This window comes from Perca flavescens, chromosome 10, assembly GCF_004354835.1.
Source record: "Perca flavescens isolate YP-PL-M2 chromosome 10, PFLA_1.0, whole genome shotgun sequence".
NCBI classification, from domain to species: Eukaryota; Metazoa; Chordata; class Actinopteri; order Perciformes; family Percidae; genus Perca; species Perca flavescens.
The window spans coordinates 744,992-817,080 of record NC_041340.1 but is presented as its reverse complement, the minus strand read 5'-3'; the positions used below and the strand labels follow the sequence as shown (position 1 = coordinate 817,080).

The following is a 72,089-nucleotide window of genomic DNA, read 5'->3' as shown; positions in this document are numbered from 1 at the left end:
TTATATTTTTTATTTTTATTTTTTTTCTTCATATTACCCAGCTCTTTACAGTCTAAACAAACCGGGCATGTTTTTAAATCTGTCCGTTCATGTGTCAAACCAGACATACAGGAGGACCACAGGGCAGCTGGATACTTTCAGCTAAAACGTATTTCAAAATAAAACACCCAGCTTCATGGAGATTTTGGTCGTCTTGACTTCTGGAAAGAGGTTTAACAAACTGAGTCTATCCCTGATCTCAGAGTTGATTTACCCTGAGATGGAAACTCTGAGTTTTCGGTTCCAGAACAGCTGATATGAGTTGGTTCAATCAACTCTGAGATCAGGGTTAGACTAGTAGCTGAGCAGACACAAAGCAGAGAGGGCGACTCGGCAGTTGGCTAACTTGTTGCTCTCTACTGATATAAGTTTTAGGCTACCAAATATGCATGCAGGCTGAAGTTCAGCCGTGCCATTTTATCATTTTCACTCTATAAAACAGAAGGAAACTCTGCTAGCTGCTAGGCTAATGTCCAATGGTAAACACTGCAGCTGTAACGTTAATGTGTCTACCTCAGCTGAGAATGGAGAAATGCCTTTGCCTTTCCTCCTGTGGAAAACTCCCTGCTGGACTGATGAGCCTACGTCACTCCTCGGACTCACGCACATGCGCAACTTTGCCTTTTCCTTTTGTAGTTCGCTGCGGACATGAGTACAGCTGCTTCTAAAGTTGCACATTACTTGTATAAAGCTTCTGTTGTGTTGCCGTGTGTGTTATTGAGAGCATAAGTGCACGATTTTATGTATTGGGTTTTATCTTTGTTTGTTTAGTCAACATGACCATATTTCTCTTTATTAAAGTTCAGGATAGCATGCTCATGTCTACGCTAATGCTAAGAACTTACTGCAAAATATATCATTCAGAAACAATAGTTAATACTTTGATGCATGGATCCATGTTCGTACGGTGTTGTACATTTGTTCATTACAATCCTGCTGAGGATTAGTTCAACTGTTGCTCTCGCGATAGTGTTGCTAATTTAATTGTTGAAGCACATTTCACATCACACGCTATCACATGACTATTGGACCTGAATGCTATATATATAATTCAATTTGTGGTCTTAGAGTGCCATCTAGTGGCCAATAGATATAACAACACAATGAAACCTATATTCTTTACTACTTCGGATTATATTGTTTTCCATTACTATCCAGTTTTATTTGGTTGTTTGCACAGCAACTAATTATTGCATAGCAATTATGTATATTGCAGAGTGATTTGTTCCTTATTGCTCTTTTAATCTGTACGTATGTGCATTCATTATGTACAGGTTATATTTACATATTCTGTATTTCCTTATTTTACAGAAAACCACACACACACATACTATTGCAAGCAACAAGCACTTTATTCACTGCTGGATTTGGATGTCAATAACTCCTACCGTAATACACCGTAGGAAAGGCTAAGACATTTCTCCGATACAAGATATTACACAGGTACTCTCGCATATGGGCCTAATAGTCGAAACGAATGGAACGTTATTATGTATCTTGGGACATTGCGCTCCCCAACTCGCCAAAGTTCGGATTTGCTCCATCTTTTGATAAGTTTTGTTTAGAAAACCTTGAATCCATGTAAGACACAATGTCATCAGACACAACGTGCACGCATGTGCAGGCCAGTGTTTTTATTTTTTTTGCGCTGAGACGAGTTCAAACCCGGTGGGGTAACCGTCCCAGACCTACACATGGATATTCGCGGCGCTTTCCGCGCCTGTTGTGTTTTGGCTGTTAGTCAGCTGTATCTTCTTTGTCGTCATGCTGTTGTGTGTTTGTCTCCGTCAGGCCTTCTTAGAGATGAACAGTCACGAGGAGGCTCTGGACATGGTCAACTACTACCAGCAGCACCAGGCTGCTCTGTACGGCAAACCCATCACCTTCTACCTGTCCAAGAGACTGCTGGTCATCGAGGTAACTGCTGCCGTCCTCGCTTTCCCTGCCCATCCAATTTAGTACTTTTTAGTAGGGCTGCCACCTCTTAGTCGATTAGTCGACTAATCGGTCGTTTTGGTCTTACTCGACTGAGATTTCTATAGTCGATTAGTCATTTCTTATGCTTATTCATGCTTAATTACTCATTTCCAAGAAACTCATGAGCACATTTATGGTAAACACAAGATTTAAAGTGGTGCTTTTGCAGGATTAATTGTGGAGAAACTCAGTTTTACAGATGGTTAATTAACTACATTTATATTGTGCTTTTCTAGTCTTAACCACGACTCAGGAGCACAGCTCTGTCAATTAAATCAACTAATCGATTAGTCGACAAAATCCTATAAGTGTTAGTGGACTAAGAATTTCTTTAGTCGAGGACAGACCTACTTTTTAGGAACCGACCAAATTGCCTCTTTAAGGCTGATTTATGGTTCTGTGGAGGCTCCATGCAGAGCTTTCTCCGTAGCTATGTGTTTGTGTGTGTGTGCATGTGTGCATAGAAATATTGTACTTTATACTCCACTACATTACTCTGACAGCTTTAGTAACTAGTTACTTTACACATTAAGACTTCTGCTGTCCAGCTGAAATGATTAGAAGGAAAGTTGATTGACTGTTTGGATTGTTTCCACTTTCTAAAATGGGAGAATTCTTCTTTACTTTTAATACATTTTCCTGATGATACTTACACAGTTTTACTCAAGTAAATGTCCTGAATACTTCTTACACACACAGACACACAGAGGAATTTTCATGTATCTGAATACTTCTTCCAACGCTGTATTCTTCATTCGTCCGTCAGAAAGATGATCGGCAGAGAGACATGGCGATGGACGGACCGGTCCGGGACGTAAAGGGCCGCGGCAGCCAGGTGGTTTTCTTCTCCAACATGCCCCGAGAGACGGAGAAGAAGAAGGAGCTGCTGACCATCGCCGGACGCTTCGGCGTCGTGGAGAAACACCTGTTCCTCACCGACCAGGTAAACACAGACCATTGCTCCGATTCTCCACTCGGACACGCACCGTACCACACCGGGAACGTCTCAGAAGCTGAGCGTCTTGCTGCCCGACTCGCAGATCATAGTCTCTTCAAGAACTTTATAGATCAGGTGTTTATTAAATTAGGATCTACCGTCCACACTCGTGTATGTCCTCCAGCTGTTCGGAGCAGTTTGAGATTGTTTCTAAGCCTGTCACAATGGACGATAAATTGTCCCAGAAAGTATTGCGATAAACGATAATATTGTCGTTCTGAGACCATTTTCATCTAATATAATGATAATGGCATAATAAGGCATAAGGCGATTAATTGATTTATTGCATTTTGCGGCAGGCCTAATTGTGTCTCTGTTTGTCCTTCAGGCGTTCGTCCAGCTGGGAACTCCGGAGGACGCCGAAATGTTGGTGAAGTATTACAGCGTGAACCCGCTCACCATCCGAGGGAGATCCATCCGCCTCAACATCTGCGCCAAGTACAAGACTCTGAAGTGAGTCAAGGCCATTTCATAGTCGTGTGTAGAATCAAAGGTGTAGCTCCTGCAGACCCCTCTGCGTCTACACCGGACAGTAAACCGTAGCCTGACTTCACCTCTCCTTCTCCATAAACAACATGAGATCAAGGATAGGGCTGCTCCCTCTTAGTCGATTAGTCGACTAAACGGTGGTTTTGGTCTTAGTCAACTTAGATCTCTTTAGTCCATTAGTCATGTCTGATGCTGTTTTCATGCTGAATGACTTATTTCCAAGAAACGTACGAGAACATCTCTGGTAAACACAAGAATTAAAGTGATGCTTTTAGCACGACTCTTTGTGGAGAAACTCAGATTTACAGATCTGTCGATTAAATCAACTAATCGATTAGTCGATACAATTGAATGAGTGTTAGTCGACTAAGGATTTAATGAGTCGAGCACCCCACTAATCAAGGAGAGGGTTAACTTCTGCTGCTCCAGATGTCCCACCATGGTCAGATAGAACAGGGGAGACTCTTTGTTTCTCTCACTAGGACTCAAGAGTCACTACTCACTCTCAAGATAATCACCATCACTCTCTCACTTCTCCCTCGCTTTATCAACCACTCACACACACACACACACGCGCTCTCAACACACCAGCGCACAAGTATTATATTTGAACACTGATGTGAGTCTTCCGAAAACGTGATACCTGAGATCATTTGTACCATCAGCTGTTGGGTTTCTCAATAAACTATAGATCATCTGCCATCCCTTCCCATTTCACAGCATATATTTGTCATCTTTTTAAGTGTAGTGTACACATGTATTTATGTTTTTATCAATTTACTATTTTAGGTTTTATGTGCTTTTTTTGTGCTAATGTTTGTGTTTTAGGGCTGCTCCCTCTTAGTCGATTAGTCGACTAATCGGTCGTTTTGGTCTTAGTCAACTTAGATTTCTTTAGTCCATTAGTCATGTTTGATGCTTTTGTTTAATGCCTCATTTTCAAGAAATGTAAGAGCAAATCTCTGGTAAACACAAGAATTAAGGGTTGACATTTGACTTAATAGATATCACCGTGAAACCTACTTTGATTAAGGCAATTTTTTGTTATTTTACACGTTTTCTGAAATGTGTTTTAAATATGCAAAGGAGGCGTTATCTTATTCAATATATGCATCTTTTTGCATGACTCTTTGCGGAGAAACTCAGATTTACAGATCTGTCGATTAAATCAACTAATCGATTAGTCGATACAAGTGAATGAGTGTTAGTCGACTATAGAGCTGGGCGATTTTCTTTTTTTTTTTTATAAAAAACTCTTTACGATTCGATCCCCCCCCTTCCATTTAAAACAAAATTACTGCAAACTGTAAATATAGTTTAAAAATATATATTTATTGTATTTAATTAAAGTGCATCAACATAAACAAAATTGCAAAGGCAAACCCTTTCTCTAAGTGAAAAGTCACTGTGCAGTGTGCAACAAAGATTGTTAAACATCCAAATTATTTATAATGTATTTGGATTTTAAAAAAATCGAAATTTTTTTTTTATAAATATGAATCGATTTGACCTACCAACTCGATTTTTAAATCAAATCGATTTTTTTCCCAGCCCTAGTCGACTAAGAATTCCTTCAGTCGAACACAGCCCTGATGTGTTGGCTACATGTTGTGAACTAAATTGCCCCTTGGGGACATTAAAGACATTTCAACTTCAACTGTGTTTTGTTTCAGCGTGAAACGGGGCCAAGGTGAAGACGGCCGGGGCCAGCGGAGCGGAGGGGCGAACGCCTCGTCGTCTTCCTCCAGCGGCTCGGGAACCAGAGCTTCCTCCAACCCGCCCAGGAACTCCTCGTCCAGAACCAGAAGCAGAGAGGAGAGGAAGAAAGAGGAGGAGAACAAACCCAAACCTGCAGAGGAAGAGGAGGAAGAGGAAGAGGTGTCGGGAGTGATGGAGGGAGAGGACGCAGCCGAGGAACAAGAGGAAGAAGTGAAAGATGCAGACGCAGAGACGGAGGAGCCGGAGAGAGACGAGTCTGTGAAGGAAACGGCGGAGGAGTCTGAGGAGGTGAGGAAACGTAAACATGAAGCCGTGATGACCGGAAGGAGAGATCTCACATTTCACTTTGATAAGAGTCCAACATGTTTACAGATCAGGGGGTTTGGATTAGAAAGAAAAGAATCAAGTACACAGAAATCTAAAAATGAAACTGTTTTCAAATATAAAATACACTCACACAGACTCACACTCCTACACACACACACACAAACATACACACAGAGACTCACACTCAAACACACACACACACAGACTCGCACACACACAGAGACTCGCACAGACTCTCTCTCTCACACACACACAGACACACACAGAGGCACACACACACACACACACACACACACACACACACACACACACAGAGAGACTCACACTCAAACACATACAGACTCAAACACACACACACACACACACAGAGACTCACACACAGACTCTCTCTCACACAGACTCTCTCTCACACACACACAGAGAGACACACACAGAGGCATGCACAGAGACAAACACACCACACACACATACACACACACACAGACAGAGACTCACACACACACACACACACACACATAGATAGAGACAAGCCAGCACTCCAGTGTACCTTCAGCCTTTCAACAAACAGCATTCCCACATTCTCTAATAAGTTTGCCTTTAAAAGCCACTGGACCTCATCACAGAACATGAAGTAACTGGCTGATTAGTATATTAATGCGACACATTTAACGTGTATATGCAGGTTCCTGACGCCGATGACGTCACTGATGACACACCGGCAGATGTGGGCGGGGCTGAATGTGACGTCACCCAGGAGGCGGAGTCAGAGGGACAGAAAGAACCGGCTGAAACCGAAGCGCCGGCAGAAACCGAAGCGCCGGCTGAAGAACACGAGACCAAAGAAGAGCCGAGTGCAGAACCGGGAGAGAGTTCAGAGGCAGCGGAGGGAGATCTGCCCGACGACGAGGTAATACTTTGTTTTCATTTATATTAGTTTTTCAGGCAAGTCATTAAGGTTCTTATTTACAACGGTGGCCTGACAAGTGCCAACGCCACTCAGGGAAAGGGATGGAGAGCTAGAAGATAAAATAAATTAGACACACACACACGAAAATAAATGACTCAAACTGTAGCTGGGCAATATATTTATATTATATTGATATCGTGATATGAGACTAGATATCGTCTTAGATTTTGAATATTGTGATATGACATAAATGTCTTTTCCTGGTTTTAAAGGCTGCATTACAGTAAAGTGATTTACTTTTCTGAACTTACCAGACTGTTCTAGCTGTTCTATTATTCACCTTTACCCACTTAGACATTATATCCACATTACTGATGATTATTGATCTAAAATCTAAGTGTGTAAATATTTTGTGAAAGCACCAATAGTCAACACTACAATATTGTTGGCTTATCGAGGTATTTGGTGAAAAATATTGTGATATTTGATTTTCTCCTGATCGCCCAGCCCCTAAGTCAAACTAATCAATGATCGATTATCAAAACAGTTGGCGATTAATTTAATAGTTAACAACTTATCGATTCATCTTTGCACCTCTAGCGTTTACTGTGTTAATGGACTGAGGATGGGAGGAGGATTCGGTGTTCGGTTTCAGCAGAATCTTAAACCAGTGGATTCAGTATTTGTCCAAACACCAAAAATCTGGATTCGGTGCATCCCTAGTTTCTCTCTTAATACTGGACCAATGTCAAAGATTGTTGTTCCCATCAGTCACTTTAGACACAGAAACATAGGGGAAATTAGCCTGTGAACCGTTCCTATCCTGTTGAAACGTTGTTGTTGTTGTTCAGTTTGATCCCAGATTCCTGGAGAACATGGAGGACTTTGTGACGTTGGACGAACTGGCAGAGGACGAGGACGAAGAACACGGAGAGTCTGACACCATCGGTGCGTGATTATTTCCTCCAGAACAAGATCTACTATCAGTTACAGTCACGGGGGACATTAAAGATGCTATGGATCAGTCAATAATGAGCTTTTATTTTATAGAATTGGGATGATAGAAGCTGTTCCATGAGCCATGAGTTAAAATGAATCCTGTTTGTCTCTTTTTCTCTGCAGACAACTCGAGGAAAGGGGTACGTATCTGTTTTCTCTTTCCCTTCTAATCTCTCTGTGTCCTCCTCTTGTTCACAACTCAGAAACATGAACAATCACACAGGAAATACACAACAGACATCCATACAGAGTCCTAGAAATCAGACAAAAGAGGCTGCAGAACTTTGTGTGTGTCTGTCTGTCTACACACGCAGAGACAGACGCGCACAGACACACATGCTGAGACACACACGTGACACGCACAGACACACACACACACACAAGCTGAGACACAGGTGCACACACACATACATGTGACACGCAGACAGACACATACAGAGAGAGACACACAAACACGCATTAAAACACTTAAATAATAATTGGTATAATAATCCAGAAGTGATTTAAATATTTCTCTAGTGCACAAAGAGAATGATTGTGTATGTCGGCTGATGTTTCCTCTTCTTCTTCTTCTTCTTCTTCAGGGTATGAGGGTGGTCAACGTGGTCGGCTTCAGACGAGGTTACAACTTTCTCAACGAGCTGCTGGGACTCGCCAAACCTTTTGGGATAGTGGTCAAACATCTGGTGCTGGACCTAAGACCTGAGGTACAGCGGCCGCCACACGCTCCAAGTTTGATTACAAAGCAAAGTGTGAAAACGTCCCGGGAGCTCAAGCCTCGCGTAAAGCTCACGTAAAGCCCGCACAGCGTCGATACGTGGCTGATCAAACGCCTCGCCGTTCATATCAGACACGTATTTCTCCACACAAAGAGATCCTTCTCTGTCTGTCTGTCTGACTCTCTCTCACTACCTATCTCTCTCTGATAGAAAGAGACAGGATGAGTGGGGTAAACTGTGTGTGTGTGTGTGGCTGTGTGTGTGTGTGGCTGTGTGTGTGTGTGGCTGTGGCTGTGTGTGTGGCTGTGTGTGTGTGGCTGTGTGTGTGTGTGGCTGTGGGAAGTCAAGACCACCAAAATCACCATGAACCTAAGTGATCGCGCAAGATATAGAGGAGACGCCAAAATGATCCCTCCACAGTATGAACAGACAAAGTGGATAACATGGGCGGCAGAATGAAAATTGGCTTCACTACACAGCTATACGCGTCACTTATAGGTTCATTTTCACTGATACAGTCTAAGATACAGACATTCATAATGGTTACACATATAGTCGGAGCTTTAGCCGTATTTCTGACTAATAAGTTGACGCTGTGATCTGTTTTCCTACTATATACACTTCTAATAAACTTCTAAACAAAGCAGGATTTAAAGTGAAGCCAAACTGTAACCATGTCTTTGTGTGTGTGTGTGTGTGTGTCTGTCCCCCTCCTGATCAGGCGTACCTTCAGTTTGCCACCGAAGAAGAAGCGCGAGCGATGGCCAAATTTTACAACGGGAACATCAAGGCGTCGGTGTGTGGCCGCCCGGTGAGGGTCAGCCACTCCATGAGCTACCCAACCATCCAGGTAAACCTGCTCCTTTCTCTCCTTCCTTTACATCTTTCTTTAATTCCTTTCCTTTCTCTCCTGTCTTACTTACTTGCCTGCCTTATTCCTCTCTATTCTACCACTCATTTCCCTCACTGACTCCCTGTTTCCCTTCTTCTTTCCTTTCTCTCCTTCTTTTGTTTGCCATATTCTTTATTTCATTACTTTAATTTTCTCTACTTTCTTACCTTGTTATTCTCTTCTCTGTTCTACCACTCCTTTCCTGACTCCCTATTTCCCTTTTTCCTTTTTTTATCCCCTCACTTTCTTTCCTTTTTTCTGTTTACCTACTTGTGCGAGCATGCGTGTGTGCGCCTGTGTGTGTGTGTGTGTGTGTGTGTGTGTGTGTGTGTGTGTGCGTGCCTGTCTGTCTGTGCCTTGATAGTGTGTGTGTGTGTGTGTGTGCGCGCGCGCGCGTGCGTGCCTGTCCGTGCCTGTGTGTTGATAATGTTTGTGTGTGTGTATGTGCTGATCATGTTTGTGTGTGTGCTAATGTGTGTGTGTGTGTGTGTGTGTGTGTGTGTGTGTGTGCTGATCATGTTTCTCTGTGTGTGTTGTCCAGTGCGGCTCCAGCAGGGTGGTGTACATCGGCCAGCTCCCCAACATCAAATACTCAGACGACGCCATCCTGAAACTGGCCGAGCCGTTCGGGAGAGTCAAGAAGTATTTCCTCAACAGGCTCAAGAGAGAGGTACAGAACCAGAACCAGAACCAGGACCTACTGAGTCCTGCACACTCTCCGCTGTCTGTCGGATGTTTGTGACCCTTTGTGCAGAGATTTAAAGGGACAGAAAAGCTTGAGAACCAGTGCTTTAAAGTGTGTGTGTGCGTGTCTGTGTGTGTGTGTGTGTGTGTGTCGTCAGTGTTTCATCGAGATGGACCGAGCCGAGGACGCGGAGAAGATGGCCGAAGATTACAAAGTGGATCCGCCAAAGTTCAACGGGAAACGCCTGACAGTCTACGTCAGCCGGAAGTACCGGCAGCTCAAACACGGGTGAGTTCTAGATATTACCTAAAACGTCATAACGATTGGTGATGCTTTAGGTGTTTTTTACGAGGGTTTTTGTTGGTATTTTGTTTGGTTTCTGTCAGTTTTTTCAGCATTTTTCAACTCTAACATGTTTAAAGTCTAACAGTTGTAACTGTGGTTGGTTTCAGACATCGCTGCCCGTCCGTAGCCAAGAGAGAGAACAGCAGCTCGTCTCCTCAACTCTCCCAACTTCCTGAAGAGCCTCCGGCCAAGAAACCCAAAGAGGAGGAGAAGCCTGGAGAGGAAGAAGAGAAGGAAGAGGTGAAGGAGGAGAGGGAGGAGAAACCGAGGGAGGAGGAAGAGAGGAAGGAGGAGCCAACGGAGGAGAAGAAAGAGGAAGAGAAGCGAGAGAGTTGTGAAGACGAGAAGAGAGAAGAAGAAAACTCGGCGGAGAAGATTCCAGAAGTTTGCGACGAGAAGAAGAGTGGCGAGGACGTGAGTAGAGTCTCCTGCTCTCCGATTGGTCGCTTCATATGAGACCAGCTTCTCATTGGTCAGACAGCTGCTATCTCGGCGTTTTGTCTTTTTTTTTTTTTTTTTTTTTTTCGCATTTTATTCTATTTTGTTTGTTTGCGGATTTCTTTCAAGATTTTTTGTAGTCTTCACTGTCAGAGGTGTTGTCACACAAACACACGTTACACACAGACACACACACATACTACTCCAGTTTGGAATAATAGATGCATATTGATAAGCAGAATATTTATTATTATTATTATTATAATGTTACCTTTTCTTTATGTTTATGATGTACAGTATGACATCACTAAAGAATTTGAAGACAGTTTTTCCAACCTTTTTTTTCTTTTCTTTTCAAAAGGTTTTTGTAGCTTTTTTTTTTGTGTGGTGTTTTTTTGTCGAGTGGAAGTATTTCGGTCTTATCGCCGCTCAGCTCTTCTGTGATTGGCTGCAGCTGATTGGCTGTGAGTCCCTCTGATGTGATTGAAAGCTAACTGCTCTGTCTCCTCTGGTTCTGCAGGACGAGGAGAAGATGGAGACATCGACCAATCAGAACGGACCGCCGGATGCCCCCCCAGCGGCGGGAAACAAACCCAGCGTGGCGTCTCTGCCGCTGCCCCCCCATGACCCTGACACCCCCATAGGTGAGGAAACCGTAATTCTTAAATTTTTTGTCACGCTTATTTTGAAACTTTTTGTCAGTGTCATTTGTCACTTTTTTGTCACTTTGTATCTACATAGTAGATAGTAGTTTATGTCATCTGCAAATTTCTGTCTCTGTGCGAACGTTTACAGACACTGACAACATTATGGGATGGATCCCTACAGAGATAGACCTTTTAGTTAAAGAGTAAGATCCTTTTTAGTTTAACAGCCCCGAAATCACCATCACCAAACCCACCAGACTCCATGTAAATAATCAGGACTTTTAGTGTGTATAGAGCCAGCATATCTCCACCAGACTCCATGTAAATAATCAGGACTTTTAGCGTGTATAGAGCCAGCATATCTCCACATGTAAATGGGTGAATTAAGGTTTTATTTCAACCAAACCAGAGTGGTGATTGTTGGAACAGTGGAAAGATGAACCAAGACGGCTTTTGGTAGTTTTATTCATTTCTGTCCACTTTGAATGAAGTGTGTTTTACGATGATAAAAGTCCTGATTATTTACATGGAGTCTGGTGTAGTTTGGTGATGGTGGTTTTGGGGCTGTTTCATGTTAAACTAAAAGGATCTTACTCTTTAACTAAAAGGTCTATCTCTGTAGGGATCCATCCCATAATGTTGTCACACACTTAGAATAATAATCAGTCAGCGTCAGAGTCAGTCAGCAGCAACAACAGAACTATGTGGAATACAAGCTGCACAATTGTCCTATTAACTTACATTGTAGCTCGTTTCTGGTTTAATACTGGACCAGTTTCAGAGATCGTTGTTCCATCAGACACAGAAACCTGGAGACAGAGGGTCCAGGATGAAAGAAACATAGTTACCCTTTAACGGGCCGCCATCCTGCAGATGTTCTGTGAAGTTTAGTTCCTAAAGAAAGACGTTATCAATCCCGGTTTGTTTGTGCAGGTGTTGAACATGTGAAGATGGGTTATTACTGCCGCGTCTGCTTCCTGTTTTACTCCAACGAAGAGACGGCCAAGAAGACGCACTGCAGCAGCCAGGCGCACTACGACAAGCTGCAGGTCAGACAAACTTTTCTTCTTCTCAGTGAGTCTCAGGCTGGACTGAGACAAGCGGGCGTAACTTCAGGCTACACGCAGGGTTTTAAGTGTTAAAAAAGTCTTACATTTAACTAAGCTGTCTCCACACTCTGACACTTTTTGGCTAACGTTTTTATCAAATGATGTGTTCAAATACCAAGTAGTTTGGTCTAACTTGTCTTCTTCTCAGTGCTGAGCGTCTCAGGTGTTTGACACTCAGCTGGACTGAGATAAGATTGATTTCATTTATTTCATCTATAAAGACCAACGCACATTCATCAACATCACGGTAGATTAGTGATGGCGAGATGAAGCCTCGTGAAGCGTTGCAGCTGACGCCATCTGTCTAAAACGATAGGCGCTTCACAGGAAACTTCTGGGATTCCTCGACGCACGCTCTGAAGCCTCGGCAGTCGGCACAGAACGTAACATCACACGTGGAGGCCACAGGAAACAGCGAGACCTTAGTACGCGCTAAAATGTACAGACAAATAAATCAAGGAGACTCCATGAAGACAGCGTGCAGAGCGACAGGAAGCAGCGAGACCTTAGTAAAGATCACAGTCAGTACAGAAAGCCACGCTGCAACACACAGCATTATCAGATTAGACCTTTTCTTCAAACATGCGTAGCTCATTGTGGCAATAAACTCCTTTTCTGGTTCTGATTTTCCAAGTTTGTCTCCATCTGGGTCCAACGGGACCAATAGGGTTGGGTTTAGTCCAATACCAGTGCCTACTCTGTAGTTTTTAAACAGTTCCAGTGCAAAAAAAATAGTACCCTTTTATTTCCAGGGCCAAATTGAACACAATATTTTAAATCTAGTGTTGAAACTTAGTTAAACGATTTAGCATACATCCAGGACTTGTTATGAGTTTGACATGAAGCAGAAAGCCAGCAGACACAGAGTGGAAGTAAAGGAGTAAAGTAGCACATGTTGTCACACGCTGTTGAACGGCAACGCTGTTTGATAGCCTACTGATATTCAAGGTTTGCAGCTGGCATTAAATTACTAGACTTCCCCGAAGAGGAACGGCTGCTGTCGTCGTCGTCATCATCCTCATCATCCTCATCTGTGATGTCCACCACCACGCTGGCTGGGACTCTCGGCGAGGCCGACCCTGGCTGCTGCTGTTGAAGTGCTTGGCCTTGCTCAGCTTTAAATAAAGTCCATGTGTCTCCAGATCAAACTGGACGGGTTACCTCTAAAGATGTTCCGATACCAATACCAGTATCGGTGTCAACTCCGATACTGCCTAAAACGCTGGTATCGGTATCGGGAAGTACTGGAGTTTATGCACCAATCCGATACCACGTAATAAAGCCCTAAAGAAAATCTACATTAAAGTATTTTATTTGTTCTTTTTCCGTTAAAACCGACTGTCAAACTGGAGAATAAAAGAAAGTTGTACGACATTCATTGTTTGTGTTTGTTCATGTTTTACAAAGAGTTTAACTTGAGCCAGACAGACAACAAAGAAGAAATCATATCACATCCATACAGAGATAGTAGTATACAGCTGTTAAAACATAATAAAATATATGACCCACTGGTATCGGATCGGTACTCGGTATCGGCTGATGCGCAAGTTCAGGTATCGGAATCGGTATCAGGAAGCAAAAAATGGTATTGGGCCATCTCTAGTTACCTCCCTTGCATGACATTGGTTTAAGGCATCTGTTGCATGTCGCAGAGTCAGCATCCTTATAGCAGCTACACACTAACCCCACAATGGGCCGTCTGACAGTCTGGCGAGGTCGGTGACTCGAGTGTGTTCGGTGTGTACCGTTCATTTTGCCCGACCTGACATGTTCGGTCGGAGGCAGGGCAGTCAGGACTCACCCGGAAATGGTGAGCAGGATGAGCGTGACTAGAGTCTCTCAAAATCTGATGGAAATCCTTGAAGACAGAAATGAAATGAAGACTGATTCAGCAGCTGCACGGCCTGTTTCTCTCTTAAAATGTTTTCAGAAACACGTTTCAGTTAAGGCTGGGCGGTGTGGAGAAAATGAGATGTCACCATATTCTATTGATATCGATATTGTGGCGATATTCTAGGGTTGACAATTGGTGCTCTAGCAAAATATCTTCACACTTAGATTTTAGATAATCATCAGTAATGTGGATGTAATGACTAAGTGGGGAAAAGGCAAATAATAGAAAAAGTATAGTACAGAAAAGTACATCACTTTACTGTAATGCAGCCTTTAAAACCAGGAAAAGACACTTATGTCATATCACGATATTACGATATCCAAAATCTAAGACAATGTCTAGTCTCATATCACGATATCGATATAATATCCATATATTGCCCAGCCCTAGTTTCGGTGAACTATTTTAGTCCGATATGACATCATATTCTGAACAAGCTGCCAGACCCACGTGACTCGTTGGTCCAATCAGCTGCCGGTTTTCATTTATGGGCGACAATCTAGATTAGCTCCTCCTGCTGTTATGGAGACGTATTAGGTCTCGTCTCTTCGGTGTGTTCTGAGGAACTTTTTGGACCGACTCGGGGAGACTGATGAGTCCGACTGGCTGTACTGCCGATGGTCGGCCGTCTGCTCGCTGTGTAACGGCCTTTAGACGTCAAATGCAGCCAAACCTCGGAGCGTTTTGTGTTCGCCATCATTGATCCTCTCGCTATCAGTTCTGATCGTGTGCTGAGTAGCGGCACTGACGTCACGCAAGTTGACGCCGGAACACCAGGGGGCGGTAAAATAAAGTCAGGCACCAAAATGAGGCACCGAAGTCTCGTTACTACCGTTTACGTTAGAACAGGATGTTTCAGTACCCGACCCTAGTGACCAATCAGAGTAACCAGAGGTTTCCTCTTGCTTGTTTGTTTCAGAAACATCTGGAGAAGGAACAGAGCAAAGCAGAGAAGAAGAAAGGGAAGAAGACGGCCGGGTAAAAACACATAGGAAGAGTTTTTTTTTTATTGGACTTTGATTTGATCCATAAAATGTCAGAAAATCAGTAAATCAAATCATTCGTCTTCTCCGTCTGTAAATGTCTAATATTTGACCGACAACAATCTAAGAAAAATAGCAAATGAAAGAGTGGATTTTCAGAATAAAAGCTTGGATAAATGGAATAAGGATTTGATGAGTGATAAAGATTGATAATGGTTTCCGTTTGAAACTGATTAGGTTTTGTGTTTTGGACATTTTAAAGACGCACATTTGATAAACGACTGAAAATGTTTAATAACAGAATGATTAGAAATATTGTCTCCATCGATCCTGAGATAATCCCCCCCCTCCATTCAGGACTTTTAGTGGCTCACTGTGAAGCTTTGGTAGAGATACTGGAGCCACAGACTGAGACCTCCTTCACCCCGGCTGCGTGGCGTGTCCGTTTTTATTTGGGTTTCCATGGTAACAGGTTAGAGCGTGCACACTGCCTGCGTGACACGCACGTCTCAGGCGTGGCTCGAGCCGCGCCAAAAACGCGTGCATGCTAGGAATAGGACCGACGCCTATTTATCACGCGACACGCCTACGTGTTGGAAGCGTTTCCAGACAACATAGAATAGGAAAAGATGTTTATATGTCAATTAGACACAAATACATATTAATAAATGACATGTTAGGGAGGAGGGGGGCATTTCTGCCTTTATTGGATAGGAAAGCTGAGATATGAAGGGGGAGAGACACGCAGGAAAACCTTCACAGGTCGGATTCGAACCCTGGACCTTCTGCGTCGAGGAATAAACCTCTGCACATGTGCATCCGCTCTACCAGCTGAGCTAACCGGCCACGAATGTCTCGAGGTTTTGACATTAATGCAGATAATAATCAAATGTGTCACCTGTCAATCCAGAAGGAAATATTCTGGAGCCTATTTTGCAAACACCGAAAATGTAACCTGAGTTTTGTGTGTAACAGAAGTGTGTAGACATGATTCAGGACTCTGTAGGAACCCTAACCAGAAACACGCCGCACGCTGAAGCGCCGCGAGGAGCCGTGAAGCAGATCTCTTCTCATGTTATTCTATCCGTCCGGACACACCGGCTGCAAATGTTTGACCACAGGCAGGTTATCACATACAGGAAGACCAGAGGGCAGCTGCAGACTTCACAAAATAAAATACATTTCAAAATAAAACACCCAGGTACATGGGGATTTTGGTTGTCTTGACTAGACTAGATGGTCTACAGACACATGATCAGACAGACAGACACACACACACAGACACACACAGACACACACACAGAGCTGAGTGGGGAGGGTTGTGTGTCTGTGTGTGTATGAAGAGCCAGGCGCCATCAGACAGGACTCTCCTCTTCCCGTTCCTGGCGGTGCTTCAGCGTGCTGTCAGTCTATGAGGTCACATAGACGTGTGACTGTTTGATTAAAGGAAATCCTCTGGTTAGCCTAGCTTAGCATAAAGACTGAAACTCAGCTCAGTGTATCTAAGAACTCAGCGGATGGATACACTGCTGTTTGTCAAGAACTAGTTCCAACACAAACTGTTTTTCCTTACTTTTTTTAGATGTTTTTTGGGCATTTTAGGCCTTTATTTGTACAGGACAGTTTAGACTTGAAAGGGGGGGTGACATGCAGCAAAGGGCCGCAGGTTGGAGTCAAACCTAGAGGAGTAAACCTGTATGTATGGGTGCGCGCTCCACCAGGTGAGCTACCCGGGTTTTCCAATTTTGAATCTGGTGAAGCCAACGAGTGAATAGGAGTCTCTTTGGGTTTGAATGTTTGTTTATGTTGATGCATTATTTGGATGTTTTCTATATAAAAAATAAACCAGTTACCTCAAATATGAGTTTGTTTTGAATTCTCAAACTGCTTCATAGACAATGAAGATGCTGACTACACACACACACACACACACACACACACACACACACACACACACACACACACACACACACACACAGAAAGACGCACGCACACATCAGAGGCATGCACGTGCACACACAGACACATGCATGCACACAGAGACGCACACAGTCTCTCTCAGAGAGAGACATTTTTTTTATTCATTCCTTCAGAATACAGATATACAAATGATTATGCAAATGCTATTTTACACTGATTTTCATAAATAGTTGACGCAAATGTCAATCAGTAAATTTTCAAGTCACCAGCCGTTAGGGTGTAAGTCTACATTGAACAAACCACCCAATGAAAACAGGATTTTTTTCAAAAATAAAAAACTCAAAATGCACTGTTCCAAATGATTGTGAACCTGTTATAGGCTGTAAAGAAGTGAACATGGTCATTTGCTGAATTTGCAGCATTAGGAGGTCATATTTACTGAAATCCAAAGCTATTTCCATCCATACATCCATACACCCATCTGAACAGTTCCATGTTAACATAGGAGCCCTTCTTTGATGTCACATTCATAATTCTTGCATCCATTGAACCTGAGTTTATGGAGAGTTTCTGCTTGGATTTCTCTGCAGGATGTCAGAATAGCCCCCCACAGCTGCTGTTTGATGTGAACTGCCCCCCAACCTCATAGATCTTTTGCTTGAGGATACTCCAAAGGTTCTCAATAGGGTTGAGGTCAGGGGAGGATGGTTATTTATTTTTCTTTATAGTACGGGTGTAATGAAAAGAATATAAATTTTTAGACTCCTAGACTCTTATGAAGTTCATGGTATTACACACTCCTGTACAGTTGGTGGCGTAATGCTACAAACTAATACTAATCTGCCAGGGAGTGAGTCAGCAGTGTCACTGGCCGATGTGAGTCATATATATATATATATATTCTGTCTATGTGAGTCGAGCGCAGATTTGAGTTGCGCATGCGTCACTTTGCAACAAGTAGCCTAGATGCATCGGGCAGTGACAAGAAGTCCCAGTGGAGAGCTGCTGGATCTCCGAGACCAGGACCAGAACAAGAGCGGAATGGAGGAGGAGCAGCAGAAGCCGGAGCAGCGGAGCAACAAGGTCCCCAGAAGAGCAGCAGCAGGCTCGGCCTCTGATAGCAGCGGTGTTCAGGTCAGTGTTAGGACACAACAAGCACACTAAAGACACAAGATGGCCGACTCTCATGGAAACAACATGGGGGGCTCTGTGGCCATTAGCACACATGCTTCTCTCTGGGTGAAAAGGGGCCAGAGGCGTCCAAAGAGGTTTTTAAAAGTCTCGCTGTGTTCAGCTCTCAGTCCGTTTGGAGCTTCTAACTGAATCTCTGGGCTTAGTTTAGTTTCTAGTTGATATCTGCTTTGGTTTACATTTGGGCTCCGTTTAGAGGACTCTTGTTAAGTTACTGCTGATGAAGAGCTACATTTCCTCCAGGTTTCCTCTTCAAAATAAAAGCATGTAGGTAACAAAGTAACCAGGGGCTTTTATTGTGAAGAATGTATAGGAAGTTAAACTGTTTTACTGCTTTGTGAACACAGCACTATGAAGATAGCTATAGATAGATAGATACTTTATTAATCCACATATTAACCCACGCTTCCTCACGCTTTTGGTGTTCCTGAGTATTTACTAACCAGCAGCTCACCGTGAAAGCCCTCCTGTAGTGTTCTCTGTCCTGCGGTTGTCTCCGTCATGCTGCCTGGTCCTGTACCCATACATCCATGTCCTGTACCCATACATCCATGTCCTATTGCCATACATCCATGTCCTGTACCCATACATCCATGTCCTATTGCCATACATCCATGTCCTGTACCCATACATTCATGTCCTGTACCCATACATCCATGTCCTGTACCCATACATCCATGTCCTATTGCCATACATCCATGTCCTGTACCCATACATTCATGTCCTGTACCCATACATCCATGTCCTGTACCCATACATCCATGTCCTATAGCCATACATCCATGTCCGGTACCCATACATCCATGTCCTATAGCCGTACATCCATGTCCTGTACCCATACATCCATGTCCTGTACCCATACATCCATGCCCTGTACCCATATATCCATACCCTGTACCCATACATCCATGTCCTGTACCCATACATCCATGTCCTGTACCCATACATCCATGTCCTATAGCCGTACATCCATGTCCTGTACCCATACATCCATGCCCTGTACCGGGGTTAGCTTCGGGGACAGGGGGCTTTGCGTTCTCCTTGCCCTGTCACTGCTTGTTAAGGTAAGCTAGGTTAGCCTCCTAGCTTGTGTGCGCTTCTCAAATGTACTTTAAAATGTGTGGGATTTTTCCCTTTGACTGGACTGGTAGGAGGGGTAAGGGAGTGACCTTTAGTGATGATAACGCAACAAGAATGTCAACAGGTGTGATTGAATGGCTGTGTGAACATATAACATTACATATGTTAACATATACACTACTGGTCAAAAGTTTTAGAACACTCCAATGTTTTTAGTTTTTTTTTTTTTATTGAAAATTTAGCAGTTCAAGTCCAATGAATAGCTTGAAATGGTACAAAGGTAAGTAGTGAACTGCCTGTTAAAAAAAACTAAGGTTACCAAAACTGAAAAATAATGTACATTTCAGAATTTTACAAAAAGGCCTTTTTCAGGGAACAAGAAATGGGTTAACAACGTAAAGCTGTTCTGCAGCAATGGAGGTTGATCAAGCTTTGAAAGTTGGTGCTACCAATTCCCACAAGTGTTCACACTTGTCTGGATTACTTACAGCCCCCTCTGTTTGTATACAAGTATTGTTGGAACACACTGTGGTACCATACCCTCGTGAGTATTATTTGAACAGTATTGTACTCCAGAAAGTAGTGTGTTGCCATAAAAATGGCGGGAAAAAGGCAATTAACTAAGGGTGCTCCGATCAGGGTTTTGGGGGCCGATCACGATTGCTGGGATCAGTATCGAACTATACTGATCACCGGGTCTATTTGAAGCCTTCTATTTATCGTGTCATATATTTATCATATATTAATTTTAATATTCTTAACGACAATGTATAAGTATTAAAACTACCAGAAGATAATGTATTGTGAATTGTCAACGGTTTACTTTTATTGACAGGAAACGTTCAACATTCCACTTCCTCTGTTAGAAACGCACCTTAAACAGCTTAGAGCTTAACATATAAAACCTTATTTCAGAATAAATTACAAAAAAACTGTCAGTGTGTTCTTCAGTGTGATTTTAGTGTTTTCCGAGCAGGGTGGGAAAGTGTCTGGTGGATGCCCAATTTTACCAGCCACTTACATTTTTTACCAGCCACTTTTTCCAGATTTCAAATTTATAAAAAGTGCCCTAGCATATTTTGAATTGCTTTATTACATTTTTTTTTTTTTATTAATACATATTTTATTAATATAATGTATTTATTATGTGTCAGTAGCTTGTTGATCTTTACATTTAGTTAATTTCCTATCCTGGCCTGGGACACAATCATACGGTTTGATAAAGGACTTATTGGACTTTAACTTATCATTGATCTTACAATAACGAGTGTAGTCCTCAATTTAGGTCCTCCGTTATTTTGGTATTTCAATGTTTTTATTATGAAGCAGCAAAATCCAGAAATGTTGGAGATTTATTAGCAGTAACATAACGCGAGCATTGTGCATTGTTACTTAGCAACAACATTCTTTGTGTGTAACTTTGCTGCATGTAGAACATTTTCTCACAAGTAGTGCGTCATCTGATCGGCCTATCTGATCGGCCTTTATGGAGACCACCGATCAAACTATTTAAAGCCTTTATCGGCCGATAACGATCGGTGACCGATCAATCGGAGTACCCTTACGATTACAATGGAAGAGAGACAGACCATCTTAACACTTAAGAATGTTGGTCTTTCCTACAGATAAATTGCGAAGAAAGTCAAGGTATCAGTGAGTACAGTATTCTTCACCATCAAAAGGCACTTAGAAACTGGGGGAGACTCTGACAGGAAGAGGTCTGGCAGACCCAAAGCCACAACAGAATCAGAAGACAAGTTTCTGAGAGTCAACAGCTTGCGTGATAGGCGGCTCACAGGACAACAGCTTCAAGCTCAGCTTAATAGTGGTCGTAATAAGAAGTCTCAGTTTCAACTGGAAAGAGAAGACTTTGAGCTGCAGGTTTGGTAAGTCGAGTTGCAGAAAGAAAGACATTACTAAGACGTCAGAATAAGAAAAAGAGGCTTGCCTGTGTCAAGAAACACTGCCAATGGACTACTGAAGACTGGAAGAATGTGTTATGGACTGATGAATCCAAATTTGAAATCTTTGGTTCATCACGCAGGATTTTTGTACGTCTAGTAGGCGAAAGGATGGTTCCTCAGTGTGTGACATCAACTGTCAAACATGGAGGAGGAAGCGTGATGGTCTGGGGCTGTTTTGCTGGATCCAGGGTCGGTGATTTGTACAGAGTGAAAGGCACCCTGAACCAAAATGGCTACCACAGCATTTTGCAGCGCCATGCAGTACCCTCTGGTATGGGCCTAGTTGGTCAGGGGTTCATCCTACAGCAAGATAATGACCCAAAACATAAGTCCAAGCTATGCCAGAACTACCTTAGGAAAAAAACAACAAGATTGGAAGCTTAAAAACATGGAGTGGCCAGCACAGTCCCCAGACTTAAACCCCTGAGCTGGTTTGGGATGAACTGGACAGAAAAGTGAAAGCAAAGCAACCTACAAGTGCCACACATTTATGGGAACTTCTGCAACAGAGTTGGGAAGAACTTTCTGAATATTTGATTTCCATTGTAGAAAGAATGGATAGGGGGCTACTTTGATGAGTCAAAAATGTATTTTATTTTGGTTTATAAATTGATTCCATGATTTATTATTTGGGGTGTTCTAAAACTTTTGACCAGTAGCGTATAAGCATGTGTTAGCATGGATTGGCATGTTAGCATTTCTAAACATCTTAGCATATGTAAGTATGTTTTCATGTGTATCGCTCCACCATTGCATCTAACTCTCTGTCTGTTTCTATAGAAACAGAGAGGAAGAGGGGGACTCGGACATCATAGCTGTCAGGACTGTGGCAAGTCCTTCACAAGATCTGGAAGTTTAAAGATTCATCATAGAGTTCACACTGGAGAGAAACCATACAGCTGTGAACAATGTGGGGCAGCTTTCACACAGTTAGGTACGCTCAAAACTTATCAACTCATTCACACTGGAGAGAAACCGTACAGCTGTGACCAATGCGGGAAAACTTTTTCTCTGAGTGGTTACCTTAAATGTCACCAATGCATTCACACTGGAGATAAACCGTACAGCTGGGAACAATGCGGAGAAGCATTCACAACGTTGGGTAGTTTTAAAGCCCACCAACGTATTCATACTGGAGATAAACCGTACAGCTGTGAACAATGTGTGGCAGGATTCACACGGTTAGGTGGTCTCAAAAGTCATCAACTCATTCACACTGGAGAGAAGCCATACAGCTGTGAACAATGTGGGAAAACTTTTTCTCAGCGTAGTACCCTTAAAGTCCACCAACGCATTCACACTGGAGATAAACCGTACAACTGTGAACAATGCGAAGCAGCTTTCTCACAGTTATCTCTCTTGAATGCCAACCGACGAGTTCACACTGGAGAGAAGCCTTTTTGGTGTGAACAGTGTGAGAAAACCTTTTCTCAGAGTGATACCCTTAAAGTCCACAAACGCATTCACACTGGAGATAAACCGTACAGCTGTGAACAATGTGAGGCAGCTTTCACACAGTTATCTATCTTAAATGCCCACCGACGTGTTCACACTGGAGAGAAGTCGTTCTGGTGTGAACAATGTGGGAAAACTTTTTCTCAGAGTTGTAGCCTTAAAAGACACCAACTCATTCACACTGCCTCCTCTTGAACATGTTCTAAAGCCAAGCTGTTGTTAGAGAGGAGAGAGGGAACAAATAGCGTGAGTCAAGACACTGTTTACTACCCAGATAACAAAAGAGAGCAGTCCCGAGCCCAAAGTAGCCGAGGTCCAGGACCACTTGCAGGCACTAACCTGATGATAAATATGGAAGAAGAACAAAGTGGGGAATTTATCAGAGCACATAACATTGGGTAAAAAAGAGCATGTAAAGATGACAAGTGAAAATCAGTGCAGTGAAAAACTTTCCAAGGAATCAGATGATGAGATATTCATGGTTGAAGCTTGTAGAAGAAAATGATTTACCAGTTTTAGTCTCATTTTATCCTAATATCCTCTTTCTGTTCACTGATTAAGTTGATCATATTTTACCTGATTTATTAAAACATGTTTATCTTGTGTCGTGTAACTGAATGTTATTAACAATATACACCAAGAGATGGAATTGTTTTTGGATATAACTGTTAACATTTATATTTTACTTTATTACTTAATGTTTTCATGTGTTTTTGTTGAAGAACATTGAGTTGGTTTTATTTTGTTAATTTTTCCTTTTATCATACTTGACATACCATACTATGACCTTTTTATTACTTTTTTCAACATACTATACTATGACTTTTTAAGACTTTTGGACATACTATGACTTTTGTACTTTTTCTGACCTAATATTTTTTTTTTTTTTACTTTTTTGACATACCATACTATAGCTTTTTATTACTTTTTCGACATGCTATTCTATGATTTATAACTTTTTGAAATACTATACTATGACTTTTTATGACTTTTCAACATACTATAACTTTTTATTAGGCCTAATTGTTTTGACATGCTTTACTATGACTTTTTATGATTTTTTTTTAGACATACTATACAATGATTTTTTATTATTTTTTCAACATACTATACTGACATTTTTTACTTTTTTTGACATACTATACCATGACTTTTTATGACTGTTCACAACCTTTTTAATACTATACTGTTTTTTTTTTCTTTTTTTACATACTATGACTTTTTGCAGCTTTTTTGAAATACTATACTGACTATTTATGACATAACTAGTATACTATGACTTTTTATGATTTTTTTTTTTAGACCTACTATAATAGGACTTTGATATTACTTTTTTAGACATACCACACTATGACTTTTTTATTATTTTTTCGACAAAAATCATTATGCCCACATTATGAAAAAATCACTTTTTCTGGGATTTGGGGTGTTCTATTGTGTCTCTGGTGCTTCCACACACATAAAAACTTTGAAAAAAATCCATCCATGGTGTTCTGAGTGAGATATGGTTTCTGAATGTGTCCTGCCTTCAGTCTCCTAGTGAGCTGTTCAAAATCGGCTCGGACTGTGACGTCACAGTCCGAAATGAGCTGGCTAACCACAACCGTTAGCTCGTTAGCATGCTAACGCTAGCTTTAGCATTCTAAAGCTAGCATGCTACGTCGTTCTCAATAGCAAAGCACCGCTACAACACACACAAGTTCACCATAATCTCCAAAAGAACTACTTCCATGTGCGCCCTCATTTAGAAGTCTACCAGCTGATCCTGCCTTGTAACTGAGCAAAGTTGGAGAAACAGCCTTTCTTTTACTGTCTCTAGAGTTAGCTAGCTGACATGATCTACATCTGAGCTACTGAGCATGTGCGAGTGTAATCAAAGATAGTACAGAAGAAGAAAAGAGGTCTCACTCTGTAGCTAAAACAGAAACCAGGTGAAAAGAGGATCTGCAGCAGTGAGAGAGAGCTGTGCAGTACAACAAAAATATGGTGTTTTTTGAAAACCATTAAACCATGTAAACCTATTCTGGTACAACCTTAAAATACAGTTATGAACCTGAAAATTAGCATAATATGGGCGCTTTAATGATTTTTTTGACATACTATAACTTTTTATTAATTGTTTTGACATGCTATACTATGACTATTTATGATTTTTTTAGACATACTACAGCATACGTTTTATTACTTTTTCGACATACTTTATGATTTGTAATGATTTTTTCAACATACTATACTATGACTTTTTTTACTTTTTTAAGAATATACCATGACTTTTTATGACTTTTCCGACATAATATACTATGACTTTTCACGACCTTTCGACATACTATACTATGACTTATTACTTTTTTCAACATACTATACTATGACTTTTTTTTTTACTTTTTTCAACATATTATAATATGACTTTTTATTACTTTTTCAACATACTATATGATTTTTAATGATTTTTTTCGACATACTATACTATGACTTATTACTTTTTTCACCATATTATACTATGGCTTTTTATAAATGTTTTCGACATACTATACTATGACTTTTTAAAAAAATATACCATGACTTTTAATGATTTCTTTGACATACTATACTATGACTTTTTTTACTTTTTCGGACATACTATACTATGACTTTTAATGATTTCGTCAACATACTATATTATGACTTATGTTATTTTTCAACATACTATATTATGACATTTTTGACTTTTTTTTTTACATACTATACTATGACTTTTAATGATTTCTTCGACATAGTATATTATGACTTTGTTATTTTTAAACATGCTAGACTATGACTTTTTATGACTTTTCCAACATAATATACTGTGACTTTTCACGACCTTTCGACATACTATACTGTTATTTTCTTTTCTTTTTTTGACTTTTTATGACTTTCGACATACTTCACTATGACTTTTTATTACTTTTTTCGACATCCTATACTATGACTTTTTTCAACATACTATACTATCCACATACTATACTACTACTACTATACATACTATGACTTTTTTATTACTTTTTTTTGACAGACTTTGACTTAAAGATTTTTTTCGACATTATACTATGATTTTTTATTAATTGCAGGGCTCCAGACTGCAACCAAATGGTCGCATTTTGAATTTTACATCCAGTCACACATGTGCGACCAGTAAAGTTGCCCCCTCTTTTTACATGTTAAACGTTTAAATTTTGGTACCTGAGAGCAGGTAAGCGCAAGCTTATCTATCTTCTCTGAAAATGGACAGAGAGCAGAGCTCCGACAAAAACACACACACTCGCACACACGCAGAGCTGCAGACAATGCAAACTATGTCAGCTCTGCGGTTTGTTGAGTCACGGAAATGCCAATAAAGTGGTTTCAAGTGTGGTAACAGTTTTTAGTACGTAGGATGAATAGGTTTGGAATTATTTGTACAACTGAAATAATTGTTTTGTAATTACAGAGGGAAAGATTATTTACGGTGTGTGCCCCTAAATTTTCTGGTTTCGCCCCTAAAATTTTATATATTATTACTGTATATTTGTTTTTAGTATATATGTTTAAAGTCTTGATAATATATGTTGTTTTTATTGTTGCTTGTATACCTGGAGTGGTAACGAAAATAATTTCCCCCTGGGATTATTAAAGTTTTCTGACTTTTTATGATGTTCTTTTTACATACTATACTATGACTTTAATTCAACATACTATACTATAAATTCTTTCACTTTTTTCGACATCCTATACTATGAGTTTTCATGGCTATTTTCAACATACTATAATATGACTTTTAATAATTTTTTTCGATATTACTATGCTATAAAGTTTTATGACTTTTTTTCTACATAATATATACTATTGATAAGTTGAATATTAAGTCTGCATGCTTTCAAAGATATCTTACATTATATTACATAAGCTTATTTGTGTGTGAACGTCACATTCCAACTGATGACTGACTGTTGATGTGGGGGGGTCCTGTGTGGTGAGAATTATGGTAACATCTGGGTATGACACCATGACAGGATCGGGAGGCCATGAGAACTAATATTCTCCAGGTGTAATTATTATGTTTCATGTGAAGGAGAGCTGAATAACAACTTATGTAATCTTCTCCTGTGACCTTCGGAGGGGGCCTACCCGACAGCAGAGACCACCTAATTGGGGGACCCTAAGTTGTTATGGTGATGTGATTGACAGCTGGTTCTCCAGATGTGAGGCCAAAACTGTATAAGGACTATTCTGCACTATGCACATTTATCTATTTATTACTCTGTGTCACCTCCAACTGTGCAATATGTTAGGATTAGGGTGTTTATTGGGTAAATATGTTTATTTTATGACTATTATTATTTGAACTAATTCTATTTTTTTATATTTCTTGTCTACTTAAAGGTCCAATATGTAATATTTGTACTGTAATAAATCCAAAAATGACACCAATGCCTCATCAGATATTAAGGAAACATGTTAAACTATCTTTTCTGACAACAATGCTAATTTCAGTATTTTTTCTTTTTGAAATTTACATTCCGTGACGGAATTTATGTTTATGTTTTGATCTGTGTGTTGTTATCAACGGCCCAGTTTGACAGCCAGGCCGGGTTGCCAGATATACCTGTAAAAACGTAAACCCAGCGCGCTACAGCTGTAACGGTAGTACAGCCATGAAAGCAGCAAACAAACAAACAGGATCAACGGAGATAGATTCTACAGGACATAAAAAAAGAAAACAGCATGTTTCTAACAGTTGCGTGACCAGAGACGTAACAACCCCCTGGTAAATATTGGAGATGTATTTGAAAGATGGAGACAGCTTAGAGCCCAAAAGGAAGCAGAGTTGGCTTATTTCCTCCTGAACAGGTAAGCATTAGCTTCAGGCTAATTTATCACAGCTACAAGGGATGGACATTTTATGTCGTTTCAACATTTGTGTTCTCACATTGAGTTATAGAGTACCTGAGTTGGTTACTCGTAAAAACAATTGAGACACAGCCAGTAAAGTGATCTCGACTGGTCTTGGCTAACGCCGCCATGCTAACCCTGCTCAACTGGCCTCAACCAATGACATATATATAATGGACCACTAGACCCCGTGTCTCTGGACGGAGACCAGTGAAGGATATTAGAAGCACTTTTCCGGTGATCTCTTGCTTTACTGAGCAGCCTCCAACTGACAGAGACAACGTAGATGTGACGTGAGCAACGTGTCTGAAAGTGTGAAGTCTTCTGGTAGCTGTGAGAGAGAAATCTCAATCATTCCCAATCTTACAGAGACGGAGAGTGTAGGTATATGTAAGGAGATAACATAGACACAGGCTAATTACTGATCACTAACATGCTAGTTAACATTAGTAATTACTGATCACTAACATGCTAGTTAACATTAGTAATTATTGATCACTAACATGCTAGTTAACATTAGTAATTACTGATCACTAACATGCTAGTTAACATTAGTAATTATTGATCACTAACATGCTAGTTAACATTAGTAATTAAACCTAAACAGCTAATGGAAGTCCAAACTGCCTGTGAGCTTCTCCTGTACTATACGGTAATTCCTCTACTGTGTGACAGTAAGTCTCGTGGTTATGACCCAATCGTTAGCCTATTTTTACAAAAACGTCTGCTACAGAGCCATAACATGAGCTACAAGGTAATGGAGCCTTTTATACATTGTCGTGTTTCTTTAGAAATAAACAACGGACAAATAGAGTCTTTAAACTCTTCAGATGTAAAGTTATTCTCTGTCAAGTGACAAAATGACAAAAAAAATGGCGGTCAGTGGAATGCTAACAAGAGGTGATCGCTTTGTAGCAACAAAATGGCGCCATCGGAGGTTCGAGTTCTGAAGCGAAGCTTACCCCCTTGGCCTCAACCCCAAACGTATGCACCCTGCAGACACTTCCTCTTCCACAGTTGTGCAAAGCAATTTATGAACCCAGGGCCTCCACTGACACTTCATCTTTACGGCTGCAGGGTCAGTCACACAAAGTAATTTACACTAAGATGTCTCTAAGCATGTTTATAATAATCTCAGTAACGCAATGTTTAGCATGATTATATTGTTAAGCAATCATATAGATTTGAAAGTAAATCAAAAATCTAAATCAAAAGCAGGAGTATAGTTTTAGCTGTTTTTAGGTAATACATTTCAAAAGCATTTTATTTTTTTGGGTTTTCAACTGAACCTTGTTCAACAAAACACTAGCTGTCAGTATTACATATTGCACCTTTAATTTGTATTTGGGTTATTCAGATGTGTGTAAAAAAAAAAAAATCTTTTGAGCTGCTGTAACCCCCAGTGTGGGATTAATAAAGTCTATCTTATCTTATCTTGTGACAACGGTACTGGGGATGATATAACACACCTGTTTAAATGATGTTAAGGCTTAAAGCTGCATACTGTTACCATCTACACAAAATAAGGTATTCTGGTTTGGGGATTTACAGTTTAAATTTAACCAAGTATCCTGTGTCATAGATACATGTCTGGTGTTTGTAACAAAGAAAACCGCTTCTAAATTGGTTCAGTATTGATTGAGAAATGATGATTTTAATAGAGATAAAGCTCCTGCCTCCATAGACACACATGCATTAGGAGGCGGGCTACTCCGTACCAAGATGGCGGCCGCGAAGACGTATCGCTCCAATCGGCTGCCTTAGCAACAGTAACTAAGGGCTGCGGGCCGCGAGACGCTACGAGATCGCGAGAACACAAAGGATCCGCGAGATTTGTAGTGTTGAGAACCCGGATAGAGTCAGCAGTCCCAGTGGAAAGCTGCTGGATCTCCGAGACCAGGACCAGGACCAGAACAAGAGCGGAATGGAGGAGGAGCAGCAGAAGCCGGAGCAGCGGAGCAACAAGGTCCCCAGAAGAGCAGCAGCAGGCTCGGCCTCTGATAGCAGCGGTGTTCAGGTCAGTGTTAGGACACAACAAGCACACTAAAGACACAAGATGGCCGACTCTCATGGAAACAACATGGGGGGCTCTGTGGCCATTAGCACACATGCTTCTCTCTGGGTGAAAAGGGGCCAGAGGCGTCCAAAGAGGTTTTTAAAAGTCTCGCTGTGTTCAGCTCTCAGTCCGTTTGGAGCTTCTAACTGAATCTCTGGGCTTAGTTTAGTTTCTAGTTGATATCTGCTTTGGTTTACATTTGGGCTCCGTTTAGAGGACTCTTGTTAAGGTACTGCTGATGAAGAGCTACATTTCCTCCAGGTTTCCTCTTCAAAATAAAAGCATGTAGGTAACAAAGTAACCAGGGGCTTTTATTGTGAAGAATATATAGGAAGTTAAACCGTTTTACTGCTTTGTGAACACAGCGCTATGAAGAAGGTTATGATAATGCTTGACTAATAAATACCAAAGTAGAGGACATAAGAGCAGGAATGTGTGTAGTAGTATTGTACATATTGGTGAATTAGAGACGTTTGATGAAACTAAACATCAAGTTATTATCCTCTTCTGACCAAGTAGTTCTAGGAACGTAGTTCTAGGAACAGTCCACTTCTAAACAGTTCTACTAACTACTGTCCCCCAAAACCGGTTTTAACATTTTCATTCACACTGACCAAGTGGCCATAGAGCTCAACAGTCCCGCCCACAGTGGGTTCCGGAAGTAAAAATAAAATGCAATTTCTCCATTGACAAATTGGAGTATAAGCCATAAAATGGTAACGTCGATGATAGACCTAAAACCAGGATGCCGACGCGACTAGGTGATTGTATATGCTCATCTAGACGGCAAACATCATGGGGCACCGAGTTGAGACAGAGTTGTCTGAATGCTAGTGTAGACCTTTTTGTAATGATAACACAAACATTTCACAAGAAGAATGTCAACCGGTGTGATTAGATGGCTGTGTGAACACCAAAGACCTTTTGTTATTATAACTCAGCCATCTAACCTGCTGCTGCTCTTTGGAATCAAGCAGCTAGACCTACCTTCATGTGAACATGTACACATAACTGTAGTAACCCACTTTTCTATTACATATTTTATGTATATCAAATTTAAAACACAACACAGCAAAGTTTAGAGTGCAAATTCTGAGATTTTAAATATAAATATAGTGCAAGGCACTTGACTAACTAGGGCCGCAACTAACGATTATTTTAATCATCGATTCATCTGTTGATTATTTTTCGATGAACTGAATAAAAAACAAAACCAGTAATATGCAGATTATTCTGCAGAATCACTACTTTTACTTTTCATGCTGATACTTTTGTACTTTTACTAATTTCTACACTGTGGTATCAGTACTTTAACTTGAGTACTTTGTGGTGTGTTTTATATTCTTATTTTTTATTATGATATAATATTTTTCGTTTATTATAATTATAAAGAGTCAGTCCGTTTTTTTGTTGGTAAACTTCTGTACAGATCTGTACCGCTCATCTCCACGTTTGTTTTCTCCCCGGAGTGATTCTGATTGGCTGGAGACGATTGAACGAAATATATTGAATATGAAGTTATAAACAACGTTTCAGCCCATTTTATTTTTAAAGATTTGTTTATTGATTTTTTAGTGACATAACAAAATCAAGAGGTAACATTTCGGGAGTCAGAACAGTCTCAAGTACAACAAGTAGAAAAATAAAAATAAAAAAATAAAATGAAATCCGATAAGGAATAGTAATAGTTTAAATAATACATATTTTTTTTTTTTTTTTTTAAACAAGAGCAAATAAACAGAACAAAACACAAAATGGTCACCCACTGCTAAATATAAGTCCAATATGTTCACTTACACAGCATGCTACAAATTCACACAAGAAAAAACTCACAATTAGTAGACAATCAGGTAGAGATGTTCCATTACCGATACCAGTATCGGTATGGCCTCCGATACTGTCTAAAACGCTGGTATCAGGAAGCACTGGAGTTTATGCACCGATCTGTAATACGTAAAAAAGCCGTAATAATAAGCCCTAAAGAAAATCTACGTTAAAGTAGTTTATTAGGGCCTGAGCACTGAAATTGCGAAGGAACCTATTGTGTTTGCTCAGATTATTTTTACCAATTCTTTGTTGCATTTTTGCACACAACTGGTAAAAATTAAAAAAAATTACACATATCCACCACTAGGTGGCGCTATTGCAGAAAAAAGCGTTTGGCCCTATAACTCCCAAAACGGAATCTCATATTCAAAAACCATATATTTTCGCGTTCCCTGGGTCCATCTGAATCTCCTGATATAGGCCACTCCCATTTCCGCCTAGACTTTTATGCGTGAAACATCGTGATTTATCGAAAACCTACTTTGCCGAACTCCTCCTAGACCGGGTGACCGATGTGCACAAACACATGGCAGGTAGCATCTCCACATGAACCTGACAAAAAGTTATCCAAAGAATTTTTATAGGATAAAAATTGCGCATATTACGCACAAACTAATTTGTGTATCTACAACTTTGCAAACAAATTGCTATCAACGCAAAACTTAAGATTCTTGTTTGCCATGACCCTCTGGAGATGCCCCACACATTTTACGAAAATTGGCCACTAGGGGCGCTACAAGTACATAAAGTGTATAGCTCATGAACAGCTCATCCGATTTTTACAAAATTTGATGGGTACCATCTAGGGCCAATCCTGAGGCCACACCTACAGTAAGGTACTGATTGGTCAAAGTGGGCGTGGCCTATGGGACCCTAATTGGTTTTAGCACTTGGCGCCCACATAAACACCTGGGAGCTTTGCGAGACTGTACAGCGATTTGAGACACTTGAAACAGGCATTAAGATATTTATATCCGAGCCCGACAGTTAAAATAAAAATGTTCTCATACTAATGACACACAGCTTTAGTTAAGCAACTATAGCAAGGCATTCAGAAATGTTAAGAGATGAGCACATCAGCGCACACGGGGCAACAAGCGCACGTTAATAATCTGTTAAATTTAAAATGTTCAATGTGTTAACCTTTCCTGATTGCTTTGATTCCGACCGTGGTCAGAGAACCAGGGGAGACTCGTTACCTCCAGGGCCCACGTTATAACATGAATAACGTTGAGTTTAAAATCCCGTTTCTGGTGAGCAGAGGAATGAACTTGGCTTTCAGCCTGGGTTTATCTCGGACACCGCACACACTGAGTACAAAACATAAACTTATTCCACCAACTCTGCTCTGGTCGCATCTACGCGTCTGCTTCCTCTTTCTTTATCTCTCTTCTGCCCACTTTACACACACACACACACCGTGCGTTCATGGACATCGGAAAAACGTTTTTCCGAGTGAAAACGTCACCATTCACATAACAACTGTGGGAATCAGAGTTTGGAAACTCGGGCTGGATTTTGATAACAGAGTTCCCCAGTTGGTGACGCGTTTCACCTTTGATGGAGGCGACTTTGGTTCACTGAACATATTTCAATGACAAACTGTTTATTGTGGACAAATGCCTCTGCCAAGAAACATACACCGACATAATGTGTTTCAAATTATTCATAAATAGGCCTATGTATAAAAACAACACATTATCCGTGCCTTTTCCCGTTGGTTGTCCTGCAGATAACACAAACAAACACCTGTTGGTGTGCTGTTTGGATGCTCGCATAAGAAACCAGCAGCAGATCTTCTGTTATTGTGGCCTCCATGTTTTCACCACCTGATGCTCTCGGCTATGGCCAACCGTTGGTGGCAGTCATGCAAAAAGTTGTTATGCCAAACGCCCAATATAACAGAAGAAGAAGATGCATCCCAACCATATGAACGCTACCAGTCGGAAAAACAACGTAACCACGGGGGCGGTGCCTGTTATTCCCTGGTGGCATGAACGCAGCAACACACACACACACACACTGAGCTCTCTTAAAGGAGCCGCAGCACCATTTTACAACAAATGCCTTATCGTGCTGATGTGACCGAACCCGACCATCATTTCTAAATATCTGTCCGAACCCAGCCCGGCCCGTCGGGACTCGTCGGGCTCGGGTCGGGTATCTATGCCTTAATTCCGATGGACACAAAAATAGAGATGCTCCGATTACAACTTTCTAGGCAGATTCCGATTTCATTTTTTCTAACCACTTTCCAGCACACACAAATATTTATTTTCCATCTTTTCTTTAATAGAACATGTGTTGACCATATAATGGATCACTATAAAATAGAACTATATATGTTGCTTCTGGTGTGGAAAATTCACACATCTAAAGAGCAATGTTAGAACAATTTCTTTCTTTTCACATCTAATATCCAAGTAAAGAAATGTGATTCAGGTTCTTGGTGTGGTCCCTCCACGCCCTACTGTCTCCTTGCAGGTGTTTCATATTGTAAACTTATCTTCTGCTCACACGCTGAAGAATGTCCAAACAGCTGACATGTTGCAGGGAGAATAGCGCCGACACGCTTCACACCGTGAACGGCTACACGCCACACACGGCGGAGAAGTTGGGAGAAAGAGACCGTGCTGTCGCGTGTGTGTGTGTCCTTGAGAACTGTAACTCTCTATGTCAGTTAATTGTAGCGTTGACCGGCATGAAATCACCATATGTCAGACTGACCTGCAGCTCGCCGGTCATGGCCGAGCACGTGAAAACCGGCCAATCGGTGCATCTCTACACAAAACTTAAGACAGTTTTTCCAAATGTGCCAATGAGGCTTTGTGCCAAATATGGCATCAATCGGCCTTTAGATGGCGCTGTTTTTAATTTTTTTTAATTAATTGGAAAATTCACTTTGAGCGAAACCTACTTTTATTTTTTTTTTATTTTTTAACTCCTCCTAGAGCGTGAGTCCCATCTGCACAGTTTGCTTTAAGAGCTGCAGCATTGATTGGGAAAAGTTCACTTTTTTTCCAGGTTGAGTTTCTAGCCCGACAGTTTTCCAAATTGTCCCAGTCTGCGTAAAGCAATACTTTGTGGGTGATACCCCCTCTACGGATTCCTTCAAAAGCTGAGCACTGACGACCAGAGACAGCCAGGACCTCAATAACAATGTTGAAGAGTAACGGGACAGTGGGCATCCCTGTCTAGGGATTGGTATCTTTATGATTCCGATGCCGAACCGGTACTTTTAAAACGTTTCTGATTCCTGAACCGATTCTTGAAAAACTGAAAAATGACATAAAAAGGCTTTTTATTCTGCCTGGTCAAACTGACCAGGCAGCTTTGAAGGGTTGATTTCCTCTAATAATACATTGACAAAATATTATTACAACTGATGACTTTTAAAATATGATTTTTTAGAATATCAATAAGTTGTTGTAAAGATCCATACGCTTACATATGTTAGCACATATAAGCATGTGTTAGCATGGATTGACACTTTAGCATATGTAAACATCTTAGCATATGTAAGTAGGTTTGCATGTGTGTCGCTCCACCATTACATCAAACTCTGTCTGTTTCTATAGAAATGGAGAAGAAGAGGGGGACTCGGACATCACAGTTGTCAGCACTGTGGCAAGTCCTTCACAACATCTGGATATTTAAAGATTCATCAGAGAGTTCACACTGGAGAGAAACCATACAGCTGTGAACAATGTGGGGCAGCATTCAAACTGTTAAGTGCGCTCAAAAAACACCAACGCATTCACACTAGAGATAAACCGTACAGCTGTGAACAATGCGGAAAAACATTTTCTCCGAGTGATCAGCTTAAATCCCACAGGTGTTCACACTGGAGAGAAGCTGTTCTGGTGTGAGCAATGCGGGAAAACTTTTTCTCAGAGTAGTAGCCTAAAAGTCCACAAACGCATTCACACTGGAGAGAAACCGTACAACTGTGAACAATGTGGAGCAGCATTCACAATGTTATCTAGCTTAAACTCCCACCGACATGTTCACACTGGAGAGAAGCCGTTCTGGTGTGAGCAATGTGGGAAAACTTTTTCTCGGGGTGGTCACCTTAAAAGACACACTGGCTCCTCTTGAACATGTTCTAAAGCCAAGCTGTTGTTAGAGAGGAGAGAGGGAACAAATAGCGTAAGTCAAGACGCTGTTTACTACCCAGATAACAAAAGAGAGCAGTCCCGAGCCCAAAGTAGCCGAGGTCCAGGACCACTTGCAGGCACTAACCTGATGATAAATATGGAAGAAGAACAAAGTGTGGAATTTGTCAGAGCACATAACATTGGGTCAAAAAGAGCATGTAAAGATGACAAGTGAAAATCAGTGCAGTGAAAACCACGATGAGTGTAACATAACAGTTGTTTTCCAAGGAATCCGATGATGAGATATTCATGGTTGAAGCTTGTAGAAGAAAATGATTTACCAGTTTTAGTCTCATTTTATCCTAATATCCTCTTTCTGGTCACTGATTAAGTTGATCATATTTTAACAGATTTTTTTAAATAATTAAATGTTACATTAGTAACATTCAGTTACACAACATTGTCTTGTTTTGTGTAACAATATACATCAAGAGATGGAATTGATTTTGGATATATGACTGTTATTAATATTTTACTTTATTACTTCATGTATTCATGTGTTTTGTTGAATATTGTCAGTTGGGAATATTTTTTTTTTCCTCTAATTTTGTTGAAGCTGGTCATGTTGGTTCATACGTGTGAGGTCACTTGAAGAGTAGTAACGTAGACTCACTGTAATCTCAACACTTGATATTAACTCTCAAACTATCAATAAATACTTTTTGACAAACTATACTATGACTTTTTTATTTACTTTTTTTTTGACATACTTAACTATCACTTTTTGTGACTTTTAGACATTTCATGAACTTTTTTTTTTGATTTCATGTACTTTTTCTGGCTCTTTATGACCTGCTAGACTGTGACCTTCGTGCCTTTCTCCGTTAGCATGTGTTAACATATGTATGGCTCTACTATGACTCTGTCTGATTGTAGAGAAACGGAGAGAAAGAGGGAAGACTTGGGCTGTTTCTCAATCTCAAGAATACAAAGAACACACTTGTTTTCTTTGGGATAATGTTCTTACTGGTTGTTCTTGGAAGAATTAACTCGCAAATTCACAAGCACAGAAAACGCTGTTAACAGTTTGAGATGATGCCTTCTTACTGGTATTGTGCAACCCCCCAGCACACAGGCTACCTACAGGGCTCCAAAATAATAATAAAAAGCACAACAATATAACAACTTTAAATTTAAAAAAATCTCCGGACAAGAAAACCTCATAACGTTACAACTATTCCAATAATATTGAAAAATAAAACTTATTGAGCTTCAATTTTTTTGTTTAGGGTTTAGCTCAAACACCCCTTACTTATTCAAAAGAGTGACACGATCCTGACTATTATTAGTGTAGTCTTTAGTCCTTAGTCCTCAGGACTCACTTTGGGATTGGGCCAGTGTGTATCTCACAGTAGTAACCTTAAAGTCCAGCAACGTATTCACACTGCATCCTCTTGAACATTTTCCAGACCAGGTGTCTCATTTGTAAACGTGGCGTATGCACAAAACGGGGCTGAAAATGTGCGTACGCCACTTCCACTTAGTGGTCCCCTAATAATGTATCTGAAGTCTCTTTTTATATAGGCCTTAGTAGTCCCCTAATACTGTATCTGAAGTCTCTCTTATATAGACCTTAGTGATCCCCTAATACTGTATCTGAAGTCTCTTTTATATAGACCTTAGTGGTCCCCTAATACTGTATCTGAAGTCTCTTTTATATAGACCTTAGTGGTCCCCTAATACTGTATCTGAAGTCTCTTTTATATAGACCTTAGTGGTCCCCTAATACTGTATCTGAAGTCTCTTTTATATAGACCTTAGTGGTCCCCTAATACTGTATCTGAGGTCTCTTTTATATAGACCTTAGTGGTCCCCTAATACTGTATCTGAAGTCTCTTTTATATAGACCTTAGTGGTCCCCTAATACTGTATCTGAAGTCTCTTTTATATAGACCTTAGTGGTCCCCTAATACTGTATCTGAAGTCTCTTTCCCAAAATTCAGCCTTGGTGCAGAATTACAGCCACTAGAGCCAGTCCCCAAATGAGCTTTCCTTAGGATGTGCCATTTCTGTGTCTTTAGCTATTAGAGGTGTGAATCTTCACTGATCTCCCGATTCAATTATGATTATCATGTCAGTGATTCAATTTGATTCGATATCACGATGCGTCAAATACATTTTTCTATTAAAGCCATGTAGGATATTTAATTCATAACTTTTCAAGCTTGAAAAACCAAACATTCTGCAGTGCTCTAATACTAAATAAATTGGATACATAAAACTATACAGCACTGAGCACATGGCACTTCCTGAATGTGCAAAACATACCAGAATATTTAAACAGAAATAATTCAATTATGGCCCGGCCGATTATCGATGCAGCATCGTCCATGTCCACGATTCGATGCATTAATTATTTGATTAATTTCAACACCTCTAGTAGCTATTGAGGAGGAGAGAGGGGGTGCAAGGTGGAAGGTGGGGGTGTGGCCTTGACCAACTGCCACTTTTCTCGTTTGAATGCCATAATGTCTCTCTCTCATGGGTGGGCCAAATTCTCTGGGCGGGCAAAGCAGAGAAAGGGGAGGTAACCTTTCCCCTTATGACCTCATAAGGAGAAGATTCCTGATTGGTCCATCTGAGCTTTCATTTTCTCAAAGGCAGAGCAGGATACCCAGGGCTCGGTTTACACCTATCACCATTTCTAGCCACTGGGGGGCCATAGGCAGGCTGGGGGAACTCATACTAATGTTAAAAAACCTCATAAAGTCACATTTTCATGCCATGGGACCTTTAAAAATTATTCCGTTGTCTTCTGAATGTGTTCTGCTTTATTTTTATTAACGTGCATTACTTGTCACTATTATTGCTGTCAGGAGTTTGATTTAAATCCTACTATTGCAGTTTTTTAGATGGTTAGAAAATGTTGCACTGGCACCGGAGCTTAAGTGGGACAATGGCATCTATATTCCCAGATGACATTAATAACTAAGTAACAATAGTGTTAGCCACGATGCTAAGAGCATTGATAACTAAGCTAAACGCTGCTGTCACTACTATTTTAGTGATTTATAAGCAACCTGTTTCTTGCAGATTGTAACGACATTGAGAATATAGCTGATGTTGAACGTAATACATGAAGTCGAAGCTAGGGCTGGGACGGTTACCGCAGTCACGTGATGCCTACCGCAGGTCTGAGTTTGTCACAGTCATCACCGCAAAAAAACATTGACCTGCACCTGTGCACGTTGTGTCTAATGACATGGATTTATAGTCTAATGCTATGGGTTGTGTCTGATGACATTGTGGCTTACATGGATGCAAGGTTTTCTAAACAAAACGTATCAAAAGATGGAACAAATCCGAACTTTAGCGAGTTGGGGAGCGTACTGTTCCATACCGTGTATTACGGTATGAAAGGCATAAATTCACCCCACAAGGGATGACTCAAATCAGCCAGGATGGCTCTCGCCTTCTTCAAGGATCTGGCCTTTTACAGGTCATGTAGGCCATCTAAGGGTGTGCCCGCAATTTTGCTGCACACCTTCACAATACCTTGCATTCTATTTTTCTGTTTTAATAGAAAGTGACCCGTGCCAGCGGATAAAAGTGAAAGTAAGAACTGATTCAATAAAACAAGAGTAAAACATTTTCATAAAAACCGTGTTGACATTGAAACTGCGAAGCTTACGAAGAAAATCCATACGCTGATGTGCTTTTTTACACACCGCATCAACATGGGACTCAAAGCACAGTTTACTGTCCATCACAGTCCCAAGATATTTGTACTGCTGCACTAGTTCAACTGGTTGATTGTCCATTACAACCAGGGAAATGACAGCGGGATTTCTTCTGAAGTCAAAGACATCTCTTTCGTTTTTGCCACATTAATGTTTAAAAAGGAGGATTTACACCAATCAATAAAATCATTGACTACCGGACCGTGTTCAGAGTTGTCACTGCTCAGGAGGGACACAATGACAGAATCATCCGCAAATTTAATAATGTGGCGCCGTTCCTGATGGCTTTGGCATTGATTTGTGTATAATAGGACACAGCCCTGGAGGGACCCAGTAGAAGATAAAAGGGCATCTGATAAAACACTGTTTTACACTCTAACCCGTTGTGACCTCACTGTTAAAAAATCCATCAGCCAGCAGATCAGTCCATTATCAATGTTATGAGTGTTCTTCAATCTGTCTGCTAAGACATGGATCTGAATACAGTTAAAAGCGCAGGAGAAGTCAATAAATAGTAGACAAACAAGGGACTTTGCCCCCTCAAGATGTTTAAAAACCATGTTTAGAAGTGTCCCTGTTGCGTCGTCCACGCCTCTGCCCGGCCTGTAGGCGAACTGGAGAGGGTCTAACTTATCCTGTACAGTGTCCAAAAGGGCATCCTTCACTAGCCTTTCAAAAATTTGGTCTAAAGTCATTGAGGGTCTTAGGAGTTTGAATCTTAAGCACAGAAACAATAATTGAGTCCTTCCAAAGACAAGGGACCTTATGCAGCTGTAAGGACAACTGGAAAATTAAACCGCAGATGTCTGCCAGCTGGACAGCACAGTTCTTCAGAACCTGACCCCTGATCCCATCGGGACCTGGACTTTTCCTTTCTTTGACACCACGTAAGGGTTTCGAGACCATGAATGTATCAATGGGCACAATATCATTTATAGGATTACGGTCTACATTTTTAAAAACAGACATCTCCTCACTAAAATCAAGAACATTGAAATGATTATAAAAAGCATTCAGTTCATTAGAAAAATCCAGGTGGGTTTTCCCATTGTGAGAAATAGAACACTTTTTGGACTGCAAACCCATCATGGTTTTCACGCCGTCCCATGCAGGACGTGAATTTCCAGTGCGCAACAAATTTTCCACTTTGTCTTTATATACGCACTTGGCAAGCTTAAGTTCCTTCTCCACCTGTTTTGATAATGCCCCGTGCTGTATCATGTCGCCCTGATTGAAGCAGATGTTCTTCTGATTGATTATGCTTTTGACTGATTTGGAGACCCAAGGTTTATTATTTGGATAAATGGAGTTGGGTTTACAGGGGATGATTATTTCCTCACAAAAAGATATATAAGCAGACACAGTTTCTGTCAGTTCATTTAAATCCAGACAGGCAGTTTTGAAGACATCCCACTCAATGCCAGTAAAACAGTCCTGGAGACACAGAACTAGAGGTCGACCGATATGGGTTTTCTCAGGCCGATGCCGATCTTTTGAAATCATGGTCGGCCGATGGCCGATATATGCTGCCGATTATTTTTGGCCGATATTTGCTTGTTTTTAACCTCTATTTGAAAGATAAAATTTAACACTAATAAGTACTTAAGATACACAAAATTTCTCAACAAAAACATTTATTGAACACCAGTCTGCACTTGTATACTTACATTAAACATGTATAATGTAAAAACATATATTGTATAAATAAACAAAACTGGTAAGAAAGAAAGAAAGAAAGAAAGAAAGAAAGAAAATAAACTTAAATTTGTCAAATAAACTTTTCAATGAACAGATAAAGTTTAGTGCACTTAGCAGCATTTATCAAACATCTGAGAACAATAAAATAAATTAACCATTTTAACAATAGTAGTGCTGACACACAGTAGCAACCAGCAGCATTTCTTTGTTTTGGTGTTGGCTGGGTGAAGCGCTGCCATAAGGGGCTGGTTTTCTTTTCAGCCATCAGACTTAATGACTAAAAAAGGGGGAAAATACAAGGTTAAGTTAGTATTTTGTATAGTATCTTCTTCAAGTCATTTTATAGATAGGTATAGATATAAAATCTAACATTTGTTTTATAAATCAGCTAATAATTCAGCGCATTGTAAGTGATACAAGGCTAAAAACGTTTCTATCATCTTCCCAAAAACTGTCCTGAAACATGTATTTTTGTTTTGTTTGTTGACAGACAAAGCCAAATGGACAAAACCTAATTATTGCAAAAGGGGGGAAAACAACTTTAGGCCATATGGTCAAAATTAGATGATTTAATAATAATGTAATAACTATAACTTATAACAATAATGTATTTCACTAGTAAATTGCTGTTGAACGACAAAAACAACCACCATGGCAAAAGGGTATTTTACAACTACTTTGAATGCACCGCGATGCACTGTCTGTGTTGTTCTTCAGACAAGTAGACAACGGCAGCTGCACACTGCTTAACATGCTGCTGTTAGATCATATACAGTGAAATAAATCACACTTTACACCGTTTAGCTGTCAGCATTTTAATTGTGTTTAATCCATCTGCTAGCTAACGGTAGGCTAACATTAACTGCTGTTGGATCATATACAGTGAAATAAATCACACTTTACACCGTTTAGCTGTCAGCATTTTAATTGTGTTTAATCCATCTGCTAGCTAACGGTAGGCTAACATTAGCTGCTGACGAGTGTAATGTTAACTAGCGTCACATGCTGCGATGTTTCTGTTATTCTAACATTCGTTTTAAAGCATCAGAGAGCAACGCAGGCATCAGTGGCGCCGAAATGACTCACAGAAATCCGCGCTGCTATTCGGTCCGGTAGATACGGGTCGTTAAGGCACAGGTGCCGTATTAGCAGCAGGTCTACTCTGTACCAACCCTAGCAACGACGCTAGCAAAGCAAAGCCAGTCCTTCACTAGCCTATGGTGCCGTGGTCTCTTTTAACTACAACTTCTTTCTCTGCGTTGAGTTGACAACCCATTCAAATATAGACACACAAACAGAACAAATAATCTGTGATTGCAAAATTCTAGCTTAATTATTGTGACATGACAGCATGACATGACAGCTATTAATATCCAAAGTAGCCGAACGTCATGTCGCCTATTCATGTTTTTTTCTCGAAGTTGGCAGTAACATCTCATACGTTTTTCATTAAATATATAGGACTTTAAGAATTTAATCCTTACAGTTTTCTCCGAAGTACATCTCCTTCCTTAGGCACTGGGTGAGGTCTGCTCACTCTGCTGGTAATTGACTCTAGGGGCAGCGTGCGTCAAACACGTGTTCCACAACAACAACAACACCAGGCTGCCCGCAGATGCGCCTGCCTATTAATCGGCTTGATATTGGCCGATGCCGATTGTGTAAAAAATCGGCCTACCGATTAATCGGTCGACCTCTACACAGAACGGAGTCTTCCGTCCGTACCGGAACAAATCTTTGTTCCACCTTGTGCCTCTTAAGGACCGATTTGTACGTCGGAAATAAATAAACAACATTATGGTCTGACGTTCCAAGAGGGGCTCTACGAAGGGATTTGTAAGCCCCCTTAACCATCCCATAACAAAGGTCTACACGCTTCAAGTGACGGGTCGGACAAGTGACCTACTGATAAAAGTTATGTTGTTGTAAAGATCCATACGCTTACATATGTTGGCATGTTAGCACATTAAAAAGGGGTGTACGATTCAGAAAATGTCACCATTCAGTTTTAAAGCCGCAGACACCCTAACCCGATGATCGGCCGTTGGACAGTCTGGCGAGGTCGGTGACTCGAGTCTGTTCAGTGTGTTCCGTGCTGTCGTCCGTCCGAGGGGCTGTCGGCCTTCATTTTGGCCGATTTGACATGTAGAATCGGCGGGCGGGCACTGCCAGCAGTCGGGACTCAAACGACCCATCTGATTGGTGGAGAGCTAACCCGGACACGGGTAGCGGGATGAACGTGACTAGAGTCTCTCAAAATCTGATGAAAATCTTTTAAACTGACCTTTGTTGATCTGAAATGAAAACCGATTCAGCAACTGCACGGCCTATTTCTCTCTTCAAATGTTTTCAGAAAATGCGTTTCAGTGAACTGTTTTAGTCCAATATGAGATCGGATTCTGAACGAGCCGCCATGACAGTCTGGCTTTGAATTTCTGGAGAAAACAAACCCCATGTGACGCGTTCGTCCAATCAGCTCCCGGTTTTAATTTTTTGTACAACAATCATATACTTAAATTAGCGCCGCCTGCTGTCTCTTCGGTGTGTTCTGAGACATTTTTTTGACCACCTCAGGGAGACTGATCAGTCCGACTGCCTTTTTTGCCGACGTTTGGCCGTCGGTTCTATGTGTCCAGACCTTTTAGGCTCACGATTTTCGATTCAAAAAAAATTATTCACAGTATGTAAATGTAGTTACTTTTCCTGTGTGTGTGTATAAAAAAATACATCCCTTAGTACATTGATATCGATTTTTACATTAGGATTATTTTGTATCTTTTATTGTCCATATTATTCATGTGGATTTGTTATTTTAACATCCTGTTTATGATGAATGTGTATTTTGTGTGTGATGTCTGTGAGCTACTGGGATCTTGAATTTAAAGATCAATAAAGTATCTATCGGTCTATCATGTGATTGCAGCAGACATACATATGAATCGATTTTTGTAATTCTATGAATCGATTTGAAATCGATTCGAATATGAGTGAATTGTGTTGTTAGCATAATTAAACATCTTAGCATATCTAAGTATGTTTGCTTGTGTAACTTCAACTTCAACTTTATTTGTGTCCCTGAAGGGCGATTAGGTGTGCAGCAAGTAAAAAACACAAGACACATAAATACATTCAAGTTCTACACACATTCCAACTGGAACACAACAGTAACACTACAAGGGCAAATAAATACCAGTACAACTTGCATGGATAGCAGCATCAAAGTAAACTACATACTGTAGGAAAAAGTGCATATCAGCCTACAAAGTTGAAATAATATAATCAACAATGACTATCGTCAACAAAAACATCACATTACATCACCAACCCATCTTAGCATATGTAAGTATGTTTGCATGTGTATCGCTCCACTATTGCATCTAACTCTTGTCTGTTTCTATAGAAACAGAGAGGAAGAGGGGGACTCGGACATCACAGCTGTCAGCACTGTGGCAAGTCCTTCACAACATCTGGAAAATTAAAGATTCATCAAAGAGTTCACACTGGAGAGAGACCATACAGCTGTGTCCAATGTGGGGCAGCTTTCACACGGTTGGATCGCTTAAAATCCCACCGACGCATTCACACTGGAGAGAAACCGTACAGTTGTGAACAATGTGGGGCAGCTTTCACTCAGTTAGAAATGTTGAAATCCCACCGACGTAATCACACTGGAGAGAAGCCGTTCTGGTGTGAACAATGTGGGAAAACTTTTTCTCTGGGTAGTCATCTTAAAAAGCACCAACTCATTCACACTGGAGATAAACCATACAGCTGTGACCAATGTTGCGCAGCATTCAGACATTCAAGTAGCTTAAAATCCCACCAACGTGTTCACACTGGAGAAAAGCCGTTCTGGTGTGAACAGTGTGGGAAAACTTTTTCTCGTAGTGATATCCTTAAATCCCACCAACTCATTCACACTAGAGATAAACCATACAGCTGTGACCAATGTTGCGCAGCATTCAGACATTTAAGTAGCTTAAAATCCCACCAACGCATTCACACTGGAGAGAAGCCGTACTGGTGTGAACAATGTGGGAAAATGTTTTCTCAGGGTGGTCACCTTAAAAGACACCAACTCATTCACACTGGCTCCTCTTGAACATGTTCTAAAGCCAAGCTGTTGTTAGAGAGGAGAGAGGGAACAAATAGCGTGAGTCAAGACGCTGTTTACTACCCAGATAACAAAAGAGAGCAGTCCCGAACCCAAAGTAGCCGAGGTCCAGGACCACTTGCAGGCACTAACCTGATGATAAATATGGAAGAAGAACAAAGTGTGGAATTTGTCAGAGAACATAACATTGGGTCAAAAAGAGCATGTAAAGATGACAAGTGAAAATCAGTGCAGTGAAAACCACGATGAGTGTAACATAACAGTTGTTTTCCAAGGAATCAGATGATGAGATATTCATGGTTGAAGCTTGTAGAAGAAAATGATTTACCAGTTTTAGTCTCATTTTATTCTAATATCCTCTTTCTGGTCACTGATTAAGTTGATCATATTTTACCTGATTTATTAAAACATTTTTATCTTGTCAAGAGATGGAATTTTTGGATATATGACTGTTATTCATATTTTACTTTATTACTTCATGTATTCATGTGTTTTGTTGAATATTGTCAGTTGGGAATATTTTTTTTTCCTCTAATTTTGTTGAAGCTGGTCATGTTGGTTCATACGTGTGAGGTCACTTGAAGAGTAGTAACGTAGACTCACTGTAATCTCAACACTTGATATTACCCCGCAAACTATGAATAAATACTGTTTTGACATACTATAATATGACTTTTTTTCGACGTACTATACTATGAAACCTTACAATTGTTAACAACTTGCCCCTCCAGCTGGATCAACCAGGCAGTCTGTTTCTACTCATTCACTGTTTTAATCATTCCTTATCCACTTGTACTATTTTCATTTTGCAAAGCAGTTGTTGTTTAATTAAGGGTCCAATGTGGCTCTCAGTACCAGCAGAGTTTGGAACCCTACTGTAAAGGGTCGTCCACACACACAACAATCCCCAGTAACCGATGGCAAAGTTGTTAATAGCTGAAAAGTTTAGACCTGGGGGTTCCAAACTGCTGTACCACATCCTCAAAGGATTTCAATATGTCACTGAGATCCAGAACCCCCAGTGTAACAATTCCCTTTTCCAGCCAGTCCCTCCAGAAAGGGGAGATCTACCAATACATGACTATGAATTCTGCCAGATACTTGATGAGGCATTTAGATAAGGCGGTGTCTTGGCAAGAATCTGGTGATACGATACGTATCACGATACATGGGTCACGATTCAATATATTGCAATATATATTTCCATAATGTGTGTAAGGCGATATATTGGGATTTTTTAAAAGTATTTTAGAAAAACTAATATTTAAAAAAAGACGTGATATTCATAAAAGTCAAAGAAGTTTACTTTAAGTAAACAGTTCAGTACACAGAAAATCAGACTGCCAGTTTGGGATTGTGGTTCCCAGGTTCTTAGTGAGCTAATGTTGATATGCTAAAGTAGGGTCAGCCATAGCTATGTTGTTAGCTTCTAGTAAAAAGTCAGGCACTGGTAGAGACTGTTAGACACTGTTAGACCCTGTTAGGCCCTGTTAGGCCCTGTTAGACCCTGTTAGGCCCTGTTAGACACTGGTAGACACTGTTAGACCCTGTTAGGCCCTGTTAGACCCTGTTAGACCCTGTTAGGCCCTGTTAGACACTGGTAGACACTGTTAGACCCTGTTAGGCCCTGTTAGACCCTGTTAGGCCCTGTTAGACCCTGTTAGACCCGGATAGGCACTGGTAGACACTGCTAGACCCTGTTAGGCCCTGTTAGACACTGTTAGGCACTGCTAGGCCCTGTTAGGAACTGGTAGACACTGGTAGACACTGCTAGGCCCTGTTAGGAACTGTTAGACACTGCTAGGCCCTGTTAGGAACTGTTAGACACTGTTAGACACTGTTAGTTGAGGACACTAGAGGTGTGTCTCAGCACAGCCATCTAGCGGTAGGGGGTTTAAACACAACATGAACATGAGATGTCTTACGTGAATATTTTTGCATTTGAAAAAAAAATCTATTATGCTTTTGAAAATCGACTCTGCGGGTTGTCAGGAGGGACTCGGGCCAGTTGAGGCTTGGACCCCGTCATACCTGCTGGCAGTTGTAGTTCTTTTAAACACGTTTTGATATGTTCAAGTTCAAGTAATCTAAGTAAGAAGAATATGAAGATGCTTTTATTAATCCCAAAGGGGAAATAACACTCTCTCACTATCATTAAAGCTGTGATACCATGCTTACATTATATCTAAAGTAATGTCATTTAGGATTTTTATATTCACTCAGTTAAAGGTGCAATATGTAATATATTTACTCTATTTAATTCAAAAATGACCACAATATGTCATCAGATATTAAGGAAATATGCTAAGCTGAAACACTATGTTTTCTCCTTTGTTAGGTGATGACATGTGTGTCTGTGTTTTGGTCTGTGTGTTGGTATCAACTGCCCATTCTGACAGCTGGGCCGGGTTGCCAGATAAACCTGTAGAAACACAAACCCAGCTCGCTACAGCTGGAACGTTGGTACAGCCATGAAAGCTGCAAACAGACAAACAAACTGGATATATAGAAATATAGGAATTTATAGACAGACATTTTTTAAGTATTTTATTCATTTGTATGATTGCCATTGTTTAGTTAAAAAACACCAAATCTATATTAAAGTATTTTATTCATTAGCATGATAGTCTGCATTTATCTTATAGACAGATGTATTTCATTCATTTGTATGATTGCCGGTACTGTTTAGTAAAAACCACCAGAGGCGATTCTAGGATCTGACCTTTGGGGGGGGGGCTCAGCCCCTAATGAAAAGTTGATAGCAGGTAAGCTAGGGGGGTCCGGGGGCATGCCCCCATAAGATTTCTATTTTTTTAAACCCTTAAATCATGATTTCTGGTGAGTTTTGGGGAAAGAGAATAGGCAGATTAAGACATGCAATTATGACAAACTATCAACAGATTCAAGGCATCTGCTGTGAAAAAAAGATGGAAACTACAAAGCATGATTATTGCAGCACATACCCAGGACTGGGGGGACTGGGGGGAAAAAGGGGACTGAGTACCCAGGGCCCTCATGTGAGGAGGGCCCAAAAAGATGTTAGAATTAATAGCTGTGGATGCAGGGAGGGGCCCATAGAAAATGCCTTTGTACACAGCCCAGAATTTTGAGCTACGCCCCTGCACATACCTTGAACTGGTAAAATAAGCCTTAACGTATTTTTAGACAGGATTATTCATGTTTTTTTCTGCTGTTAATTTTCAACTTTTTCATGTATATCACTGATAGAAACTGATTTGGTTATACAGCTAAATGATGAATAATCTAATCTATTAATGCCTCTGAACCAGATGGGGAAAATCCAACATCTCTTTTTCTTAAGAGCCTAGTCCTCCATGAAATGCATATGTAAATATAATGTGAATGGAATATTTTAAGTGTTTTAAATGTTTTTGCCCGTACAATATATGTCCACTTTCTCACCTGGTTTTTCCAGGTCCCTCTCTTTGTCCACTTTCTCTCCATCCTGCTATCTCTCTCTCCATCCTCCTCTCTCCCTCTATCATATCACTGACAATCACATACAAAACATTTTGAAATCAACTAGAAAATAATCTTCAAATAAAAGAAAAAAACAAAACACAGTAGTCCTACATACAGTATCTCACAAAAGTGAGTACACCCCTCAAATTTTAGTAAATATCTAATTATATCTTTTAATGGGACAACACTGAAGAACTTACACTTGGCTACAATGTAAAGTATTAAGTGTCCAGCTTATAGTAGCTTATAGTATAACAGTGTAAATGCACTGTCCCCTCAAAATAACTCTACATACAGACATTAATGTCTAAACCGCTGGCAACTAAAGTGAGTCCACCCCTATGTTAAATTTCAATAGAGGCAGGCAGACTTTTATTTTTAAAGGCCAGTTATTTCATGGATCCAGGATGCTATGCATCCTGATAAAGTTCCCTTGGCTTTTGGAATTAAAATAGCCCCCCCACATCATCACATGCCCTTCACCATACCTAGAGATTGGCATGGGGTAGATTCCATAAGAACATCTCTCAATGCAAATCAAACCAGCTATTAGGCTAACCGACATAAAACCATAAATTTTAGGGGTGCTTCAGCAAAAACACCAAAGTAAGAAGGAGACATAGTGGACCAGAAAAAGTAGAAGCTTTTACTTTGAAAAGTAGAAGCTCGGGGGCGGCACCAGGCGGGAAAGAGACAGGAGGCTCCAGGCTGCAGCCATACAGTCTGGAACCCGGAGTGAGTCAGCAGCAGTCCCGGTGGAGAGCTGCTGGATCTCCGAGACCAGGACCAGGACCAAAACAAGAGCGGAATGGAGGAGGAGCAGCAGAAGCCGGAGCAGCGGAGCAACAAGGTCCCCAGAAGAGCAGCAGCAGGCTCGGCCTCTGATAGCAGCGGTGTTCAGGTCAGTGTTAGGACACAACAAGCACACTAAAGACACAAGATGGCCGACTCTCATGGAAACAACATGGGGGGGCTCTGTGGCCATTAGCACACATGCTTCTCTCTGGGTGAGGGAGGGAGTTCAGACAAAGTTGTCTGAATGCTAGTGTAGACCTTTTGTGATGATAACACAAACATTGTCAACCGGTGTGATTAGATGGCTGTGTGAACACCAAAGACCTTTTGTTATTATAACTCAGCCATCTAACCTGCTGCTGCTCTTTGGAATCAAGCAGCTAGACCTACCTTCATGTGAGCATGTACACATAACTGTAGTAACCCACTTTTCTATTACATATTTGATGTATATCAAAGTAAAACACAACACAACAAAGTTTAGAGTGCAAAGTCTGAGATTTAAGATTTAAATATAAATATAGTGCAAGGCACTTCAGTGCAATGGTAATATATTAATAACTAGGGCTGCAACTAACGATTATTTTAATAATCGATTAATCTGTCAATTATTTTTTCTATTAATCGATGAATCGGATAAAAAAACTAAAAAAACGTTACTTTACATTAACTCAATACATACATACTTGTTTTAGTTACTAGTTGTGTAAAGGTAAGTAACCCAAAGAGCAGATACAGACAAAAAACACACGGCCCTGAGTGGGGCTCTCCGATGCTCCTTTTTTATTAAGATTTGGGCCTTTATTTTGATAGGAAAGCTGAAGACATGAGAGGGGGGGAATGATATAGGAAAAGGGTGGTGATGGCGCAGTGGATATGAAGCATACCTTTGGTGCAGTAGACCCGGGTTCAATTCCCACTGCGATACATCAACCAATGTGTCCCTGAGCAAGACACTTAACCCCTAGTTGCTCCAGAGACGTGCAACCTCTGGCATAAATAGCAATTGTAAGTCACTTTGGATAAAAGCGTCAGCTAAATGACATGTAATGAAAGGGCTGCATGTTTTGCAAGAGAGGCGTTTCCTGCACTCCTTACTGATGCGACCAGTACACAAACAGCCGAAACAAACTTTCTTCTTTTTCAGGAAATCAATCTTCTCACTTTGAGATTTCTTCTCCAGTAGAGTACATGCAGTCACATGCTCATTTCCAAAGTATTGTTGCAGTAAAGTCTTTGCCTTTGCATAGCCTGAACCAGTCATGTGGTGACAGCTTCTGACAAGTTGTTGTGGTGGCATAGTACTGTAGAGGGTCCCCATCAAATATTTGGATCTCTCTCTTAGGCAGTGATGCAAGACATTGCTGATGCACCAGCATTGCTGTTATCTCATTCTGTTTTTCCATTCTAGACAACATGTGGTCCTGGCCACTGTTAGTGTTAGTGGACAAAGGTGTATGGACATCTCTGTGATGAGCCACTGGAGGCGCTGTAGTACCAGTATTTAGAACTGGGCTCTGTCTCATCAGCTCTGGGGGCCTCTGCTGGAGATAACTGGTATCGTCTGTCCCTTTTCTGTTTTGGTATTCCAAAGTGTAAAACAGCAATTCCAGTTGCTGGTTTTCCTCGTTCATCTTTTCCAAGTTGATGTGGAACAAATGTCTCTGCATCAATGTTAAGAGCTTCAACAGTTGTTTCCTTTTTCTTAAAGTCTGATTCCATGCCATTAGATGGCTGAGAAGCAGCACTCCACACACCAGATCCAGATCTCCTTCAAACATTTGCTTTTACCACTGCTGCAGCTACATGGACTTGAAGCTGCAGTTGTTCTTTTCGTTGTCTTCACTTCTCTTCCTGTTCCTCCAGAGCATGCTTTTCTTTCAGCAGAGCAGCTGTTTGAGCCTCTGCTCTGAGACGGGCAGATGAAGTGCTGGACACATTTGATGTTGAACCTTGTTTTTTGCTGCTTAGGTTTTATATACTGTCACATGGCAACATGTCATCCTGGTCATCATGTTGAGAAGATGGATGCTCTTGTTCCTTTTTCACTTCCTCATGTATCCCACTTTGTTTCACTGCCAGAGCTTCCACTGGTTCCACTCAACATCAGGAGTTAGCTTTGAAAGAGGCCTGCTGGTTTCTGGAAGCCCCACTTTAACATCCTCAATAAGTCCTGATTGGATTCAGTGCTGCTGTGAACCATGCATTTAGTTGTTCTTGTTCATCAGATGGGATTAAAGACAGCAGAGATTTGGGGAATGCAGTGGCATTTTCAGACAGTTGCAGGAGAACAATTTAGTGTTTTAACTTGTGAATCATTTTGATCATCTCTCATGAGCTCTTTGAGAGACCCTATCTGCTCCTTTCATTAGTTTACTTCCTGTTTACGCTGGGTCTGAATTCACTCTGAATCTTGCTTGCCAGAACCTTTTCAGTCAGAATCATTTTTCTTTTCTCTATTTCAGGTGAAGTTGAACCAGCTCTTGATCCTCTCATTTTGTGCATGCAGACGGATGTAAATGATCACCACAGTATGAATTAGGGCTGCACAATATTTATTTTCATCATCTATATGGCGATGTACGCGATGTGATTATTGATTATAAAGTAAACTTTCACCGTTCTCCTTTCAGTGTTTCTTTAGGATTTTTTTTTTTTTGCAGTAGGGGCATTTATCAAACAAACAAGCAGAACCAGCTAGTCAACCATAACCTGAAATTTAGAGAAAGCAACCTGCATGCATTATTTATATCATTCACTTTAGCCTGGGTTGATAGTATTATATGAATACAATGGTGTCATGTCAGGCAAGGCAGCTTTATTTGTATAGCACATTTCAGCAACAGGGCAATTCAAAGTGCTTTACATAAAACACTAAAGAGCAATTAAAAAAACAGATGAAATATGAGAATAAAAGCTACAGTGCTGTATAAGAAATGAACAATTATTTAAAAAACTGCAACATCAAAAAGAGGTCTTCAGCCTTGATTTAAAAGAACTGAGAGGTGCGGCAGACCTGCAGTTATCTGGAAATTTGTTCCAGATATGTGGAGCATAAAAACTGAACGTTGCTTCCCCCTGTTTAGTCCTGACTCTGGGGACAACAAGCAGTCCTGTCCCAGACCACCTGAGAGGTCTGGGTGGGTCATAGTGTAGTAGAAGATCAGAAATGTATTTTGGCCCTAAACCGTTTAGTGATTCATAAACCAGTAAAAGTATTTTGAAATCAATTCTTTGAGGCACTGGAAGCCAGTGTAGAGACTTCAGTACTGGAGTGATGTGATCCACTTTCTTGGTCTTGATGAGGACTCTAGCAGCAGCGTTTTGAATCAGCTGCAGCTGTCTGTCTGATTTTTTAGGGAGATTTGTAAAGACACCGTTACAATAGTCAATTCTACTGAAGATAAAAGCATGGACAAGGTTTTCCAAATCTGATATTAGGCTGACTTTGTAAGTGTCTTAATGTGGCTTTTGAAATTCAGGTCTGAGTCCATGACTACACCAAGATTTCTTGCTTTGTCGGTTTTTAATATTGTCATTTGAAGCTGAGCGCTGACTTTTAATGGTGCCAGTGGAAGCATGTAGATGTTAAACAGAAGAGGCCCCAGAACGAAGCCTTGGGGAACTCTGCACGTCATATTTGTATGCTTAGATGCATAATTACCTAATATAAAGTAATCCCTATTCTTTAAATAGGATTCAAACCAGTTTAGTACTGAGCCAGAAAGGCCAACCCAGTTATCCAGTCGGTCTAGTAATATGTCATGACCATGTCAAATACAACAGTGAGATCAAGTAATACTAAGACTGAGGTTTTGCCTCTATCTGTGTTTAAGTGGATGTCATTAAAGGCTTTAACAAGAGCTGTCTCAGTGCTGTGGTGGGGTCAAAAAACAGACTGGAAGGCATGAAAAAACAACTCCAGTAGTCGAGAATTATTTATTATTTCCAAATAGAGCTATTTATGTCATCTTGTAAAAATTTCTTTTTTTCATATCGCAATATGCTGTATATCGCAGGGAAAAAAATATATCGCAATGTCAGTTTTTTCCAATATGTGTATGAATCCCAAAAAAAACAAAAACAAGCCATAACACAAAACACAGGCTACATACCGCTGGTTGGGTGTGGTGCTGTCGGGCGGCCACCATTCTCCGCTAATTCCCGGGCATCCGTGTGTGTGATCTCAAAGGCTGATGATCCATTATTTCTGTGTGTGGCTACGGCCTCGTATGAGCTTGGTTTCCTTCCAGTTTTGTCATTTCTTTGCTATCAAGGCTGAATAGAGGAATAACTTGCCAGACGCGCATAATGATCACGTGTGTTTCCAAATATAAGCCCATCTTATGCGGAATATTGCCTAATAGACTGCAACAGGATACAACCAGGCACGGCGCCAGGATTCCAGTTTTGGATGGGCCAGACCAATTGTGGGTGGGCCTTAAATTAAAAACGTTATCAAATCCCTGTTTAACCTAATAAAAATGACTGGCTAATATACTGTTATATTATATATATATATTATATGTGCTTACATAATAAAGATTGTAATAGCTTGATGCTATTTATATGTTGTTGCATTGTAAAAAGTTTCGGTGCAAAGGACGGACCTATCCGCGATGGCTCTCCTTGGTTCTGCCCAAAAGAAGAGCGCTTTGGACTCTCCATTACCACCATACCTGGCTGTGCTATAGCGCATCTCTCCTAACCTAAGGCCTATCGACTGTAAAAGTGGTCAGGAATCTAATATTTCCCCAAAACATAGTTTAGTTCTGCTCGTATAACATGAGGCCGAATATTTCACAATTCTTTTCAACTGTTTTAAGTTTTCAACAATATCCAGATCAACAACACTGCCCAACAGTTTCAATCAATACTCGGCCACAGAACGTGTTCATTGTGTCATCTGTCATGTAAAACAAGACTCAAGTTATTTCCTTACTTTAGTGTGATGATTCATGTTATAAACATGTTTAACAAAAATAAATAAATCACATTAATAACCCTAAAGCATTATTGGCCATAACAAGAGAATAATCCATATATCTCATATAACGACATAATACAATACAGGCAGAGTAGCCACATACCTTACTGTTATCCTCTGGGGGTCCTACACAATTAAACTCAGCAGAAGAAGTGACCGGATACTTTAGCACTGGTTGAGTTGCGGGCTCATCCACGGAAGACCGATCCACAGGGCTATATCCATAGGGGCTATATCTATAGGGGCTATATCCATAGGGCTATATCCATAGGGGCTATATCCATAGGGGCTATATCTATAGGGGCTATATCTATAGGGGCTATATCTATAGGGGCTATATCCATAGGGCTATATCCATAGGGGCTATATCCATAGGGGCTATATCTATAGGGGCTATATCTATAGGGGCTATATCTATAGGGGCTATATCTATAGGGGCTATATCTATAGGGGCTATATCATCCACTCGCGAGCCAGAGGCAAAGGCAAGGCAGGTAGAATTCTTATGATTGACTGTTATTATAGGGGTGAAAAATACCGGGTCATTAATGTGTACACTGCTCCTGATAGTTAGAAAAATGCAATTATTTAAAAGACTTAGAGAGCTTTTAACAGTAGGCTATAAACTTATTCTGTGTGGTGATTTTAATACAGTCACGGATAAAAATGACATAGTCCCAATGTTTTTAAACTACTAAGGGAAGGGAAGCTTTTAAAAGAAATATGTGATGAAGCTAAATTAATAGACGTGTGTTTGACCACAAGACAAAGACTCGAATTGACCGAATTTATGTTTCTAATTATTTGAAAACTAAGCATTATGGTACAGTAATAAATGACTTCTCTGATCATTTAATCGTTACAACCGTCATGTCATCTGAATCCTCAGAAAAAAGAGGTTTCTGGAAGTTAAATTCTCAGTGCCTTAAGGATTCAGATTTATTAATAGAATTAAAACACGAAATTCATAAAATCTTACAATTAAAATGCTTAACTAAATCCAATGTTGAATTGTGGGAATTATTAAAACGAAGATTAAAAGATTTCTTCAGATATAAATGTAGAGAAATAAATAAGATTAAAAATGTAAAGTATAAAATGTTGATGGAACAATACATTAACTTAAAACAGATGAAGAAAAGATCAAATTCAGATGATGAAATCATGTCGGAATTAAAAACACAAATAGATAATTTTAATAAGGAAATATTGTATAACGTTTATAAGCAAACAAATACAGATAATAGAGGACATTTAATACATACCCTTAAAGCTGGACAACAGCAAACTCAAAGTAAATTTATTAAAACCATAAAGAAACAGGACGGTGATGTAGTATTTGATGAAATACAGAAAAGACAAGTGATCAGAGAATTATGTACAGAAGCATATAAACATATAGAAATAGATAGTGGCTGTGTAAATATTTTATTAGATAAGCTTCCCTCATACAGCTCACTGAGCTTTACGGAACTTGTGGGAAACATAAGAAAGGATGAAGTGACACAGGCCATTAAACAACTAAACGTTGGTAAAAGCCCCGGCCCTGATGGCCTGTCTACAGAGTTTTATCAGTTAAATAACGATGATATAACAAACGTCCTCACAGAGATGTATAATAAGGTGTGAACAGTGGCTGTATGGGGGAATCATTTTATCAGGGTGTAATGTGTTTGCTTTATAAGAAAGGCAATGAAAACGACATTGATAACTACAGACATCTCACCATAATGAATACTGATTATAAAATATTAGCCAAAGTAATTATGAATAGATTAAATAATAAATTAGATGAAATTATAGAAAAAGAACAGACATGTGCCATTAAAGGCCATCTAATGTGGGATATCCTCTGCACACTGAGAGAAATGATAAATAAACCTGATAAAAAAGACTTCTATATAATTGGGCGGGAAAAAAAAAAAGCCTTTGATTATATATCTAGAGATTATTTATGGGCTGTAATGAAGTCTTATGGCTGCCCAGAAAGTTTTATCCACTTGATCAGATGTCTGTATGTTAAGTCTAGTGTGTGTATTAATGTAAATGGTGTTTTAACAGAACCTTTTAATGTAGAGAGAGGGGTGAAACAGGGCTGCCCTCTTAGTGCCGCTTTATACGTCCTGGCCATCAGCCCCCTTATTAAAACTATAAATTCTGAGAGGCTCATATCTGGTACACGTGTTGGGCTCGCTCCCAAAATCACTACCATGGCCTATGCAGATGATGTCACTGTTGTCATTAAGAACCAGATGGAGATGGATGTGTTAATTAATCGCTTGAACCTATATGAACTGGCTTCAGGGGCTAAATTAAACCATGATAAGACAGAGGGAGTTTGGATTGGAGCGGAAAGTAACAAACGTGATATCAACATTAAAGTAAAGGAAGAAATTAAAATCTTGGGCTTGATCATTTGTAATCAAGACTGTAGTGAAAAAAACTGGGAAAATAAACTATGTGAAGTTAAAGAAGAAGTTAAAAAATGGGAAAATAAAAACACCAATTATAAATCAAGAGTCAATATTGTTAAAACTTTCATCCTATCCAAACTACTGTTTTTAGCCAATATCTTTCCTCCATCTCACAAATTAATAATGAAATTAAATAAACAGTGTGTAAACTTGGTTTGGGGTACAACCAGGGAAGTAACAAAAAGAGAACTCATGTATAAAAGTAAAGAATATGGGGGGCTAGGGGCAATAAATATGCAAATTAAATTGTACATAGCTTTTGTTAAAAACGTGTCAGCAGCCATCTCCAGGAATGCTCTCTGGATCGGTGATCGCTCCAAGTGGAGGAAAAGGAGAGGGAGAGCCAGACAAGGTCCAGAATACAATCTTATTACGGTGATTTTATATATGAATGTGAAAATCTTAAAATTGACTGGAATGGCCTCCCAAGTAAAATGATTTAAAAAAAAGAAATTAATGATTATAAATATGGTGGATGTATAAACTATAAAAATTTAACACATAACGAAGGAACCCAGTTCCTGAAATTTTTAAATAATAAAAACCTTTCAGAGAGCATCCGCGATATGAGATGGCTGATGTCTGTAAATAGACTCGCTGTTAGAGCTACTGTTTCCTGGAGTTATGTAAAAACAAAAAAATGTCCCATGACTAATTGTAACGAAGATGAGACACAGCAGCATCTATTAATGGACTGCTATAGATCTAAAGAGGTCTGGGACAAATTACTAGTGTATGGTGTAAATTTTGAACTTTCATATAAATCTGTGATGTTCTGTATTGTTGATGAATCTCTATCAGAGAAACAAAAGGAACTACTACAAGTAATCATATGTATTGTTTGTTTGAAGCTGTGGAAATCTAGATGTTGTATGACTATACATCAGACTTTCATAAGTAGCGATGAAGTGTGCAAACAAGTGCTCACTGAGCTCAAGAGAAGAAGAACCATTGATAGAAAACAGTTCCTTCCTTGGGACACCTTGAACTTGTGAACCTTCAAACTTTATGAAAGACTCTAAATGCACTTTATGAAATACTCTACGCACTTTACAAAAGACTATTTGCACTTTATCAGACTCTCCATGCTCTGGATGCACTCTAAGCTCAATCTGCACATTTTGTTAAATGTTTGTAATTGTTGTATTGTTTATATTGATTGTTTTAACATTGCCCATTGTATCTTTAATTGTAACCTGTAATTTGTAAAACCTTGAATAATGCTCTTTTAAAAAAAAAAAAAAAAAAAAAAAAAAAAAAAAAAAAAAAAGCAAAGGCATTAGCACCGGTGCTGGCCGCGCTATCCGCGCTAGTATCGCTAGCGTCCTGCGGTGTCCGAGACAAAGATGTGCTCGGCGTTGTGGATCTCAGCTCTCCTTCATCTCCTGGTTGCAGCGATGACTCTGAGATCGTTCGTGCACGTTTAAGGTACCTAAACAACGACTGTTGCAACCTTGTCCTTTTACTGGAAATGATTTTCACACTCTCAGATCACTGGGAGCTAGCCTAGCCTAGCCTAGCCTAGCATACCTACAAGCTACATCCGATCCGAACCTCCTGTCTGCTGAACTTGCGCAGAAACATAAAAATAGACATGACCAGTTTTTTTAAATTGTTTTTGAAAACTATACATTTAGACAATTTTAGCACAAATTATGAGATTATTTGCAGATTTTTAATAATTCTTCACCAAATTATAATTATATTAATTAATTAATGTTTTTTGAGGAAATGTTTTGGGTGGGCCTGTTGAAAAGTGGGTGGGCCTAGGCCCGTCAGGCCCACCTCACATTTCACTTCACAGAAAAAAAAATATTGGAATGAGATGACTAACTGTAGTAGCGTTTATTCCAATATCTATAATTGCCTAATTTAGAGATCACTTTTTTCTTTAACCGACAAACAATAATTTTGACGGGTTAACGTTGAAACGGTCAACCACCGGTCAAACGGTCATCGGTTAACATCCCTAGTTTTAATTGTTATTAACACAGCTGTATATTGTTAAGTATGAGAGGGAAACCTGTTATTAACACAGCTGTATATTGTTAAGTATGAGAGGAAAACCTGTTATTAACACAGCTGTATATTGTTAAGTATGAGAGGGAAACCTGTATTATTTACACAGCTGTATATTGTTAAGTATGAGAGGGAAACCTGTTATTAACACAGCTGTATATTGTTAAGTATGAGAGGAAAACCTGTTATTAACACAGCTGTATATTGTTAAGTATGAGAGGAAACCTGTATTATTAACACAGCTGTATATTGTTAAGTATGAGAGGGAAACCTGTTATTAACACAGCTGTATATTGTTAAGTATGAGAGGGAAACCTGTTATTAACACAGCTGTATATTGTTAAGTATGAGAGGGAAACCTGTATTATTAACACAGCTGTATATTGTTAAGTATGAGAGGAAAACCTGTATTATTAACACAGCTGTATATTGTTAAGTATGAGAGGAAAACCTGTATTATTAACACAGCTGTATATTGTTAAGTATGAGAGGAAACCTGTATTATTAACACAGCTGTATATTGTTAAGTATGAGAGGGAAACCTGTATTATTAACACAGCTGTATATTGTTAAGTATGAGAGGAAAACCTGTATTATTAACACAGCTGTATATTGTTAAGTATGAGAGGAAAACCTGTATTATTAACACAGCTGTATATTGTTAAGTATGAGAGGAAACCTGTATTATTAACACAGCTGTATATTGTTAAGTATGAGAGGGAAACCTGTATTATTAACACAGCTGTATATTGTTAAGTATGAGAGGGAAACCTGTGTTGGTACCAGTGTTTCCGCTGGTAACTCTCTGTTATTACGGCCCCCACGGCGAAAAACACATTAGAAGTTATTAAATGCAACTAACTTCAGTTCGTTGAGTAGGCTAATAGTGTGTAAGACGGAGCCTGTTGGACCTGGCCGAGAGATGTGACCCATGGCCAGAATATCAAAGTTCATAAAAATGCAACGCAGGGACGATACAGACATTTCATAGCCTACACAAGACGGGTGTAACGCTGCTGACCCGCCAAAGCGCATTCGACCCGTGCCGGACTCATTCATAATGAGTCAGCTGTCACTCTGGGAGTAGCATACACTTCAGTCCGTGGCACTCCCCCTCTCTCCCTATATGAGCTACTGGGCTATCTGGGTCTGTTATTGTTGTTGAAAACAAGTGAAGGAGCTTTCTCAGAGATATATTTTTATAAAAATATTAATATATAAATATATCCCCTATTTATTTCAGATAATTTACATGTGTTGCAGCTGTATATTTTCAAATTGGGAAGGAAACCCTGTCTTTGCATTTTATTTTAATCACATCTGTTTTAATGAAAGAGCTTGTCTCAAAAGTGGCTTTGACTTAAAACTGAACGTTTAGTACACTTTGTTAAAAAAATATATTTTAGAGATATATATTGTGTATCGCCATTCAGCCAAAAAATACAGAGATATGATTTTTTGTCCTGGACTAGTGGAAGATCTGATAAGTATGAGTGTGGAGGGGCCCAGCTTGGAGAATTTTGATGCTAGGCAGTGCGGCAAGCTGGTTTAGCCGAGGCCAAAGGTGAAGAAGGCCAAATTACAGGTGAGGGGCATCTGACAGCAAGGGGGGACCTGCTATAAGACTTTGAGTACAGTATAATTGTGCTTCAAATAAAAAAATGAAAAGTGTACCAACTCCTTATTCTTGTTTAAAATAATTGTCTATATATATATATATATATATATATATATATATATATATATATATATATATATATGTATACACATACATACAGTACAGGCCAAACTTTTGGACACACCTTCTCATTCAATGAGTTTCCTTTTTATTTTCATGACTATTTACATTGTAGATTCTCACTGAAGGGATCAAAACTATGAATGAACACATATGGAATTATGTACTTAACAAAAAAGTGTGAAATAACTGAAAACATGTCTTATATTTTAGATTCTTCAAAGTAGCCACCCTTTGCTTTTTTATTTATAAGGGAAAAAATTCCACTAATGAACCCTGACAAAGCACACCTGTGAAGGTAAAACCATTTCAGGTGACTACCTCATGAAGCTCATTGAGAGAACACCAAGGCAGAGTTATCAAAAAAAGCAAAGGGTGGCTACTTTGAAGAATATATATATATATATATATATATATATATATATATATATATATATATATATATATATATATATATATATATATATTATAGTGGCATCATGAGGGGGAAGTGTTCCTCTACAGGAGTGGCTGACCCAGTCCAAGATGGCCGCCACCCAAACTACAGGTGCAAATGGTCCTTTGATTGAAGCAGGTGCTCGTGAACAAAGGAAACCAAGGGAATTGTGGCAGAGAGCAGGAGAGTTTTTTTTTTTAGGGATACAGACATTATATACGAAAACCTTTTATAAAAAAGTTTCAGGGCAGTGAGAGGAGATTTTGTGGTCTTCCTGTAAGTTTTAGTTAAAGTTTGCTGTTTTTCGTTGGACTATTGTGTTGGAAACTGGCTTGGCTGTTCTCTGCCCTACCACGCCAGCTGCTATGAGAAACTTCACATGACATCACAATATAGATAGAGAGAGATATCTATCTATCTATCTATCTATCTATCTATCTATCTATCTATCTATCTATCTATCTATCTATCTCTGTTGAAACATTCATGTCCTTAATTAAGACCCACTACTATTTGTTGGCTTTCAATTCAAGTTGTTTTGACACCTTGTTATTTTGTATTGTGTGTATTGTTTGTGTATATTATCATTTTGGCTTTTTTGAGCTGGTTAAGCACTTTGGTCAACTATGGTTGGTTTAAAACATGCTATATGAATAAAACTGAACTAAACAACTAATGGCTTTTTAGATATGATTTTTTTTAGAATATCAACAAGTTGTAAAGGTGCATAGCTTATATATGTTAGCATGTTAACTTATACATGCATGTGTTAGCATGGATTGGCATGTTAGCATATGTAAACATCTTAGCATATGTAAGTATGTTTGTTTGCATATGTATCGCTCCACCATTGCATCTAACACTCTCTCCGTTTCTATAGAAACGGAGAGGGTGACTCGGACATCACAGCTGTCAGCACTGTGTCAAGTCCTTCACAAGATCTGGAAATTTAAAGATTCATCAGAGAGTTCACACTGGAGAGAAACCATACAGCTGTGAACAATGTGGGGCAGCGTTTACAACGTTGGGTAATCTTAAAGTCCACCAACTCATTCACACTGGAGATAAACCTTACAGCTGTGACCAATGTGAGTCAGCTTTCACACAGTTATCTCACTTAAAATCCCACTGATGTGTTCACACTGGAGAGAAGCCGTTCTGGTGTGAACAATGTGGGAAAACTTTTTCTGAGAGTGGTAGCCTTAAAAAACACCAACGCATTCACACTGGAGATAAACCGTACAGCTGTGAACAATGTGGGAAAACTTTTTCTTGGGGTGGTCACCTTAAAAGACACCAACTCATTCACACTGCCTCCTCTTGAACATGTTCTAAAGCCAAGCTGTTGTTAGAGAGGAGAGAGGGAACAAATAGCGTGAGTCAAGATGCTGTTTACTACCCAGATAACAAAAGAGAGCAGTCCCGAGCCCAAAGTAGCCGAGGTCCAGGACCACTTGCAGGCACTAACCTGATGATAAATATGGAAGAAGAACAAAGTGTGGAATTTGTCAGAGAACATAACATTGAGTCAAAAAGAGCATGTAAAGATGACAAGTGAAAATCAGTGCAGTGAAAACCACGATGAGTGTAACATAACAGTTGTTTTCCAAGGAATCAGATGATGAGATATTCATGGTTGAAGCTTGTAGAAGAAAATGATTTACCAGTTTTAGTCTCATTTTATCCTAATATCCTCTTTCTGGTCACTGATTAAGTTGATCATATTTTACCTGATTTTTTTTAAAAACATTTTCATCTTGTGTCATGTAACTGAATGTTATTAACAATTTACACCAAGAGATGGAATTGTTTTTGGATATATGGCTGTTATCATTAATATTTTACTTTATTACTTAATGTATTCATGTGTTTTGTTGAATATTGTGAGTTGGGTTTATATATTTTATTTTTTCCTCTTATTTTGTTGAAGCTGGTCATGTTGGTTCATACGTGTCTGATCACTTGAAGAATAGTAATGTAGACTCACTGTAATCTGAACACTTGATATTACCTTGCAAACTATGAATAAATACTGTTTTGACATACTATACTATACTATGACTTTTTAGTATTTTTTCAACATATACTATGAAACCTTAGCAACCGCCCTGGATCAACCAGGCAGTCTGTTTCTACTCTTTCACTGTTTTAATCATTCCTTATCAACTTGTACTATTTTCATTTTGCAAAGCAGTTGTTTAATTAAGGGTCCAACGTGGCTCTCAGTACCAGCGGAGTTTGGAACCCTACTGTAAAGGGTCGTCCACACACCCAACAATCCCCAGTAACAGATGGAAAGTTGTTAATAGCTGAAAAGTTTAGACCTGGGGGTTCCAAACTGCTGTACCACATCCTCAAAGGATTTCAATATGTCACTGAGATCCAGATCTCCCAGTGTAACTATTCCCTTTTCCAGCCAGTCCCTCCAGAAGGGGGAGATCTACCAATACATAACATGGATTCCACCAGATACTTGATGAGGCATTTAGATATTGATCCAGTTCAAACATCCGGGACACCTTGGTCCAAACTACTTTTAAGTGAACAACATCTAAGCGTTCTTTAAATCAAGCCAAGTTACTGCAAAACCTACTTTTTCAAACTCCTCCTGGGTTTTTTGGCCTGATCTGCCTGAAACATCTTCAGCCTTTATATTTTTTTTCAAAATAATTTTGCTCAGTTAACAAAATTACTCAAATCATTAACAAACTTATATTTTTAGCTAGTGACCCAAACACAACTTTTCCATGTCATGTCCAAAGTACATGCTATCAAAGCTAGCATTCTTGACGTTTGCCTTGTCACCGTTGCGCTTTGGGTTCTGGTTTCACAGACTGCGGGTTGTCAGGAGGGACTCGGGCCAGTTGAGGCTTGGACCCCGTCATACCTGCTGGCAGTTGTAGTTCTTTTAAACACGTTTTGATATGTTAAAGTTCAGGTAATCTAAGTAAGAGGAATATGAAGATGCTTTCATTAATCCCCAAGGGGAAATACCACACTCTCACTATCATTAAAGCTGTGATACCATGCTTTCATTATATCTAAAGTAATGTCATTCATGATTTTTATATTCACTGATTTAAAGGTGCAATATGTTATATATTTACTCTATTTATCCCAAAATGGCCACAATATGTCATCAGATATTAAGGAAATATGCTAAGCTGAAACACTATGTTTTCTCCTTTGTTAGGTGATGACATGTGTGTCTGTGTTTTGGTCTGTGTGTTGGTATCAACTGCCCATTCTGACAGCTGGGCCGGGTTGCCAGATAAACCTGTAGAAACACAAACCCAGCTCGCTACAGCTGGAACGTTGGTACAGCCATGAAATTGTAGTTGAAATCACTTCTGTTTACTGATAGCTATCGTTTACCTTTAGGCTAACTCCTTAGCTAGTAAGTGGCGAATTTTGGCAGCCAGCCTTCCAAAAGAAAGCACAATGAAATTAAATAACCGATCATTAATTGTTGACCGACAAACAGTTAACGGAGTCTCAGTTCATCGTCCGGGAGCCTCTGACCCTCTGACAGCAGACAGCTGTAGGCTTGGACCGGTTGTGCTGAGTAACACGGCACACATCGCTCGTAGACTTAATTACGGCACCTTGACCTTTAGGTTAGGGCAGTGGTGGCCTAAAGGTTAGAGAAGCGAGCTTGTGAGCGGGAGGTTGTCGGTTCAATCCCCAGACCGACAGGATAAAATATGGGTGGGGAAAGTGAAAGAACAGCTCTTGTCCCTCCCTCATTACCACCACTGAGGTGCCCCAACCAACTGTGGTTGTACTTCCAGGTATGAATGTGTGTATGTGATCAGGGTGTTCCTGCAAAAGAGAGGCTGCCTCTGAATAAATAAAGGTTAAAATAAAAAAACTCTGTGTCTCTCTCCCCACACAAAGACAAGAGGGTTAACTCCTTGTTACGCTACCAAGAGTGGTCCTCCAAACTCTTTGGTAGAGATGAGGAAAACAAACAAGCATGCAAATGAAAATTATCATTTTCAGGTGATTAATTAATCCCTCTCAGAGGGATTATTTCCTCATTCATTCATTCAGTCAGTGTGTATCAGGCGCATTTTCATGCATTTTATCTGCATGAATAAAAGTATTGGTTTATGTTAGGCAGATTATATTATATTATTATAATAAAACGTTTTTTGTCAAACATGTCATGTCCTTTTGTCAACGATCCCTTAAATGAAAAAGCTGTATTAATTCAGCTGATTGAGTCCCAACTATAGATGTATTTTCATTTCCACATAACCGATTTGAGAGGTATTTTTTTATCACAGTCCATCAGATATGTAGATACCTTATCCGTCCTCATATCACTAACATTAGATATGTAGATACCTTATCGGTCCTCATATCACTAACATTAGATATGTAGATACCTTATCCGTCCTCATATCACTAACATTAGATATGTAGATACATCCGTAACATCACTAACATTAGATATGTAGATACCTTATCCGTCCTCATATCACTAACATTAGATATGTAGATACCTTATCTACAAACGATTATACATTATAGTTCTGTTAATGATCATGGTGCTGCAGCCTCAGAATGGGATTAGTATAGTTTACTTTTTCACCTGCAGGATTGCACCTAAATGAAATTATAGGTGTAATACAATTCCAGTTTTCACCAGTAATATTATAAGTTAACTGTGCTTAAATATGAAATTAATACACTGTTAATGCGTACACATTGACTTGAGCAGCAATTTTATCCCACACCAATTCTCTCTCTGTTGCAGCAGCAGCTACTGTTTTGCTTTTTTAATGAAATGCATGTTCAAACCATAGACAGTAGGTCCAGACCATAGACAGTAGGTTCAAACTCGCTGTTTGTGCGCATGAGTATTTCCGCCGACCTGTTTGTTTGTGGTTGTTACCATGGTGAATCGTAGAATCATGGCTCCATTCATGCTACCTTTTTATAGTGGTTGTGCACGTGCGTAACCCTGAGTGAACATACTCAGAGTTGATTGAACCAACTCAAATCAGCTGTTCTGGAACCGAAAACTCAGTTTTCAGGGTAAATCAACTCAGACATCAGGGTTAGACTCAGAGTTAGTTAAACCTCCTTCCTGGAACGGAGCCCAGGGGAACGTTCATCTCCAAAAGACAGACAGACAGACAGACAGTTCTGTGTAACATCAACTCTAACTATAGTTGAACTTCTTTGGTGAATTTATGGTAAATTAAAACTCATTTATATGAACTGAAACCTAATTTAGGAGTAAAATGTGTAGATATGATGACTCATGGTGACTCTAGATGAGAGGATGTAATAGTTGTAAGTTGATTAATAATATTTAAATATGTCCATCCATCCATCTTCGTCTGCTTATCTGGTGTCGGGTCGCGGGGGGAGCAGCTCCAGCAGGGGACCCCAAACTTCCCTTTCCCGAGCAACATTAACCAGCTCTGACTGGGGGATCCCGAGGCGTTCCCAGGCCAGGTTGGAGATATAATCCCTCCACCTAGTCCTGGGTCTTCCCCGAGGCCTCCTCCCAGCTGGACCTCCCTCCACCTAGTCCTGGGTCTTCCCCGAGGCCTCCTCCCAGCTGGACCTCCCTCCACCTAGTCCCAAGTCTTCCCGAGGCCTCCTCCCAGCTGGACCTCCCTCCACCTAGTCCTGCGTCTTCCCCGAGGCCTCCTCCCAGCTGGACCTCCCTCCACCTAGTCCTGGGTCTTCCCCGAGGCCTCCTCCCAGCTGGACGGGCCTGGAACACCTCCCTAGGGAGGCGCCCAGGGGGCATCCTTACCAGATGCCTGAACCACCTCAACTGGCTCCTTTCGACTCGAAGGAGCAGCGGCTCTACTCGGAGCTCCTCACGGAGTGACCACCAGATGGTGATCAGTTGACAGCTCCGCCCCTCTCTTCACCCGAGGGTCCAAAACATACAGCCTCAGATCAGATGAAACGATTATCAAATCGATCATTGACCTTTGGCCTAGGGTGCTCTGGTACCAGGTACACTTATGAGCATCCCTATGTGCATACATAGGAACATGGTGTTCGTTATAGACAATCCATGACTAGCACAGAAGTCCAACAACAAACAACCACTCTGGTTTAGATCAGGGAGGCCGTTCCTCCCAATCACGCCTCTCCAGGTGTCTCCATCATTACCCACGTGTGCGTTGAAGTCCCCCAGCAGAACAATGGAGTCCCCCACTGGAGCCCCATGCAGACCAGTCAAGGTCTCCAAGAAGGCCGAATACTCTGAACTCCTGTTTGGTGCATATGCACAAACAACAGTCAGAGTTTTCCCCCCCACAACCCGCAGGCGTAGGGAGGCGACCCTCTCGTCCACCGGGGTAAACTCCAACGTAGCGGCGCTCAGCCGGGGGCTTGTGAGTATCCCCACACCCGCCCGGCGCCTCACACCCTGGGCAACTCCGGAGAAGAAAAGAGTCCAACCCCTATCCAGGAGTACGGTTCCAGAACCGAGACTGTGCGTAGAGGTAAGCCCCACCAGATCTAACCGGTAGCGCTCCACCTCCCCCACCAGTTCCGGCTCCTTCCCCCACAGAGAGGTGACGTTCCACGTCCCCAGAGCCAGCGTCTGCTGCCCGGGTCTGGTCCGTCGAGGCCCCTGACCTTCACTGCCACCCGACCCCAGCGGTTCCTCCCACAGGTGGTGGGCCCATTAAATATGTGATATATATATAAATGTTCTTTTGTTTTCTTTATTGGAAGCTGTGGGTGTTTAAAGGTTGAACTCTGATGAAATCAACATTTGAAATCAGTTTAAAGAGATTAGTCTCCATCTGGTGGAGAGACTCAGCAGCACAGAGGGGGAGGTGCATGATGGGAAATGGAGGATCCAACACTCTCACAAGTTTCTCATGCTTCATTCTTTCTTCTGTTGAAGTTGGCGTTTTTGTTCCTTTTTTGTGACGTTAATGTTGCTGTTTACAAGTTCTGGTTGTTTTTGAATGTTGAAGTTAAATTTTTTTAAACTTGTAGTCAACTTTCTCAACTTTGTGTTGCTTCTTTAACGTTGTTGTTCCTGTGTCTCTGTTTTTTGACGTGGAAGATAGATCAGTACATGTTGCTGATGACCTGATCAAACAGCTCAAGTTGATTTCCTTTCTCCAGCCATCAGAAAACAAACGGTCGTCTCCCTGCTCAGCGTAGAGTCCCATGAAGAAGAACATGTAACCGTCATTTGAATAAAAGTTCTCTGCTTCCTACATGGAGTCTAACTCATTTAACACTTAACATTTAAAGCTGTCCAAACTAAATATATAGAATATAAAGTTTTATACCATGGTCTGGGTGAATACTCAATGCTGATTGGCTGCAGGGTGTCCATAAAAAAGTGTTGTAGGACACCTAGTAAAGGAGTTCTGGTGAAACTGACTGTTGGGCTTTGAAACTGGATGGCTGTTTGAGTTAAAAAGACAAATGTAAACACTGTATGATAGAGAAACGAGAGTAAACATGAGAAACGTGAGAATGAATGGAGTTTTAGTTTAGTCAATACTGCCATGCTCAGCGAAAAGACTAACTAAATTTTGGTTGAAAATTAGTTATTGTCATTTTTGGAACATTAAATATCTGCTTTATCTTGTGGACAAATATCTTGAGTCATTTTTATTGTTTTAGTGAGAACGTTGTGTGTTGTCTTTACCGTAACTTCAAAAACCGTAAAGAAGCCAAGGCAAAATACTGTAACATCAACGGTGCCTTGTCTTTGTTTCATGGCGCTTCAGAATGCTCAAATTGAGTTAAGGTATACTCTGTAAATGCCATACATACACACACACACACACACACACACACACACACACACACACACACACACACACACACACACACACACACACACACACACACACACACGTGAATGACGCAATCTTTACGTCCATATCTTCATTCTTGCAATGAGTCTAAATTATTGCCTCATATCCAAATAGAAAAAGGCAAGGCAAAGCAAGGCAGCTTTATTTATATAGCACATTTCAGCAACAGGGCAATTCAAAGTGCTTTACATAAAACACTAAAGAGCAGTTAGAAAACAATTAAAAAACAATAATAAACAAATTAAAAACATTAAAAGACAAGAATAAAATTGATAGTGCAGTATAAGAATAAAAGTTACAGTGCAGTATAAGAAATTAAAGTTAATAAAATAGATTATTTAAAGAAAAGCAACATCAAAAAGATAGGTCTTTAGCTTAGATTTAAAAGAACTGAGAGTTGCAGCGGACCTGCAGGTTTCTGGGAGTTTGTTCCAGATATGTGGAGCATAAAAACTGAACGCTGCTTCCCCCTGTTTAGTTCTGACTCTGGGGACAACAAGTAGACCTGTCCCAGATGACCTGAGAGGTCTGGGTGGGTCATAGTGTAGCAGACCTGTCCCAGACCACATGAGAGGTCTGGGTGGGTCATAGTGTAGTAGACCTGTCCCAGACCACCTGAGAGGTCTGGGTTGGTCATAGTGTAGTAGACCTGTCCAGACCACCTGAGAGGTCTGGGTGGGTCATAGTGTAGTAGACCTGTCCCAGACCACCTGAGAGGTCTGGGGGGGTCATATTGTAGTAGCAGATCAGAAATGTATTTTGGCCCTAAACCGTTTAGTGATTTATAAACCAGTAAAAGTATTTTGAAATCAATTCTTTGAGGCACTGGAAGCCAGTGTAGAGACTTCAGTACTGGAGTGATGTGATCCAATTTCTTGGTCTTGATGAGGACTCTAGCAGCAGCGTTTTGAATCAGCTGCAGCTGTCTGATTGATTTTTTAGGGAGACCTGTAAAGACACCGTTACAGTAGTCAAGTCTACTGAAGATAAAAGCATGGACCAGTTTTTCCAGATCTTGATGAGACATAAGGCCTTTAACCCTTGATATATTTTTAAGGTGATAATAGGCTGATTTTTTAATTATGTTAATGTGGCTTTTAAAATTTAGGTATGAGTCCATGACTACACCAAGATTTCTGGCTTTGTCTGTTGTTTTTAACATTGTCGTTTGAAGCTGAGCGCTGACTTTCAATCGTTCCTCTTTTGCTCCAAAAACAACCACCTCCGTTTTTTTCTTCATTTAATTTAAGAAAATTCTGGCACATCCAATCATGAATCTGTTCAATGCACATATTTAATTGTTGTATTGGGCTATAGTTGAAAAACATGCTTTATATGCATTAAAACATCAAAACACTCTCATTCTTAATTCTGACGCCTGTCAGAGAGAGTGTGTGAATAAATCATGCAACTGCCTATGTAGTCCTAGTATGAGTATGAAATACAGAAAAAAACGTATTAGTATATCATTTTCATACATTGTTATACATAAGAAATGCATAAAAGTTGTGATAATTGAGCTCTGTTTAGCTCCGGTGTTGAGACGGCAATAAGACGAGTGCTTAGGGACCGTCTACAAACTAGCAGGAGACACGTTATAATTGAAGTAAATTTGGAGACACTACCTTATTTAATCATTAAATGAATAAATATTTTTGTTGTATCTCTTTTCAGTGTTGTAGTTTGTAGATGTCACACGTCATGCCGTCTCAACACCAGAACTAAACAGATGGTACAGGTATGAATTAGCATGACTTTTATGCATTTCTTTCACATCTACTGCGTTCAGATTCACTGAAGGAATCAGTGAAGAAGGAAGGAATCAGAAGGAATCCCTTCACATGGGTAGGTTCTTGTAAGGACATCTGCAACATGTTAACAGGCTAAAAGCATGTTTAAAACCTGCCCTGTTTCAGCCTCCTGGGTGCTAACGCTAGTAGGAGGATAACACGGTGTAGGCAGCACCGATTGGTTTCATTTTTCTCACTACTGACAGCACTTCAAATTTATAAACAGAGCTACGTGTTGAAATCGACTGGAATTCTCCTTTAAAGGTCCCATGACTTGGTGCTCTTTGGATGCTTTTATATAGACCTTAATTCAATTCAATTCAATTCAATTTTATTTATAGTATCAAATCATAACAGAGTTATCTCGAGGTACTTTACAGATAGAGTAGGTCTAGACCACACTATAATTTACAATTTACAAAGCCCCAACAATTACAGTAATTCCCTCAAGAGCAAGCATTATAAATGGCTATTGCGACAGTGACTCCCTCTTGGGAAGAAACCTCGGCAGACCCAGACTCTTGGTAGGCGGTGTCTGACCTTAGTGGTCCCCTAAATACTGTATCTGAAGTCTCTTTTATATAGACCTTAGTGGTCCCCTAATACTGTATCTGAAGTCTCTTTCATATAGGCCTTAGTGGTCCCCTAATACTGTATCTGAAGTCTCTTTTATATAGACCTTAGTGGTCCCCTAATACTGTATCTGAAGTCTCTTTTATATAGGCCCTAGTGGTCCCCTAATACTGTATCTGAAGTCTCTTTTATATAGACCTTAGTGGTCCTCTAATACTGTATCTGAAGTCTCTTTTATATAGACCTTAGTGGTCCCCTAATACTGTATCTGAAGTCTCTTTTATATAGGCCTTAGTGGTCCCCTAATACTGTATCTGAAGTCTCTTTTATATAGACCTTAGTGGTCCCCTAATACTGTATCTGAAGTCTCTTTTATATAGGCCTTAGTGGTCCCCTAATACTGTATCTGAAGTCTCTTTTATATAGACCTTAGTGGTCCCCTAATACTGTATCTGAAGTCTCTTTCTCAAAATTCAGCCTTGGTGCAGAATTACAGCCACTAGAGCCAGTCCCACAATGAGCTTTCCTTAGGATGTGCCATTTCTGTGTCTGTAGCTATTGAGGAGGAGAGGGGGGGGGGCAAGGTGGAGGGTGGGGGTGTGGCCTTGACCGACTGCCACTTTGCTTGTTTGAAAGCCATGTCTCTCTCTCTCTCATGGGTGGGCCAAATTCTGAGAGGGGGTTGTAGCCGATTCTGTGGTCTGTCCTGGGACCAGTGGTCTCTGGCAGGGACCAGTGGTCACAACCACTAGGGGCGCTAGAGACACTGGTCG

At 40.2% G+C, this 72,089-nt stretch overlaps 2 protein-coding genes across 2 annotated transcripts in view; both read left to right on the top strand.

Annotated features, from left to right (window-relative positions):
• Positions 1 to 15,511, top strand: part of matr3l1.2 (matrin 3-like 1.2) — a 21,959-nt gene extending 6,448 nt beyond the window's left edge. The window contains exons 7-22 of the mRNA XM_028590146.1: positions 1,831 to 1,956; positions 2,783 to 2,959; positions 3,342 to 3,466; positions 5,176 to 5,509; positions 6,231 to 6,455; positions 7,307 to 7,403; positions 7,578 to 7,594; positions 8,039 to 8,161; positions 8,895 to 9,023; positions 9,607 to 9,735; positions 9,908 to 10,038; positions 10,203 to 10,371; positions 10,405 to 10,509; positions 11,054 to 11,177; positions 12,114 to 12,229; positions 15,103 to 15,511. Of these exons, the coding sequence (XP_028445947.1) occupies positions 1,831 to 1,956; positions 2,783 to 2,959; positions 3,342 to 3,466; positions 5,176 to 5,509; positions 6,231 to 6,455; positions 7,307 to 7,403; positions 7,578 to 7,594; positions 8,039 to 8,161; positions 8,895 to 9,023; positions 9,607 to 9,735; positions 9,908 to 10,038; positions 10,203 to 10,371; positions 10,405 to 10,509; positions 11,054 to 11,177; positions 12,114 to 12,229; positions 15,103 to 15,165 (2,190 nt within the window). The 3' untranslated portion in view covers positions 15,166 to 15,511. The remainder of the gene's footprint in view (positions 1 to 1,830; positions 1,957 to 2,782; positions 2,960 to 3,341; positions 3,467 to 5,175; positions 5,510 to 6,230; positions 6,456 to 7,306; positions 7,404 to 7,577; positions 7,595 to 8,038; positions 8,162 to 8,894; positions 9,024 to 9,606; positions 9,736 to 9,907; positions 10,039 to 10,202; positions 10,372 to 10,404; positions 10,510 to 11,053; positions 11,178 to 12,113; positions 12,230 to 15,102) is intronic.
• A 2,506-nt stretch (positions 15,512 to 18,017) lies between these two features.
• On the top strand, positions 18,018 to 45,867 carry LOC114563300 (zinc finger protein 845-like). The gene is made up of 4 exons (XM_028590145.1): positions 18,018 to 18,220; positions 22,102 to 22,970; positions 29,506 to 29,683; positions 44,485 to 45,867. Exons 1-4 carry the CDS (start codon positions 18,053 to 18,055, stop codon positions 45,184 to 45,186), a joined length of 1,917 nt encoding a protein of 638 aa, XP_028445946.1. The 5' UTR covers positions 18,018 to 18,052; the 3' UTR covers positions 45,187 to 45,867.
• Positions 45,868 to 72,089: the final 26,222 nt, after the last annotated feature.

Bases quoted from the DNA above. Each gene is read 5' to 3' on its own strand.
- LOC114563300 (XM_028590145.1), top strand. From the start codon at position 18,053: ATGCATCGGGCAGTGACAAGAAGTCCCAGTGGAGAGCTGCTGGATCTC. The intron at 18,221-22,101 runs GTCAGTGTTAGG...CTGTTTCTATAG, and splicing joins CTGATAGCAGCGGTGTTCAG to AAACAGAGAGGAAGAGGGGG. The intron at 22,971-29,505 runs AACATGTTCTAA...CGAGATTTGTAG, and splicing joins ATTCACACTGCCTCCTCTTG to TGTTGAGAACCCGGATAGAG.